Below are 72,089 nucleotides of genomic sequence, written 5' to 3' on the forward strand. Positions count from 1 at the left end.
CTGTTGATTTCCTTTTCGCGGAATATCGAACCCAACCCGAGAACCGAGAAAGCTCCACTTTTGATTCCAACATGAGAACAGGAAAGAAAGCAGCACATGCAAAAAGATTAATTGAATCAAGTGCACGACTCAACAACAAAATAAAATCTTTCAATTTACAAAAAAAAAACTGGTAAACTTAGCATATTTGATTTTAACATAGAAACAGTTTTTTTATAAGAAATCCTTCAAAAAATCAATTTTTAAAAAGTCTAAGAAATAGATTTAAGTTTGATGCATGAATCTTACAAACTCATTCCAAGTATTAGATTCAAGTTTGAAAATTGCTTTTTGAAAAAACTGCAACGGCAAATTTTAGACAATACACAAAGCAATATGGCATTCCCTGCCATTTTTTCACAGGAAAAATACAGAAAATATTTTTCATCGAAAATCAATACCATAATTAAAATCCTGTGGATAATTTGAAAAAACAAAACAAAAAATCTCATTTCAATTTAAAAAAAAACAAAATTTTCTTTATATTTGTAATTTTTAGCTGATATATGATTGTGTTGATTGTAATTCTGCGCCTGCAGAATTGAAATTTTTGAATTGTTTTCGAATTTCAATGCGATTTCTGAAATTTAAAAAAAAAAACATTCCTGAATCTAGAACCCACATCAGCATTTCCATTAAAAGCCAAAATTCAAATTTGTTTCAGATTCTTAACCATGAACCTTTAATTTTTATTTTGATGTTTGGCTTTCAATCTGATTTTTTTATAATTACTTTTTAATTCGATTTGCGAATTTGGAATAAAATGTGAATAAGTAAGGTTGCCAAATTCCCGGTTTTATCCAGGTTTGCCCGGATATTTAACACAAAATTTGACAAAAATCCGGCCCGGCCTGGTTGCCCGGATTTCAGTTAAAAATTCTTGGAATTTGCCCGGATTTATTCACTTTATTTGCCAAAATAAACAAAAAAAAACAAATTTTGTTGTATTTTTTTTTATTTATGCGTCTAAAACGAAATTTTTTGAACACGTTTAATCAAATTAACCATGAGAAGTTTTTTTGAAAGCATAGAATACGATTTAAAAACTGCTGATGAAGAAAAAAAAATTTTTATTTTGTTTTCCTCGATCTGTGTTGAGTAATTCCTGGATATGAACCAAACTGCCTGGATATTGCTCGGCTTTTTGGGTGAAATTTCGGAATCAAATGCCCGGATTTTGCAGGTTTTAAGATGAAAATAGCCCGGATATTCCGGCCCGGGTACGTGCTGAAAAAATTCTGGCAACCTTAGAAAAAGAAAAAAAATGATGAATCTGATTTTAAGTGTTCAATTCTGGATCACCGTTTTGAAGCTTCAAAATGTTTAGATTTTGCAAAAGAAATAATTTTTATTTTTTTCTGGGATGGGATTTTAAAGAATTAGGTCTAAGAGCACCTGAGGCTTGGTGGTTTCTAATTTTGTTTTGTTTTAGTATTTGAATTTTTTTATTAAAATATTGGGAATGTATACAAGTTTCGAAAATCATTGATCCAAATTTGATTGAAATGCAAATCAAAATTTGAGATTTATTTATTTAGTCTTTGCAGACATGTGGAGATGTTTACACATTACGAAAGGATACTATCTTATTCTACTTTTAAACACAGCCTTAGAAATATTAAAATCAAAGTTACTAACTATTTCATTGAAACGAGCACAACATGTATCCAAAGGGTTGTTTTGTCCGTATCGGGTTCGTCTAGTAGTCAGTCTGAGGAACTCCTGCGTTCGAGTAGATCTTACAGGAGCGTTAAACGGAAGTAACGACAACAATTCTGGGCAGTCCACATTATTCTGTAGAATATCAAAGACAAAGAGCCGTTGTAGGAGAATTCGCCTTGATGCCAGCGTCGGTAAGAGATATTTCAATGTTTAATGGTGATTTAAACCGAAAATCAAGAATCCTAAACTGGATACGGAATCTAAAAAATGAAAACAGAAATGCAATTAAAATTTTATCAATATGGAACCAGAACCTATGGAATGAGTATAATCTCATTTGAAAGTTTTTGATCAGAAACTAATTTCTATCAAAAAGCAAGAAAATTGTGAGAAACTGAAGCAGAATATTGCACCAGGAATTTGTTTTCAAGGTTTTGAAATAATCTCCAAGTAAAGATTTTAACTCATGAAAAATATTACTCAATGAACAAAATCTGATTAAGAATTTTAAATTTTGTGTGTAGAGTAGATCACCTCGCTTGCATTTCTGGACCCTCATTGGGGAGGTTTAACCTACCAACCCCCCTCCCCCCCCCCCCCCTACGGCGGTAATGTAGGCTATAATGTTTTTAAGCTTTTTTCGTCGATGGTTAAAGAAAGGAAATTGGTTAGAAAAAGTATCACTTGTTCAATGGAAGTTTATTACAAAAAAAAACATGTTAATCAAAGTCCAACTGTACTCGACGATATGATAGAATCGGGGGATAAGTCACCCATTACCCGTTCACTGAGTTCACGAGGGTACAATTTCCCATCAATCTCGGGAGGGGGGAGCGACGACACCATCATTCTGCACCGTATCAGAGAAACAGTATCACTCGTAAAACGCGTCAAACCCACTCCATTAACGTCGTGAAGCTTCGATGTGTGCTTTGCTGCTCCCATTGCGTATGAACGATTCGCGATGGAACCATCGCGAAGCCTTCGAAAGCTGTCCTTTTCATGTTTGCGAGCTAATCCTATTTATTCAAATAAACCTAACAATGCTAACAACATTTGAGTCTCGATTCCTCTCCCTCGTCCTGTCGTTCTCTCGGGGACGATCCTTCCCGAGGGTTAAATTTGACGGTGTATGGTAACATCGGGTTCCGGAAGAGGCAATCAAATGTTTGAATCCGGAATTTTTGGAATCCGTACCAGCCGGTGTAGGAAGTAGAAGGAGGTACAGGAAAACGGAAGTCCCAAAACAGTGTGGCCTCACACCTCTCGGAAGGGGGGTATAAATGTGTGCTACTGAAGGGTAGAAAAGAATGCAGCCACAACTCCCGGGGGGCTTTTTACGCGCGTTTTTCAGATTTTTTCCCCGGTACTGATTTCTGTTTTAACGGTTCCATGTGAATGGAGCAAACAAACCCTTCAGAAAGGATGATGAAGGAGTGTTCCACATGTGCTTTTGGACCTTTAAAGGATCCGGAAACTCGAAACAGGCGGAGAGGAAATCAAATATTTCGTTAAACAAAAGTTGGGTGACCCCCGTTTGAAAGTTGGCCGACCTCTCCTCTTGGGGATGACTACTGACTGGTTGAACTCCCGACTGGGATCGTCACATGCATTGGTGATTGGTTTTTTAATTTAATTTATTGTTTTATAACACACCCATCTGCCCGAGAAACAGAGATATTTGATTATGGGATTCGATTTTGGCGATGGATGAAGTTTAAATTAAATTTATTTTTGTTGATTGATTGTAATGAAGTTCGCCAAATGGAAATAAATGAAACGAAAAGCATTTTCAATGAGAAAAATTCGAAAATATTCAATTTAATATGATAAACAACATTTTTCAAAACTATAGACCGCTCAAAAGTGATTTTTATCCGTTCGCGTATCAAAAAATCTCAAAATTGTCTATAATTTTGATAATTCAAATCGCACAAAACCAACGGAAAAAAGAGAAAAAAGTTTTTTTCACACATGTTTTAGATGATTTTGAAAATCAGTTTTTTTGTTGAAAAAAGTGGTGATTTTGAGAACTTTTACTAAATCATTAACTTTAATATATGAATGATTTTTTTTTTGGAAATATTTTTGTATGTTCAGAAGCCAAAAATCACGGCTTCATTTTGAAGAAAAAAGAATTTGTTTATATACAATGTAGTTGGTTTGAAAAGCGAACAAAAACAGTCGCAAATGAGTGAATTCACGTCACGAAAAAAGGGAAGTTTTTAATTTTACGAGAAAACTCTGACTTTTTTTAAACAAAAAAATTAGATTTTTTTTGAAAATGATAAGACGATTCTAAAACTCTAAAATTTATAGAAATTGGTTGGAATCTAGCTGAGTTACAACAGCGCGGATGAGTGAATTCACGTCACAAAATTTTATTTTTTGATAAATTTTATATGAAAAATGTGCTCTGAAAGCCGTTTTGACCCTCCAGATGGTCGGATTTTTACAAATAAAGCATAATTTAGTTGATTATTTTAATAAGTTCATTATTTTCAAATAAAAATACAAAAATATTTAAAAAAAATTTTGGTGAATCTTTAAATGAAGACATTAGTAATTTTAACATATGATCCCTCAATATGTTGCTATTCAAGTGCCAATCAAAATAAGGAAAAAGTTAGGTGCAGATACTGAAAATTTATGATTGTAAAAGTCGGAACAACAAAATATCGTTTTGAAAGTGTAGGTACATCAAATTTGAAGACTCCAAAGAATGGTTCAGTATAACCACAGTATAACTTTATATTTCGAGACGTGAATACAGTCATCTACCCTGTTCTGTTTGAACTGAGTGTATTCACGTCACAACTTCAAATAAGCATAACTTCGTTCGTTGTTGTTCAATCGAGAAGCTCTGTACATCAAATTGTGGGTAATTGTTTTCTTTACAACTCATTTGAAGACACCCGTATTCTATTTCCCCAGAGAGAACAGGAAATCGTAGATGTATGTACTAAAGTCCGAAATGGTTAATTCTAGCGTGAATTCACGTCACAAATGAAATTAATCACAACAAAAACAACTTAAACTTTAAAATGACCAAATTATATTCATTTCAAGTAAATTGGTTGACTTCTAGAATGATAACAGTGCAGAAAAGTCCGGAAAAGCGATTTCACGTCACGGTGGAATGTGGTTATAGACTGTGTGTTACTAGTCAGACTAAAGAAAGGTTGTCAGAATTTTTCCCAGAAGTATTCGGTTTTCAATATCGTGTCCCGGTAATATCCGGAAACATTTCGATATTATATTTCGACTAGATAATACTTGGGGATTGAAACGGTTTCGTTAGACAATTGTGGGAATAAGAATGAGTGATTTTTATTATTATCCAAACGTTTCGGCCATTCAATGTGGCCTTCTTCAGAGGAAATAATTGTCGGGTTGGTTTTTAGTCTTATTTTTGTTGTGATTAAATATTGTAGTGCGAATTTTATCGGTAAATATGCGTCGAAAATTGAACTTCATCGCTTCACCATTAAATTAACTGATATCTCCATGTTTTTGGGTTCGTATTAAAATTAAAATTTGAAATGAAAAGCTATGTTTGAAATCGTCGTTTCAGTTTGGATTTATATTTCGTTCAAAATTTGATTCATGATTTTGGAAACCCATACGCATTTTTAATAAATTTAGTTAGTATATTTCCGAAAATGAAAAAACAACTTAAAATCATATGCAAAATTTAAACATAACTTAGCCTCAAAATTGCGATATAGATTAATCAAGTCGGTTAAGAGAAACATAATTGGAACAAAGAATCATCAATGAAACCCAATATATCCGAATTATAACTTAAGATTCATGATTGAGGAATCTGAAACTTATTTTTGTTCTTGGCTCGAATTTCTTAATTCAGGAACCGTTTTAATGCATACTTCCGATAAATTCATATTCAAATTGAGCTTGTAATGAGGTACACAATCAAAATAAAATTATCAAGATGGCTGTTTTGAAAAAGTATGTAAATTGCTAGAGATATAATTAAAGGCATATGATTCTAATTGTTGGATAGTTTGATTTTAAAATTCAACCAAAGTCAGCTTGTACAATTCAGCTGAAAATGACAAAAATTAGGAAAATTTGAGATAAAAACTATTTAAAAAAACAATTCACAGGAATTTATATTAAATCAAAACTAATGGCTAATAAAGAAACGTGAACTTTCTATTAAAAAAATTCAGGGAAGTCAATATACTTTAACAAATTGTTCAACGTAATTAATATAGCAGTTTTTTTTATGAAACAAATTTCAAACTATAATATTTTACTAGAATTGAGTTTGCATTAATGCAATTCGAACAGCTAAATTTAAATTTTTTACTGTGAAATTTGAAAATTGGATTTATTTTTAGAGTATTGTGAAACTGAAGGCTTTTTTTTAAAAGATTACCAGACTACTCGGTTTTATCGGTACTTTCAGGGATTTATTTATTTTTAACAAAATAAATAGGGAATGGTTCGGTCCGATCCAACACGGTTACCAATGTTTTGTTAAAAAGTATCTTGATTGTGTCCGGATTCATTCACATTTTTTTTTTATCAAACAAAAAATTCGAATTGCAACATTATAATTTTTATATTTGTCGTCAAAAAATGAAATTTTTTAAGCTAAATTTTTTAAAATATACATATTTTTGAAAAATCTTTGAATAGATTTTCAAAAATTTCTTTCAACACCATAAACTATTTATGCAAAAGAATTTAAAAATGAATAATCTAATAGTATTAAAAATTATATTTTTATTTTTTTTTTAAATACATTGTTTGAACATCTGTCATAGGAAAAAAGATCACCGAAACAACCCCATTGTTGTTGTATATTCAAAATCAATAAAATATTTCAATCAATTTTCACGAAAAAAAATTAATATATTTTTAAGAGCCAGAGTCTTTGGTTACTGTGAAACACAGGCATCATTTTTTATTTCATAATATGTACCTAACTTATTATCTGATTATTCTGACAAAAATCAATGTCATAATACACACATTGGTTTCTTTTCGTGCTGAGGTTACAGAAGTCATCAAGTTCAAGTTAAAATTTTTTCACATTAACATGTCACATCGCAAATTGAAGAAAGAAGAATACAAATCTGATTTAAACAAAAAAAAAGTAAAGTAAAATTCAAAGTAAGTGTTTGATTTTTTTCCCATTTATTTTAATAAAAATGTTTTTAATGAAAAGCATAAACTAAATTCGCATTCAAATGAATGAACAAATTCTTCATCAAAATAATTCAAATAAACTTGCTATTAATTTCGATATTTGTTTTTTAATCAAGTTACCTTAAAGTTCCTCAAAACGATATCAATCTCTAAAGTTTTAAAATTCATATCTCTGAATTTTGAATAAGGAAATTGAAAGATTTTATTTATTAAATCGCTGTTTCATCATTCCGAACTATTTTTCGACCTCAGGCAAATAAACTCGTTTCACTTTGATTCAGTCAACCAGTCAACTTAAAAAAATAAGAACGAGTATGATAATTTATTAAATATAACGAAATTCACTATGTGAAAACTTATCAAAAATACCATAGTGACTCTGACTAAAACCGCTATATCTTTTTTGTTTCTCAACCAATTTGTGAAAATTTCACTTTAAATCTTTAAAACCTGAAATTAGAAGCCATACGTTGCACATATGTAAATACAGTGAAAACCCGATTTTGTCACACACCGATTTTGTCTGCCCCCGATTTTGTCTACCCCCGATTTTGTCCCATTTTTTCACCCGATTTTGTCATCATTTTTTATTCAACGCAAAAATACTAAATATCGCCTTTTTTCATTTCCGTTGAACATTTTGAGGTTGAAATCATTCTGAAGGGACAAAACTGATGAATGATTACATTGATATTGAAAGTGAAGATGATTGATCAGGGACGTATCAAGATTTTTATACAAAAAATTCAAGTTTTAAACAGGTTTTTTGTTAATCAAAGTTGTTGAATACAATTATAACTAAATATAATGGTATAAAAGAACGTATTCAAGTAATCTTAAAGCTGTGTTTTATTTGTTTGAGCTTTCTTCAAAGCAATCTTTCTGATACGTTGCAAGAAGATGACATCATCTATAGAGAGATCTGAAGCATCAGCCCAATCAACTATGTTGTCCAACATACGTACAGCTTCAACATCAATTATGTTTCTTGACATTTCACATGAATCATTTGGGGTAGATGCCGCTGATTCAGAGTTTGGTGCTACATCCGAAATTTTTAATGGCTCCAATGTTTCGGGGGGCTCGTTTAATGCTGACTGATCATCCAGCGTCATGTTCAGAATTTCATCGCGGTTGTTTACATCAATCAAATGGATCAAGGGAACACCATCTTATATCGTATTTGTTTTCACCACCCGAAAGTGTTGCACCTTCCAAGCTGAAAACGAGCATGAATCGAGTTTTGCACTCATCTTTGTTGGTGTGCGTGAAATCGGCAGTGTCAACAGAAAACATCAAGCTGTCAAAAATCCATTACAGCTGGTATTTGTTTTCGTTTGACTTCGAAAATTGAAATGAAATTTACTCTTACTCTTACTCTTTTAAATAATATGAAAATTTTAGCATGAATTTATATATTATGTTGAATTGTGAAGATTTCAGATTTATTTTGCTTGGTAGATTCGCCTCTGGCTCTGATGATAACTGAAATACCGGCTGATTCTGGGCGGTCTATGTTTGCTGCTGCTAGACTGCAGTTACCCCAGCTTGAAGGTTCCGGTATTTTGAACGGTTATTCCTCGCAAATCTCACCTTCGTTCGAGTACCTATTTCCGTTTTCAGATTACAAAAGAAAAATTCTTGGAAGTCAAATTGGCGAACTCGGATCGCGGAAGTCGGGGGAGAAAATTTTGCTAACAGACCGAAACGAACGAAATTCAAGCTCCCAATGCGGGTGTAGTCTCGAACTACCGTTTTTGAAGGGCAACGGGTGGGAATCCGGGACTTGGCGCAACCGAGCATCGTCACCCTAAGGCACAGCTCAAAGCTAGCTTGTAGCAGAGTAGCTTCGATGCAGCTGAACGCTTCTTGCTGTGGAGACCAACTTATAGGACCCTCCCGATCAAGAAAACTTTTCGGTTTGGGCGATTCCATCAGATCTTTGGGTTGGCCTTTTTGCACTCGGATTTGCTGCTCTTTTTCGGCATCGCCTGGAACCGATTGCAGCAAGCCTTCTGGGCACATTTCTTCTTGGGAGCGTTTTTTGCTTTGGAACGTGCCGTCCAGGTGAAATTCTCCGCCTCTGTTGGAAACGGCACTGGTATCGAATCCGGAACAAGTTTCCGTTCTTCGGGATAATGAAGAGAAACAAACAGCTCGAACCCAATTTTTGCGGTATAGAAATAAACCAACCAGCTGATATTTGTTTACATCGGGAAGCACGTGCTGTCAAAATTCATGATAGTATTGGTGAGAGCGCAAGCAACACCGAATATTTTCAGAGTGTTCCACCGTCCACTTTATGGTGCACTACCAGTGGACTACTCATCGTGAAAACGAGCATGAAAACAGCAAAAAGTGCACTACCAGTAGTGCCCCGGTGCACCACCACGTCAAAACGAATTCTCTATTAATGAACGAGTTTGTTATTTAAAATAATTCCAATTTTCTTCCATGACTACTGCATTACAGTTACGCTTTATTTCACTCCAAGCATCGTGCATCCAGAAACATGAATCCCTCAACGTTATGCTCTTCAAGCTTTGAGCCATGACATGTAACTAGCAAAAGTTTTTGACGGTATTTTAGTTTAAAGTTCTGCATTTCATTCTAGTCCATTGGCTGAATCACTGCAGTCACATTTGGAGGCATAAAAACAGTTATCAAACCATCATCGCTTTTTAACTCATCATTCATATGATGTGCTGAGCAATTATCCAGTAACAACACAGCTTTAGGAGGAATAGACATTTCGGCTGAAAATTTGCGTACTGCTGGTACGAAGTCCTAGAGGAACCAGTTTTGGAAAATCATTCCTTGAAGCTTTGAATCTTATCTACAGTAAATTTTAACCAAAAGAAATAATTAGATCATTAGGATTTGAACCATTAAAGATTATTTAATTTGTCTGATAATATCGGTCTTAACAAGGTGTTTAAAGATGCGTAAAACCAATATTGTATGATGTTTTGATGTGAAAAAGACCTATAACTAGTAATATGTCAAAAAAGGGAATATCTACTACAAAACCTGTACACTGTTTTATTGGGATAATATACGTTTTTTGTAGTAATTTATTAGATTATGACGGATTAAAATCTTTTTTTCAAAATCTCCCGATTTTATCACTCTCCCCGGTTTATCACTCTAAAATTGATCATGGGGGTGATAAAATCGGGTTTTCACTGTATATATATTTTTTTGAATTTTTTAAGATCATGACCACAATAAATGTAAAAAATGGGGAAACCGTTCTTAATAATAAATAAACCGTCATTGTTGATTTTGTCACACTAGTAAAACTCCAAAAAGAGGATTGGAAAGATGATGTTATTTGGCTTTATTTCACGATTTCAGATTTTCAAAATACGAAAAACAGAATTTTTGACGAATTATCAAAGGAAACGTTAACTGGGGCATCATGCAACAATTTTCAACTTCAATGGTTTCTTAAAAACTTATGTTCACAGTTCATCCTACCCCTTATTCATCATAAATTTTAAGGATGATGGGACATCAAATTGGCATAGTTAGATAAATTATTGGTTTCTTCATTCGATTTTCACCCTCCTTAAAAAATGGGGTAACATGCAAAAAACTTTGTTTTTAATGAAAAATTTTATGAACACATATGAAAATTTATAGTTTTTAATATATTTACGATGTTTTAAAGACCGTTACGCATAAAAACACCAATTGAAGTAATTATTTCGTCTGTAGAAACGAATTTTCCATTTTTTCTTTAAATTTGGAAGCTGCATACATTTAGGGGTTATATAGTACTAGTGTTGATTTTAAATCAATTAGAGCCATTAAAAAAAGTATCATTTGAATTAAATAAATGAAATCACTTTTGAAATAGGTTCAAATCAACTCACTAATGTTCATTATGTTGAACAACAAAAATCTGATCTAACAATCACAGACAACTTTCATCCGAATTGAGAAAAAAAATTGATAATATCATTCGTATGTATAAGCACATAAAAACGCCGATCCCGCGCGGTAATAATCATGTACTTAACATTCAAATCCGCATTCATTTCTCTTTCCAAAGATTTCTTTTAAGATTTTTTTTTTGCTGTTGTGCCATACACTTTACAGCTCGTTTTCCGTTTGAAAGTTTTCTCAGAAATCTTTCCTCTTTTTTTGGCTGTTTTTTCTTTTCTCTCTATCGCCAAACCTTCACCGATTGTCGTCGTTTCATGTACATTTCCCACAAATAAGCCATTTATGCTGCCGTATCGTACCGAGTATCTACTCCGGGTTTGCTGCAGTGAGCTTTCAACCATCAGCATAAGGTGGGATATGTACGAGACACGTACATATTTCCGGTGGGAGAATGGGGGGATGATTGGTTGGGGTGGGGAGCGAGAGACACAGATAGAGCAATATCCGGCAGTGTGCCAGCGCAGTGGTTTTGTTGTGCCAAACAACAAACATGAAGACAACCTACCGTGCGACAATGTGATCCACCATCATCCCTTTTTGGTTTACCTTCTGCTATAGCCACCTTGACTATATGCAAAAAGATATAGAGATAGTTATCGGCCTTATTATACCAAGCTGAAAGTTGGATGCTGTTCAATAGGAGGTTTTTGTTATGTTAAGTTGATGTTTTTGCTTCATGTTAAGAGGTAATATTTTGTGAAAGTTATTGATGTCAAGAGTACTAAACTATGTTGCACAACAAACTTACACATGTTGTCTCTGGAATATTCTTAATCAAGTCTCAAATCAAAATCAATCAACTGTTTTCTGCAGCAAATTTGCAGCAGCAGCAGCATCAGCAGAAAGTCCGAAAAGCTGTCAAGCCCAAATCTCCAACGACATACTCCAGAGTCGAGTAAATGGCAATGAAACGTCTTCGTACGTTCCGGAACAGGAAATAAAAAGGAAGAGGTAAGATGGCGCTATCAACACGGCACCATCAGCATCAGCATCAGTACCTTCCAAATGGCAATTCGAAAGCATTTTGTCGCATGCGGAATTCTCATCTCACTTTCTTCACTCCGCCAGCTCGAACTGTTTGAACACCTGTCTGTCGTTTTTTATGGACCAGTTTTGGCAAATAAGATGGAAGATGGGGGGCCATCAAAAGTACTTACGCGAATATGTTCTACCGTATACCTTTTTGGACCACAAAAATCAGCACCGGCAATGTGTTCTCTGTGACAAGTGGCGGCAGTGCCTACCATAATATAAAAAAAACGAAAATTTAATTTTTGTTATCAATATTTAAAAAAAACACCAAGGATAGAACAATAATTCTAAGAATGAAAATAAAACGAGATGTCACGTCAATCACATTTTTTTTCTTGAATTTTTTAATTTCTTATTTCGATTTGTACCGAAAAAAAAATTAAAAGCATGTGTTTTGAACTCTAAAATTGGTTCAATAGTCTAAAAGAAAACTTTTAAGTGAACGTCATGTCAGCCATTTGAATTACTGTAAATATTTGTGATTTGCGAAGTGTTACTCAGATAAAGAATAAATAGTTTATTTGTTGCATTTTCAGGTGAAAAACTTTTATTTCTCATGAATCTCTGAAAAAAATCATTTGATTTCCACAACCAGCTCACAGCTTAAAACAATTAAAACTTAATTAGGCAGCTAGAAACTGTTGAAGCTATACCAAATCAGTTGAAATAGCTTGAAATTGCTATTAATTAACTTTCATAAGATTGATAAAAAAAACTTCGAATTTTAATGAATCTACATTTATTAAGATTCATGGCCTAAACCACCATGAAACATATTATTCAGTGTTATTGCAGTTAAAATTAAAAAAAAAAAAATAATACAAAAATTAAAAAATGTTTAAAAAAATGACAGAAAATATAAGAAATGACTAAATGTTATTTGAAATGACAAGATGTTATAAGAAATGACAAAAAAAAACATTAAAAAACAAAATTGAGGACCAATTTTGAAGATTTCAAAAATTGACATCAAAATCATAAAACCAAACGAAAAGTAACGAAAAAATGAAAAGCAATTTAAAAAAATGATAAGTGACAAATAATGAAAAATAAATTCACAAAAAAGAGATTAGAAATAACATTAATTTGAAAAAAAATAATTTTAATTAAATCAATAATTAAAGATAAAAAGGTAAGAAAAAAAAACATCTTAAAAATGTTTTAATTTAAAAAAAACGTCAACAAATTACAAATAAAAAATGATAAAATATGATAGAAAAAAGGCAAAATAGTAAAAAAATATAAAAAAAAACAAATTAAAAAAGCTTCAAAAAATCAACGTTGAATGACAAAAAAATAACAAAAAACTTAAAAAAAGACAATAAATAACAAAACCTAAAAATTATAAAAAAAATGTGAAATATGACAAAAAATAGCATGCAGATTACAAAATTACAATAAATAACGACCAAGACCAATTTCTACATATAACTACGGAAAACTACAAAAACTACAAAAAATTACAAAAAAAACACAAAAATTTGCAAAATATTACAAAACATTAAAAATAAAGATTATATTAAAAATGAAACAAAAACTTATGATTTCAAAGAATAACAAAATATAACAAAAAGTTTAACAAAATCTCTAAAAATATCAAATAGTTAAAAAAATAATAAAAATATTTCAAAAACTTCAAAAATCAATAATCAGAAGGAAGAAAGTTTGAAGAAATTACAAAAACTCAAAAAAAAAAAAACAAAAAATCACAAAAAAATTCAAAACAGTACAGAAAATAAGTAAAAAAATAAAAATAACAAAAATTATACAAAAACTACACTGAATTACAAAAAAAAACATGATAATAACAAAAAAACAAAATAAAGTGATTGTCAATAAAAAATTTGCAACAACAGAAAATTTCTTAAATTACAAAAATATTTCAAAAAAATTACAAAAATAGACGGAAATGTATCAAAACTTACAAAAAATAGAAACAAAAATCCTAAAAATGACATTAGATCAAAAAACTGCAAAAAATTACAAAAAAATGTCGAAAAAAACAAAAAATCTCAACAAAATAACAATTATTACAATAAAATAAAAAAACTAACAAAAAATTACGAAAAAAATACAAATAATTAACAAACAAAAAATCAAAAAATAACAAAATAATAAAGAGTATCAAAAAATTACAAAATATTACTTAAAATTAAGAAAAATTGCAAAAAAGGCACAAAAGATATCAAAAAATTACAAAAAAAGCATTAAATAAGAAAAAATAAACGATAAATTGCAAAACAATAAACAAAAATAACATAAAACTTTTTAAAAAATCACAGAAAATTGAAAAATTTCAAGAAATATCATAAGTTTACAGAAAAAACACAAAATATTTGTGATTTTTTTTTAAATTACAAAAATCTTAAACATCACCAAATAATAAACAACTACTAAAAATAGCAAAAAATACCAAAATGTAAAAACCCTTAACTTACAAAAAAATACAAACATGAACAAAACATTGCAAAGTATAACAAAAAACTGCTGAAAATTTACGATTTTTTTTCATAATGGTTGCAAAATATTACAGAAATAATAAAAATATTTTCTAAAAAAATGACAAACACATTAAAGGAAAAACTACTTAAAATAACAAAAAATCACAAAAAAAAACAAAAACAAATTACAAAATGTTGCAATACAAGTTAAATCTAAAAAAAAATACAAAAGTAACATAAACGACGAAAATAACAAAAAAAATCAAAAACACATGAAACTATATATACGAATATAAAAACTTACAAAAGAACTTTAAAAAAATACAAAAATTAACGATAAGTAAAATAAAATTAAAAAAAAAACTTATAAAAAGCTACTAAAAATGTTCAAAAAATAAGCAAAAATTGCAATAACGAACAAAAAATTTAAAAAAAAAACCAAAATAAAATATACAAAAATTATAAAAAAAACTTGAGGCTCAAAAAAAAATGAAAATAAATTTACAAAAAATTATGAAAAAAATTGCAAAAAAATCCAAAAAATTCATCAATTTGTTTATTATTAACAAAAAATTACAAAAAATAACAAAAAAAAACATCATTAAAATAACAAAGAACAGAAAAAAAACAAAAAAAAAAATTATTAACAAATAAATCAAAAATTGCAGAAAAATACAAAAAACTGCAAAAAAAATTAAGGAAATGCACTTTTTTTTTCAATAATCAAAGAATTGCAAAAATCACAAAAATAACAAAATATCATAAAAAATTACAGAAAGTTACAAATAAAAAAAAATTGAAAATAACAAGCGAAAACTTTAAAAAATTTCAAATTTTTTAATTACGAATAAAAATGACAAAATAATTGAAAACGTTAGAAAAATTTAATAAGTAAAAAACAAAACAATACCAAAATATACAAAAAACTATACACATTCCGAAACAAATTACAAACAATGATTGAAAAATTTCAAAAATATACAAAAAATTATATTTAAATAAAAAAATATATAAAAATAAAAAAAATACAGCAACAAATATTACAAATACTACAAGAATTGCAAAAATAACAAAAAAAAATCAAAATAACAAAAAAAAAAACCAGAAAATACACAAAAAATTGTTTAAAATCATAAAAAAGGTGCAAACAAAGAAAATCTTTAACATGACCAAATCATAAAAAACTATAATAACAATTTACAAAAAAAAAAACAAAAAAAAAAATGCAAAAAATTAAAAAACTTTAAAAAAAGTTACAAAAAGATGCTAAGTTACGAAAAAAAGTAAAAAAAAAAATGCAAAAAAAAGCAAAAATATTACAAAAATTAACAAAAAAAAAACAACAAAATTTTAAAAAAATATAAGAAATTGTAATTAATAAAGAAAATTAATATAAATTAAAAAATCACAAAAAAATAGCTTAAAAATACAAATATATCAAACAATTATAAAAATTTACAGGAAATAACGAGAATTTTAGCGAACAATTACAATATATTAAAAAAATCACAAAAAATTACGAAAGTGATAACGAAAGTGAAAACTAATGAAAACTAGCAAAAAAATAAATTTCAAATAATATAGAAAAATAAAAACAAATATAGAAAATTTAAAAAGAAACGAATAATTATAACACATAAACCAAAAACAATACAAAAATTAACGAAAATTCAATAGCAACTTAAAAACTTTTATCAAAAAATATCTATGAATAACAAAAAACAAATACAAAAAATAGCAATCAATTACAAAACAATTATAAAAATTGCAGGATTTTCAAACATAACTTGAAATTACAAAAAAAAAATACAAGAAATTACAAAAAATTACGAAAAAAATACTAAACGTTTAGAAAAAAAAATTAAGAAGTATTGCAAAAAATAACGATAAATAAAAAAATCACATAAACCTTATAAAATGTGAAAATAATAAAATCAGAAAATAAGACAAAAATTGAAAAATTTAAAAAAAGTAACAAAACATTACCAAAAAAAAAGTATAAAAAGAGTAACCAAAAATTGAATGAATGAAACATTAAGTAAAGTTTAAAAAAATTTACAAAAAATTACAAAAAGTATCAAAAAATAACGAAAAGAAATTACAATTAATAACAAAAAAATACAAAAAAATGAAATAACATTTACAAAAACAAATGAACATAACTCAAAAAAAATAAACTCAAAATTTTAAAAATAAAAAATTATCTAAAAAAGCATAGAAAGTAATAAAAAAAATAACATAAAAGACAAAAGATAACAAATCAAGACAAAACTAACTTAAATTACAAATAACTTCAAGAAATGACAAAAATTATTACACAAAATTGCCAAGAAAGAAAAAATGATTCCATATAAAGACACAAAATGAAAAAAAAATGGTTCAAAAACGATTTTAAAAAATTACAGAAAACTGCCACAGCAACAAAAAATGGCAAACAATGCTAATAATGACAAAAAAATGAAAACAAAACACATAAACTTTCAAAAATTATCCTGAAATGACAAAGTTCAAAGAAAATTACTATAATGACAAACAAAGATTAACAATGACAAAATGACATGAAAATATAAAAGTGTGTTACTTTAATAATCGGCCTTATCGGTAAAAAGTGATGACGTTTTTCAAAAAGGACATCTTAAAATTATGAAATTTTATGGATGGATAGAAAGTTAAAATATCTGAAAAAATGGTGCGAATAAATTTAATATTATAAATTATAAACTCTACCGCTTATTTTTACCATCTTTCATTTCTTCTTACTTTTTATCCATCTAAAACATATTATTTAATTAAGATATTCTTATAAAAATACATTACTTTTCATAGATAAGGCCGATAAATTAAGTAACAAACATTCATAAAAGTTTTTAAAAAAGTGTCACAAATTTACTTCAAATGACATGGCAGAAATTGTCTCAAAAAGACAGGAAAAGACATAAAATAACCAAAACTAATAAAAGATAAAATCTTTTAATAAAATTAGGAAAACACGTGAAGTAGATTTTTAAACGCTGTACTCGTGACCTGAAGGATGACGAGATAATACACCTCAAATTTCAAAATCAACCGAAACATTTCTTTGCGTTCACTGAGCAAAACATCAACTCAAGTAACAGATTCAATTATGCAAAAAAGATTTACAAAGATTGCTTAAAATTTTAATTGCTAAGATCTTATCAACTTAAAACAGATTAAAGCTGCTTGAATAATCTTAAAATATGTGTAACCTTTATTTTCTATCAAGTCTTAATTGCAAGAATAAACTCGACGCATTTGCATGAATAGCTTTCGAAAGCTTAAAAACTAAAATCCATATTTAAATAAGAAATGCTCCAATAAGTTAAACGATTAAAAAAAAACTTGAAACAGTTTCAATAGCTTCAAATATTTAGTTTGAAATTGACAGAGCAGCGTAGTTAAGTAGGATTTTTTTTCTCATTCCAATAATGCTAAAAATTAATAAAGTCATAAAAAAGCCTGTGAATTTGACAATATTAAAACTGTTTAAATGGCAAAAGAGTAGAAACATGAAAATAAATACAGAAACATGAAAATAAATACAGTTTAAGGTATCTTAAATCAATTTTCAAGACAGTTTACCTCCTAAATAATAAATTTCACACAATTTTTGAGGAGGTAAATCGCTAAAACTACTTGAATGTTCAAAATTGTGTTAAGAAATGTGTTATGTCTTAATTTATGTAAAATTGGTGAAACTCATCAGAGAAAGAATTCAATTCGTTGTTACAGTTATGAATTCAAACATCAAAATTATTTGAAAATTACAGTTTTTTTCAAGTGAAATTTCGCTCATGAAATACAAAATGGTGTTCTGGTGGGCAGCTCAAAAACCTATTTTGGTCGAGTACCCGAATTTTCTACTAATTTTAAATGTAAGTTAGAGCTCCTAACCTTGTTTGAATCCGAAAATACCAAAGGTTTATTTTGATAATTTGATCACATTTCACTTGATTATTAGTTTTTCTCAACCACATCGCTTAAGGATGAGGTTACTGGTCGCATATCATAAAAATTGAAAAATATATGAAATAGAAGCTTAAAAATGTTTCTATCAGAATTACTGCAATTTTTTGTTTCTATATGGCTGTTAAAAACCATTAAGCAGCAATAGATTTTAAATTTTGTATACCATTAATGAAAAAAAAAGTTGTAAACTGCAGAAATATTTATTTTTTTTTTAATTTATTAATTTTTTTTTGGATCGTTGAAACACTTTTAAGAGATAATAAAAAATCATGATTTTTTTAAGAACAAACAGAGCGAAACAGTTTTTGAGATGGTTTGTATCTGCCATTTAAGGTGTTTCTGAATTAGCTTTGTGGACCAAATATTTCCGACTCTTTTCCGACACCGCGATTTCCTGAAACCCTTAGAAATTAGCTTTTTTCGGAATTTTGTTTTCTACCTTTTTACAAAATGTAAATTACATAATTTATGCATTTTGAAAAAGCTATGCTCTTGAACACAGAAATCTTTCATTCCCCAGCAACGCCTCTGAGCTTTCACCGCCGAAAATACCTTTCTTAAATCAACTTAGACGGGAGTAAGTATTCCGCATTTCTTAAAAGGAAAAGCAAAGAGACAACTTCTACCACACCCAGATTTCTCTCTATTGCACCATTTCATTTTCTCCCCTTTTCCACAAACTTACCATCCAAAAAAGGCCGTTGCAATCGAAACGAATCACTCACCGGATGAATCAAGAGCAAGATGAATGTTTGATATGCCACGTGTGCATCTCCGTGGCGCACCCCAAAATGACGTCATCGCAAATATCGCCGCTCCTTTTTATTGGATTTTATTGAGCCAACCATAAAATCAAACTCCCAACCCAGCCGCAGCAAAGGAAAGAGGACAGAATCGTGACTCAGTCAGTCTATCACTCAGCTTCATCTTTTCCAGGAATCGTCTTGCCATGGTTTATTTTCGGAGAAAATCGCTTGCGATGGCAGTAGGAAAAAATCAGATATGACGAACGGAAGAAAAGTGACACGATAAATGCTTCCTTTCGCGTGCCGGCTCATCCTTGCCTGGCCGGATTTTTGCCTTTTTTATTTTCGTTACACCCGAATTTGATCGGGAGACAAGCTGCTCGAGTGGAGGGAAAAGAAAAGCGGAAGCAGACACATCAAATGGTGATGACAGGTAAGTGTCGAAAGGTGATATCAATTTCCGTTTGATTGGCTCAAGTGTCGATAAAATTTTACTGCCGAAAAGTTGTTTTCTTTTTCCGGTGATACAGTTTGGTCGCTTTCTCGTTCTTTTTTATTGTCACGGTCGCCATTTGAAGGGAGGAAGTTTGATGAAAAGGTGACGACAGATAAATTGGCATTTAATTCTTGCTACTACTTTTTTATTACTTTGAGAAGGAAGGCGGGGAAAAAGACACTTTCGGTAAAGATTCTTGCACCATTCTCAATTGAACTCAATGTAATAATTCCATCCGATACATATTTTATTAGTTTTTCTTCTACGGAAAATTGTCAAACCACTTTACAGCCGCTTTAGTGCCAAGAAAGCTGTTCGATTACCCGCAACCCTTAAGAGGCACACGTGTGAGCTTTCCACACATATCGTTTCCTTTCTCCATTTCGGTAACATTCTTGAAAATTGGACCTTCGAAAAGTCAAACGTCGTCGTCGCCGTTCCTTGGGGAAGAAATTCGAAACTGCTGCAAAGCTGTTTAAATTTTTAGTACCACCACAATTGGTTATGGTGGTTTGTTCGCTCGCATTCACATTCTCGTTCGAAACGGTCGTTGGTTGTACTACGTGAAAAGTTTGTAACGATTTTGCCATTATTGCATTCAATCGATTGTGATGCGACAATTGGAATCGATTAGTTCGAGCATGTGTACTTATATCTAACATTCTAGAATTGGATAAAGATGACAATTTGAGTTTGTTATAAGCGTAAGATCTGTAAAGTATAGAAACGTACTGAAAAGTGGGATTTGGCTAACAGCCGAGTACCAAATACAACCTTTTGAACTGTTGGGTAAAAAGAATATTCGGCTGAATATCCTGTCCAGTTTTTTAGAATAAAAACAAAATCTTTTTTTTAAATTTTATACAAAATGTGTAATGCATAAAATCTTTTTCAAGTTGCTGTTTCCAAGATTCCAAGTGTTCAATTTCATTTCAGCGCGCTCCAATGACAGATCTGATGATTTTCAAAATATTTCCGCTGACTGAAAGTTCATAAGATGACTTGTCGCTTCTAAGGCGTTTTAAAAAAGAAAGAGTTCCAGTGAAATCTGAAACAGAACATGTCCAAACAAGTTCCAATCGATTTGAAATTGCTTATTTGATATCCATTAAGATAAAGGTAGAATTTGAGCAAGATATTTTCAAAAAAGTTGTAAAAATATCGATGATCCTTTTCTACCACCCGAGTATACATGGTCAAGCAACACTAGGAGATTTTTGGAAAAATTTGGAAATCTCGGCATAATTTCCATACAAGGGGAAAGTGGAAGAAAATTAATTTAAATACAATTTTTTCATCTAATCACTTCAGTAGCATTCAAAATAGTATGTAAGTATTTAAAAAAAAAACTACGTTCATTTTTAAATTAACTCTGAACATCGTAATTCAGCACAAAACTTATTATTCTCAAACAGGAATTTTAGTTTTTAACTCGATTAAGCAAATAATGTAAAAAACCTAAGCATAATCCGGAAAGTTTTTAACAATATCTGGGCATTTTGTCCACATTTAGTTAATGTCTAATTCGTTATTGGAATCATGGGCAATCCCGGAAATATCCAAGAGTATCTGGAACTACTGAAAATCAAAGTAATATTGTCAGCATACTCCAGCACGATCAAAAGTGAAAGATACACGGATACACCTAAAATTTTACGATGATTGTGTAGCATTCCTGAAATTTCTTCAGGAATTTTTATGAATAATCAACATCATAAGAAAAATATGACAAGTCTGTTATTGTATGTATTTAAAAAAAAACTTAACTCAACTATTTTGTGAGCCTAAGGCCGTGCGAAGGTGGGGGTGCTTAACGGTAAAAAATTTTTAGTTCAAGAAATAAATTTTTCGTCGAAACGAGAAATAACTTGATAGGTATAAGTATGTATGATAAGTGTTGACAAACTCGTCAAAAATTTGGCCTGACTCCGGTGGAATTTATTTTTATATTTATCTAGATATTAAGCATTTCTTTTTACGCCATTTTATGACGTTCACAATTCCGAAAATATTTTGTATTGATAAACAAATCTTAAACCATGTGATTGGTGTTTATTACTCACGATTATCTACAGAATGATCTAAATAAATCTTATTCATACCATTATATTCATTTCTTTATTTCTACTAATTATGATAATAAAAAATGTCAATGTGTCATTACATATTTTATGCTGATAAAAATTCTTTTAAAAATAAAAATATTTCAGCCTAAATTTTATTTGGTGTGTCTAGTTCTTATAAATGCTCAAATTGACATTAAAACAAGTTTTAAAAAAAATTACAAGGCAACACATTTTACATTTTGCCGATGTACAATGAACTTTAGAGCTAATTTGATTAATTTGGGTGCCCCGATTTAAATTTTACAAATAGATTTTTTTATAATCTTTGTTTTTCAAATAGTTGTTGGAAAATTGATTAAAATCATTAAAGAAATTCTGCATTTTTTTTTAAATTTGAAACATAGATAAGGTTTTTTTTACTTTACTCTTTTTTGTGAAACACGGAAAATTCAAACCAAATTAAATTTTTGATTTAATTTGAAGCAAAATTCAAATGATTTTGCAGTCAACAAATTTGTTAAAAATGAAATAAAAACTGTATTAACTTTCTTAAGTGATGTCAAATTCTTCAGATCATTTTATTTTCGGAATAAGAATGAAGGTTTAGGCAAAATATTATCACTTGATTAAATGGAGGATATTAAACAGAATCAGTTTTAATTTTTTCATGTAGAATTGATGGTTCATCATTTGGCAATGATTAATTTCACTTATATCTTATTTATTTTTAACATCTATATCAATATCATCAAAACAAGAATTGATAGACAAGCTCTAGCTTAAGAATCGTGTCGGGACGCTAAAATATTCCAAATCTATCATTTAAACATTGGCACAAAAAACTGTTCTGTTAAGTTATCAATTCAATTTTATTAAAAATTGTCTTAAATTGTAAGACGTTTCTATTTAAAAAAAAAAAACAAATCTTTTTGCAATGTTTAAAAAAATATTTTCTTAACTTTCATATTTTTTCTTTTATTCTTGAATAAATTTGTCGAATTCATAGCCCTGTCATCTTTTAAAAGTAATTTTGTCTTGGTAATTCTGATTTTTGTGTTCTTAATAAAGTTTATAAATCAAAACAGCCTATGAATCCATTTTGACAATTTATAAACGATTTGCTCATTTTTATAATTTTATTTTTTTATGAATCGGTAGTGAATTTCGAATTTATCAAAAATCAAAATTTCAAAATATGATTCGAAGTACCAACTTTATAGCTCAATTTTAATGCGCAATGCCAACAAAAATACTATTTGCTATGTGATTTTAATAACAACATTTTTAATTTTACAACCAAACTTGATCTTCCTTGTTTTTATTTCAATAAATTTCACACTTTGTCTACTTTGTCAGTATAAGTTTTCAATGTTGAATTGAACTTAGTTGTATCGTGAATATATAGAGATATTACTGTGAACTTGAGAAATGAACTTTTTAACATTTGAATTTGATAAATGAAAAAAATAGAATTTAAAAATCATGATTTTGTCTCTGACTTTGATCACAGGCACTCTTGAAATGAGTGGAGCAATCTGGATGAAAACGAAGACGAAAAAATGGACTGAATGGTTGCGAAATTGTAACAGTGGCTTTGGTATAGTGGTAAGAGTTCAAGTCATCTACGCTAAGGCTCATGAGATCGAATCCCGGTCATAGAATACAAAGTATTCTTTCATAAGTCTGATTGTTTTAGCATTTGTAGGATGCTAGCCATCATATCCAAGTAACATTTGAAGTCTTATAGCAGGCTACTAGATTAAGTTTCGGTTTTATAAGGGGCTTGAGGAGTCTAATAAAACTATCGGTGTTACTTGGAATAACTTCTAAAGATGTACGCTTAGAGTTAGAGAAAGACCTATTCAAAGAAACATCAAGTTTCACTGATGTCCTTTGTGAGTGCTTGGTTTAAAAAGAAAGTGGCGTTTTGACCAAGAGCTATGTTTTTCATATGCATTTATAATCAAAAACCGATCCTTTTGGAAAAAATAATAATGCAATTATTTCCAACAACAGAAGTATGGTTTTCCAGGCATTCGAACAGTACAAAATTATCACTTCATAACTGTTAATTCTTCGAAGTAAAATCATGATTCTCGAAATTTAAGCAAAATTCTGGAAACTTTGGGAACACTCTTTGGAGCCATTCTAAGAAGACATTCTATGGAGTCATTTTATGGAGCCTTTCCATGGAGCCATTAAATCGAAACACTCTATGGAGCCACTAACTGGAGCCACGTCGATTTTATTATAAGTTTGGGCCGAATATTTTCAAGATTTTATAGGATCTTCGGATATTCATTGAAAATTCTATGAACCCAATACAAGTCTGTTTTTCTCAATTAAAACTCTGTAGATCACCGAATCCAAAATTTAAGTGGTTCGATATAAAAAAAACCCTTAAAAATTGAACTTTCTTATCGATGCTTTATATTTATAACACAATGTGACTCACTGTAGGGATCCATATAGTGGATCCATGAAGTTGCTCCATAAAGTTGGTATCCAGAATGTTTACTAAATAAAGTATGAATATACGATCGCTGAAAGCATTGCATGCAAATTTTGGTTCACGAAATCTTAGCAAACATTATGGAAACCTATTCTTTGGGGTAACTCTATGCAGCCATTCCACTCTATGGATCATAGAATAAAACTTTGGGTGGCTTCATAGAAGAACATTTGAAATTTAATTTTTCCAATGAAAGTTACATTTTTTTTAAGCTTCCTTTCCTTTTTCTGACTTTTGCTAAAATTAGAAGCACTAAAATTTCTCATTTTAAGATTTTTTTTGAATAGGGTTACCAGCAAGGTTGCCGAAAAAATTCTGAGTTTCTGTGATTTTACCTAAAAATTCTGTGATGGTTTCTGTGACGTTATTTCCTTATCTTCCATTGAATGTCCATGAAAAAATGGGTATTTTTTACATTTTACTTGAACAAAATCAATAAACCTTACTTATTTTATCATATTCTTCCGTTCTAAACCTATAAATCAAAAATTTATTGTGACATCAAAAAATAAAATATTGAAAAAACGTACAAAAATTTAAAAATCTGTGAAATCTGTGAATATTCTCAAAATTCTGTGTTCTGTGACACAGATTCTGTGCTGAAAATCTGCCCAAAATTCTGTGAAATTAAAGATTTTTCTGTGATTTCGTCAACCTTGATTAACAGAGTCACCCAGCAAAAAAGGGGCAATTAGTCGGTTAGGGTCATATAGAACCGGATTATTGCTTTCGTTTTAAAATCAAAACTACTGAACCAATTTTCATACACTATATCATTTTGAAATTTGCCATATGTCTGCTGTAAGAAGTATCTTCAAATTTTGAGATTTGTTTTTTTTTGCTCTTCAGAAAACGACTTTAAAGCCAAAAAGTACATAAAAAATGGGTGTTTTTCATCAAAGATAATTCATTTTCTTGAAGCCGTTTTGGAAAATCTTCGATTTATATGATTTCAGATAGATTAAGAACTCATATTTTAATAATAAAAGAGCTTGGTTTCGCAGATCACAGCTGATTATTTGAAAAGTTCATAAGTATTTTTTCAATGATTAAATAACTATAGATATATCATTCGAAGATCAAAGAATTTCGATGAAAATAATGCCGTTATGATCAATTACGTCATTCCAACCTAAAGTGATGAATTAATAATGAAGAGACTGATAGGGTGACCAATTCTAGTATAAAATCATAGAATTTCAACGTATAGGGGACCAAATCTGAGTATAATTTATGCCTGTTGTTAGCCTGAGCATTTGTTTTAAATATTGCTATAAGATGAAAAATAAGACACTTCAATTAACTCAAAAATTTGATACCTGCACATTTAATCCATTTTCTAAATACGACTCGGCGAATTTCTGAAATCTCTCAATATCACTGTTAGGATTCGATGTAATAATTTTTTATATAATGGTCCGAACCCACCACAGAGAATGGATAAATTGCTCTCATGAGTTACTCCAACTTTTGTTTGATCAGCTTCTTCGTAGCAATTATTCAAATAGGCAGTTAGTGTTCTCTTGATAGCAATAAAGAGCAGAAGTTAAACCCTATTTTTAAACCTCCCTAAAAACGTTGATTTTTTCTTTATAAAAAGTGGGTTTAAAGGTCTTGTAATAGGGAAAAGTTATTTACCAGAATGTATTATTACCCAAAAAAGTGTCCGGAAAGTGAAAAGGTGTTTTTCCTAAAATTTCCATTTCCGTTTGGGTGCAGCAGCTTTTAGATCCGAAAAACTGTAGATAATAATCTGTGGCCGATTCCGTTGTGAACTGTGGACAAACGGTGAGACTTGAACTGCCCTAACATCACAAAAAAATTAAATTTAGTCAGTTTCCAAAGGTTTTGATGATTTTATGGATTAAATAATTTATCGGCCTAGTTTAATAAGTAAAAGTTTATTTTTCAATAAAAAATATAATGGTTTTCAAGATGATAATCAATGATTTTAAATTTTTCCTTATATTTTCATTCAAGACATATAAAATAAGAAACTGAAAACTTCTAATTATTTCAAATCAATCTTTAAATCAGTCTCAATTTATCTGACATTAAAAAATTTCACTATTCGAAACGGGATAGTCACGATCTTTGTTCAAAAATGCTATCTTTTTATGGTGATGTGGCTCCCCACAGTAATTCTATATAGTGGCTCCATAGAGTGGCTCCATAGAGTTTGTGTCCAGATAGTTTACTAAATATAGCATGAATTTGAGACCACTGCAAGCTTTGTATGAAATTTTTTAATTTGTACACGTTCCATAACTTTTTTGGTTGTTTTACTGTCAGAAATAGCAAATTTAACGCATTTAAATTTTTCATAGAACTTTTTATGGGAAAATATAATTATTCATTGTAAAATAACCAGAAATGTATTGAAAGTTTAAAAAGAACTTTTAATGAAAAGTTTTTATCAAAACGGTTGACGGTCCCTGGACGGTGTTGCATTCCCAGAGTTGTGTGCGTACTTATTTGATTTGAACTTAATTTTAAAAACATTCTGTTGCTGCCGTCGATGATGAAGTGAGGATAGGTAGGAAGGGATGGGTTTTAACCTTCCAAAGCTGTTCGTGTCATTTTGAAAGTTCACTTTATAAATTTTCGTTGGATCGGTAGGGCCACCAAAGAAATTGTGTTCTGAAAGTTCATTTCATGAATTTTTGTTAGATTGGGAAGACCAAAAAGAAAAATCTTGTGAAGGTTCACTTTATCAATTTTCATAGGATCGGAAGGACCAACAAGAAGAATTTTCCGGAAAGTTCTCTTTATGAGCATTTGTTGAATCGAGAGGACCAACAAGAAGACGTGTTCTGAAGGTATACTTCTTAAATTTTCGTTTTAGCGGGAGGACCAACAAAAAAGTGTTCTGAAGTTTCTCATTATTTAGTTTCATTGTCTCGGGAAACCAACAAGGAAAAATATTCTGAAAGTTGACGTATGAATATTCTTAGGATCGGAAGGACCAACAAGAAAAGTATTTTGACAGTTAGCTTTATAAATTTTCTTTGGATCGAAAGGATTAATAAAAAAAAGTGTTTTGAAGGTTAGCTTCATGAAATTTCGTTGGATCGGGAGGATTTTAGCAAGAAAAGTGTTCTGTAGGTTCTCTTTAATAATTTTTTTGCATTGGGAGGACCAACAAGAAAAAGTGTTCTGAAGGTTCACTTCATGAATTTTCATTGGATCGGTAGGACCCACATAAAAAGAGAAAACACTTTTAAGGATATAAGTCTATGATCATTAAGAATCCTGGCACTTCATTTCAGTGATAGCTACATTCCTAAAGTTCGGATATGCAAAGTTTTGGCAGCGTTGTGTTGTTATAAAAAGCACTATCTTGCCTATCTTATTCAAATTTTCAAGTTTACGCGTATTTGAGAAATTTACGGTGCAAAAAGACATGGAAAAAATAATTTTGAACAATCACTTCTTAAATTATTCATTGTCGACTTCAAAACTCATGAACTGTTGATTTTTTTGAAATTTTTAGGCCTAAATGGTTAAGAAGTATAAGGAGCCACTTTAAAATTCTCACTAAGTTCAAATCGAGCATCGAAGTGGGACCCTTGATCTCAAATACTGATAAACTGACTATGGTTATTATGAATAACCGAATGCAGACCCCTTAACTATGTAGTAAATCCGTCTAAGGCAGGCAAAAAGTGTTTCCTGATTAGAAGACACCCAGCAAATAACTATATTGAGCAGATTCATGGATCGCAATCTTTGAAACCGGTTTTTACGACAAAGAAATTTATCTGAAAACCGAATTTAAGAGATCAAATTCTCCGAGATGTCTACTCAAGAAAAGGTTCCAACCATATTCCAACTGGGTTTTAAAGTGAATTTATGTAAAATATCATGATTTTGCAAAGGTTCTGCTTCTGTAGTAAAAATATTAGATCAATACATGACTGGAAAAAGTGTGCAAAGATAAAAATAGAGATTATATGATAAAGCAAGACAATTTTTTGTATCCAACAATACATTATTTTATAAATATTTTTATATTCAATATCAGATTAGTTCCTCCATTTTCTTCCTTGATCATTTTGATAATTTGAAAAGTTTAGAACACACAAGTAACTACCCGGATTCTAAATGATCATAGCCTTTGCTTATGATCTTTTCTTTAGCGATTTTTTTTTTAATTTAATAAGTTTTTTTACATACCTTTTTTTTATTTTCTCCACATCCCTATTATTTTTACATTCCAACTTTCCAAGAACAACCAAGGGAACTTTTTCCCGAGGCATCTGCGTTCAGCACAATTCGATCCATCCTGCCAGCATCGAATTATCAATTTTGCCGTTCCAATCATAACATTTGCGCCAAACTTCTTCGGACGTTTGCAACTTTTAATCGAACCTCAAACACATTCCTGGCTGCTCGGCAAAGAAGGATCGAGACTTCGTGCACATCCGAATTGCACCCTGTCAAAAGTTTGAATCCCGTCCGTCCGTTTGGTTCGATTCCGAACATTTTGATTAAATTTCATTCCAGAAAGCAGCAGCATGTTTCTACAACCGTGTCTAATGCAGGAATCAGTAAACTTGTAAATTCCATTTGCCTCGACCGAAGTTCAATCTCGATGATTGGTTCAATTTTTTTTTGCCTTCGCTAACATCCTACGGAAAGAGGAGAAGAAAAGAGGAAACGGATTTGGGAAAAAGTCGGGCAGATGGACGTGTAAAAAAGTGCATCCGGAGTTTTAGAAATCATTTCCAAATGACCTCAAACATCGATTGGGGCTTTCTGGGAGAGATTTCTGCAAAGCGGTTGAACACAACTGAACACGGCAGTCTGTCAGAGAATCGTTAGGACTTTTTTTGCCTTTCTTTCAGAAAGGTATAGTTATCGGTCGATTTGTGAGATCCTTAATTATGGCTCTTAGATATACCTTTATAGGTACCTATCGAATCAGCTCGACGAGTTCTGATGATGTCTGTGTATTTGTGTGTATTTGTGTGAATTTTTGTAAACTTTGTTCTCGACGTTTTTGTGGAACTGAGCAGTACAATAAAAATGATTTTTATCTTAAAAAATTTGATTTTTTTTTCTTCTACAACCTATAAAAGAAAGAAAAAAATACAAAATAGTTTGAAAAATTTTTTTTTCATAGTAAATATCAAAAATCATCACTCCAAAAACGTGTCAATTTGGCTTGCTAGCCACAACTAGCAATCACTAAAATAAAGATTGTCATATATACAACGTCATGTACACGATGGGCGCGCTCGCTACACGCTACTCGCTACTCGCTACACGATGGCCGTGCTCCACTCCCACTCATGAAGTCTTCATGACGACAAAACGAACGCTAGGAAGGAGTAAGAAATCAAACAACTTAAATTTTAAATTTTGTACCAGCTCAGTGATAACCGAACCGGTCTCAAAAATTCAAAGCCGAAGCTTCAAAATCATATTAAATTAATATGGCGATTCATAAAGGGGTACAACCCCGGACTCGCCACATCAAACCGATGGGTCTGGGGTTCAATACCGCATTTTTCTGCAGCGATGGCTGGCTTCGATACGTCGAAGCAAGCGTGAATCTGTTCGATAATTTTGTAGTAAGTTTTAAAAAGGGCGAACGCACCAAATGTAAACAAACCTAGCGTAACATTTCATAAGGGCGAAACTATCAGTTAGCTCGAAATAAAACGCTTTTGAAACTTCGGAAAATCTTATCAAATCCTATTTAAAAAATCGACGCTATCTATTGGCCCTACCCGGATAAAAAAAAATCCCATTTTAAATAGGCGTAATTTCGCGTTCAAACGAAAATGCATCAACAAAACGTTTCAACTAATTTAATTTTATCAACTGTTTTAAAGTTTAAAGTGATTTTTTGTACAGGCGCGTTAATTTCAATATGTTGAATTCCCTGGACTTTTAAGTATTTCTGATTTTAAACTTAATTTAAAACATCGGGTCCAATAGTGAGTTTCAGAATTCAGATTAAAATCCAAAAATTCAGATGCCATCCAGCGCTAGACGATTTTCAAAACAAATTTACAAAACCGACATAATGGACAAAAATGTCAAAATAGTCAATTACTACAAAAATGACAATTGTTTAAGTTTTCTTAATTTACAAAGTGAATCAAATTCACATAATTGACAAAATTGATAAAAATTACAAAATAGACAACATTCTCAAATTTTTATCAAGTTTTAACAATCCTGACAAATTTAGCAAATATAGGAAAAGTTGACAAAAATTGACCAAAATGGACCAAATTTTGAATGGATTGACATGAATGATAACATTTACAAAATTGACAAAACTGGATAGATAAAATGAATATAAATCATAAAACTAAATATGCAAAATTGACAGAATCAATATAGGATCAATATCGAGAAAAATTAAACAAATTTACAAAACTGACATAATTTACAGAAATTCCAAAATAGTCTATAATTACAAAAATGACATAATTGTTAAAATCGTCAAAAATTACAAATTGGACCAAATTTGCATAGTTGACAAAATTGGTAAGAAATACAAAAAAAAAACAAAAATGACAACATTCACCAACTTGATAAATTTTACAAACCTGACTAACTTTACAAATATGGCAAAAATGTGCCCTTTTCAAAAATCTTCACTGTACAACTTGGGTGCGAAGTGCACGCAAGTTTTTGCACTTACTTGCACGCAAGTTTTTGCACTTACTTGCGCACAACTTTTGAGGCGCAAGTTCAACACGCACCCATTTTAACTCACCGCACTCAAAGTGTAGGGTGCAAGTTCGAGCACGTGCTCGAACCCGGGTGATGCTGTCTTGGGGTAAAATATTTACCTTGATTTAGTTTTTGAGAAAATTACTCAATCGGCTAGTGGAGAAAAAAGTTATTAATGAAACATCGGTTTATTGTGCATCTCCCGAGCAAAATATTTCTTAATCTCATTCACGCTTGAGGCTCAATCTCAACGCCATCTGATGGTCGGATTTAACTTGACTAGGATAGTGACCTTCTGGTAAGCCAACGATTAATTTTAGCTTTGAACGGGTTAGATTTACCATGTTTTATTCTTCCTGTACTAAGATTAGTAAATCCATTTTGCACTGTGGTTTGCTAAACCATTTGAAAATTCTTATATAACTATTATCGTGAAGTAATCATAACTACGGTTGCCGGAAAAAATTCTATGTTTTAAAACAAAGTTCTGTAGTTCTGATATTTGACTCCAAAATTCTGTGACAAGATTCTTTAACGTTTAAATACGATTTTCACTGAAGAACATGTCCTGTATGCTTATTTTTACAATAAATATCATAGAAATCAATAAACAGTGTTAACTTTATAACATTTTCATGAATTTGAGTCAGAAATCCTTAGTAAATATGGATATAAATATTTAATTGTTTGGAAAAGCATACAAAATTTCAAAAATCTGTAAAATGTTGTATAATATGACACAGGATCTGTGACGAAAATATGCTCGAAATTTTCTAAAATTATAGATTATTCTGTGATTTCGGAAACCTTGGCCATAACTTATTTTTTAACCGATTATGATAAATAATCACTTGAAATCATTGTTTCGTAACAACATTCAAGTTTTTTACAAAACAAAAATAAAGAATGTTGCTATCAAATCTAAAGTCATCAATAAAATTTCCGTCGATGAAATAAAATCCGATTTATATAGTTTTTTTTCGTTCATAAATTCATCATTATCAACAACACCATCTGTTAATCAAAAGCTAAAATGATGTTTAGATGATCAGAAACAAGTTTATTCACCTTCAACATGCAAAAAGAGGTTTAAAAATAATGTTTTGTAGTCCGAAAACTTTTAAATTTGATTACAAGTAGATACTATTATTTTTAAAATTTTCAAAATTTCCCAAACAATAAATCAGTTCGCTCTTTGTTGTATTGTATCTCAAAATTTAACAAAATGAAAATAATTTAAACCGTTCATTTTAAAAATGAATATAAACTTTTTATGGTTTCAATGTTTTCTTCAATAATTTTATAACAACTTTCATATAATTGATCAACACATTGAACTGATTTATTTCACTTTTATGTGAATCATTTAAAAATAAAAAGAATCATGAATAATTATAAATTAAACGATTCAATACATTAACGAAGTTTGAAAGACGATAAAAACATTTTTTCATGTACGACTAACCCAGTCTATAAATACTCGAATTACCTACTAAGGCCTGTTATCAACTTTTGAGTATGATGAACATATTTTTCTATAAAGACATTGGGCAAAAAATCAAAAAAATAAATAAACGAAACACAATAATAAAAACAATTTATTGTACTTGTTTTAAAAGGGGCTTGTAAAATGAAAATAAATGTTGACATTTTGAATTTTTAGTTGTTTTTCCATTTGTATCATTTTGATCATTTTTTTTTCATTTTTTATCATTCCAATTATGAAAAAAATTTCATGTTTTCTACTCGCCATGCGATGATTCATCAATTTTATTTTTCATTTTTAATGCCTCATAAATATAAACATTGTTTTATGAAATTTGCGAGCGAGAGTTGAAACGGCTATTCCCAAATATTTCATCAAACCACCGGTTTCTGAAAAACAAAAATTTTCGACCAATAAATTTTTCGTTTTTTTTGCCAACGAACAAAAAAAATTTCATCAAGAATTTTAAAAACCAACCACATATATCTGAATCGGTTTTACCACCCCATCTCCAAAAATGTTAAAAAACGCAAAAAACAGCAGAGAAATTGAATAACATACGCACAAACGATAGAAAAACTAACTGAAGAATATAATTCATACCGCATTTAATACCCAGGCAGACACATTCAATCTCAGTTCTGCCAGCCACCTACTATGTGCTCGAGTTCAGGCTCGAGCAAAACCCAAGTACAACCTTGTGTGCAAGTTCAGAGAAAGCGCCTGGATTTCCGCACTCAAGTTGAACTCAGTACATGTTTTCGTGAAGACTGGTGCCAGATTTTTTTGTCATAAATCAGGACATAACAGATTTGTTCGTAGTTTTCATAGTTCAATTACAAATTCGATTGTGATTTGAGATTTTTTTGATATCAAGGACAATTCAGTACATTTTGAAAACAAATTTTCCAAAATCAGGACAATTCAAAAGTTTTAGAAAAATCAGGACAACTTCTTGAAAGTCAGGACAAGTCCTGAAAAATCAGGACACCTGGCACTTCTGACGTGCATTACAATTGTTCAGTTGTAGTTGTTGTTTCTCTTGTGCTTAGAGGTGCCATGTACTCAATGTACTAAATTTACAAAATTTACAAAATTCATAAAATTGACACAATTGACAAAATGGACAAAATTGTCAGAACTGACAAAATTGACGAAAATGATAAAATAGACATAATTGACAAAATGACAGAATTGAAAACATTTACATTTCAAAATTGTCAAAATGTTAAATATCTATAGTTAATTCGATCGATTATTGTAAACTACGTCGATTCATCATATTTTAGTCTAGCAGTTGTAAATCTACTTTTTTTTTATAATTTATTCGCTTCCTTTACTTGAGAGGTTGAATTATTTGGAACACATGATTAGGCATCTTTTTTTAAAAAATTATACCCTTCATTTTTGGATTTTATTTAAAAATACGTTTGTCCTATACAAAAATTTTGAATCTTAATTTCTTAAATTCATTTAGGATTAACTTCGTTAGAAATACGTTAGAAATCATTACTCAGAATTTATAAATCTATCATTAATTTATTACTTTGTGTCCTGTGTATCCAAATATAATTTATAGACTGTAAGAAAGGCTACAATCCACTGTTAAGTGTATTAAATCGGGTTTTTTATAGAAAAACTGGAACCTGGAGAGAGAAATGAAAATTGTAGGAAACGATCCATCGATGGTTAAAAAATTAATGGTTTCGGATGATTTGTTCAAACCCGAGGACTTCACAAGTGGGTGTGGAATGAAAAAAATCGGTTTAAAATAGGATTTTAACCTGACATCTTCGATGCTAGATTCCATCCCCAATGTAATGGGCCAGGTGTGACTTGGACGAAATTTCTTCAATACCAGAGGAAGTCTTCCTATTTCTGCCATGAATCTGGAAGGTTTCTCGCATTGGTTAGTAAAGTGAAATTTGGCAGCTGAAATTGTGGCTACTGAGTTGAAGTGAGGCACTGCTGCAAATTCCATCTTAAAAAATTTTAAGAACTAATCTATAAGACCAACCACATGAAGCTATTAAAAATGTTGAACCTTCTAAACTTTGTTACAGAATTGGTTTATCGAATCACTTGAAAATTTAAAAAAAAATCAGATGTTGTTGCTGCACATTTTATTGTTACAGCGGAAAAGTGTCAAATTTTCCGAAATCCTCCCTCACTTATTTTCTTTTCCTTCATACCAAATTCGATAATCATCATCGACGCCTGTTGGATGCCGCCGTCTTATTTTCAGGGCTCGTATTTCATTTTCGAGCGTCGCCATCATTTCACTGAGTTGGTCTGGGCAATCCATAGTCCTTTTTCCCTTCTTAGTCAAACAACATATATCCATACACGGAAAATTTATATGTATGAATTGCATTATGCTTTGACCCGTTAATAATTTCAAATAAATTGCATTTTTTACTCTCTCGGTGTGCTCTGGCCATCCTATAAAGGAAGGATTGGATCCGGAGCGGGGATTATCGAGCGAAGGGTTTTCACACTTAAGCAGCAAAGAAGGGTGTTAAACATGGCTGATAATAGCATCGTTTGAGTTTTTTCCCTGATGAATTCTTAGGAACGATGAATGACAACTTGTTCTTCTTGGGTTAACATTTGTTTATGATGTTCGGATAGATATAAGCAAACAGGGCTGTTAACAGCAAAACTTCTCTGAAATTCTAATTCTTACTGGTAAGATTAACTCAATCCCCCTTTTCGAATATTTTTTCCTCTTTAGAATTCATCGTTTTTGTTTGGTCATCTATATTGAACTTGCTGGGTTTTCCTGAACCTACCCGATTATTTGATTCCAACATTTTAAAAAATCCGGTCCGACCCGGTTGCTTGGAGTAAGTTAAAAAAGCCCGAATTTTGTCCGGATTAATTAATTATATTTGCAAAATCAAACGCAATCTCCAAGGATTTTTGAATGAAAAATTTTATTTTCTCATATTAATTTCCATACAAATTAAAACGCGTTGTGATAATTGAAAAATTACTTCCCAAATTTGTATAGCTATTTCTGACAGCAAAAACAACCAAAATCAATTATTGGACGTGTTAAAATTTATATATTTGAAATTTCCATACAAAGCTTGCAGGGGTCTTAAATTCTTTCTATAATTAGTAAACTTTCTGTAAACAATCTCCATGGAGCCAATCTATGGAGCCCCTCTCTGGATCAACTGTTGAAAGCGACATTGTTAAAGAAAAATGTAATTTGAATTGAAAATAGAAATTCAAAAGATTTGCTCTATGGAGCCACTAAAATTTTTGATCCTACAGAGTTTTGGTTGAGAAACATAAATTTTTAGTGGCTCCATAGAATTTTCTATAATTATCTGAAGCTCCATTAAAATCTTTAAAATTTCCTGCCCAGATTTATTAACAACAATGATGTGACTCCGTTTGATTGCTCCATGGAGTGGCTCCATAGAGTGGCCTAAAAAGTTAGTTTCCAGAATTTTTGCTTGGATTAGTATCGAGCTCAAATTCGACATTTATCCTAATCGATATCAAATAAGCAATTTCAAATTGCTTGGCACTTGTTTCGACAGTATTTGTCGCGGATTTCACTGGAATTCCTTCTCTTCTTAATAAACGCCGTAGAAGCAACAAATCATCTGATGAACTTTCAGTAAGTAGAAATATTTGTTTTTTAAATCATCCGATCTTTCAATCGAGCGTGCTGAAAAGATACAAACCTCTTGAAATCTTGGATAGTGTTTTGGTTTTCACTAATATCTTAACTTTTGGGCGACACCAGAACCGAGTTTAAAAAAATTTATATGAAATGCTCAAAGACTTGAATGATTTTATAAATGGTTCTATTTTCATCTATTTATATATTTGAAATTGAATATTAATATTTTTTTTAAGTATTGTATTTCTGAAATGAGAATATCTAGTTAAAATATGAATCATTGATTCAACGAAGGGTAGTAATTTTATTTAACTTTTAGTTTTCATGAAGGTTGATTATTTAACTAGACACTTTAATAAATTTTATTCAAAACTAAACAATTTTCAAAATTCCAATCATCATAATTTACATTTCATTTCTACATTTACAAAATAAGAGTTAATTAAAAAATTTCGCTGTAACCATGATTTGAAATTTGAACTCTCGAATGCAAAAAGAAAACATTTTGAACATTACGGAATTTTTCCAAAACACATTATTTATAGTTAAATTTATAACCTATTAAAAAAAAATTATATAAAATAAAATTATCAAGCACACATTTCACAGTTTAAAATTTTTAGCTCTATATTTTTTTTTTGCAGTCAGTTGAAATATTAGGTCCTTGAATGGAAAAACCAATTGAAACTATGGTGTTTATATAAACAAATATTTATACGCTGGAAGATGATAACGTTTTCAGAACACCAACATTCAGAATTGAAATACAAAGAAACATTTATCAAAACTATTACTAAAATTCAAAAAAATTGAACTTTATTTATATCATCAAACTATTTGAAAAAATATTCACAGAATTCAATTGGTAACTCAAAGGAACAGTATTGTAGTGCAATTTTAATTGATTGTTGTGGAAGATTTTGGTGTATCGAACTCCAATCATTTGTCAGATTTTGTCTATCATTTCATCTATTGATATTGAGTATGTGGTTTTATTTTATTTAACAAATTTGATTTTTGCTTTTAAAAATTATCTTAAACTCAATCTGGTCTAAATTATTTTTAAAATTCTTAAAAATATGAAGAGATTGATCACCGTTGTTTAGAAATGGTAGTTCGATTCCGTCATTTGTAGAAGCCCCAAGTGAGACGTGCTAACGTTCATTGATTTGCTCAATTTCTCACGTCTCACTGTTACACCGTTCTTATGTTTGAGAAAGATCCAGAGAACCGAACTGGAAGGAAAAACAAACGGCAATAAATCATAATTTTGCAACCACCAAAGAGTAAACATCGCGTTCTATAATTCGTCCGAAACACCACCGCCGGGTAAAGTAAAAGTGTTCCCCCAGAGTGGGAAAGGTGAACTGCAGTTGTGCAGTAATTGGAATCCCCTCAGTGATTAATTGAACTGGTCTCTACAGTCCGCCAGTTAGAGGTGATTAGTGCATAAGTGCATTATTAAACAACCGTAATTCATGTTTTTACATAATTTATCGACCTTATCGATGAAAAGTGATGTCTTTCCTTATGAAAACATTTTAAGATTATGAAATTTTATAGACTGATAAAAAGTTAGAAGAAATGAAAGATGGAGAAAATGAGCGGGTAGAATTAATTACAAGAATTATCATAACATACCAAAAGTCGTTTGGCGAAATCAAAGAAAAACAAAACTTCTATCAGTTATTTTTTGCAAATACATTGCGGTCTAGCAAAAAGTTTATAACTGATTTACCTTTATTAAAAAAAATTTGATAATGCTTTAAAGTTTTATCAAAAAATGTCAGAATCTTATTAAATTATGGAAACTTATTTTTAGAAGTTATTTCAAAAACAGAAGGTTATAAAAAAAATCACTTCCACCTCGGAAATTCTGACCTTTTTCTTTAGGCGGCCCACCACACTCACCCACACCAAAAGACCCCTTGTGATGGACGCTACTGTTCTCAGCATGTCTGGCAGCAAAATGATAATAAAAGTAAACGCGAATAAATTTTAATCATGCTTATTTTGTGTAATTTATCAAAACCCCTTGAAACGTTGGATTGAGTACCTATTTGAATAGAAACACAAAAAAAAAAATTGAGGTTGAAATTGGTTTCTTGAAGCATTTTTTATATCAGCATAAAATTTGTAATGACATAAACGATTTTTTATAATCCAAGTTATAAGTGATAGAGTAATGAATCCTAGGATTTATTTATTTATATATTTTTTGTCAATTTTTGTAACAATCACCTGTCACATGACTGTTAACTTGTTGATGTGTTCAATTAGCATTCGATGAATGAATTTTAGAGTTTAAATGGATTGTTTCAAATTCTGAACTTGTTTAGTAACATTTCTTAACATGGCCGTACGAAAGGGGGGGGTGTTTTGGGGGTTAAACCCCGCTCCCATGAAGGTCCAAAAATGTCAAGTGATTTTTTTTGCTAAACATTAAATTTTAAATTTGCAGTCAAATTTTTAAGAACAACTAAAATGATTCAAGAGTAAAAATAGAGTAACAATCTCGTCTCCAAAACCTCGAAATCTCATTTCAACGCCACAATTGTACAGTTTTTCAAATAATTACTCACTTGTTGATGGTAATTGAGTCCCAAATATTGAATCCCAATAAAGTTAGGCTTAGCTTACCAGATTGTCCGGATTTTCACCAGATTTTCTCACTCTATTCACAAAATCAAACGAAAATTTCTATTGAGTCATTAGAATTATGTATCTTGCGACCAAACCTTTTTTTTCAACAAATTTTGTCAAAATAAACATAAACGATTTTTTCGAACCTTAAATATGATTCTGAATCGGCTTTTGTGTTTAAGTTGAATTTCCACGAATTTGTTTTTATTTTTTGGAATAATTCCAAAATTGGCCTGCATATTGGTTGAATCTTTGGGAAAATTTTGAAACTATCTTTCCTAATTTCACAAGGTTTAAGAATAAATTTGCATGGCCCGGATACTTGCGGAAAAATATCCAGCATGTGTCCTGTCTGTTGTTCTTTAGTTTCCATTTTTAAAAAAACTTTCGTATAGAACTCTACTTCAAACCTTGGTGTTGCATTTCAATCTAAAATATGATAAATTTTCCATACTCGAAGCTCATAATTTCGGAATTAAGAATGAAAATAAATATGAATTTCAAATCATTTTTAAGATTTGGATCTGAAATTGGTATTATAGATTATGTGCAAAGTTGAAACATAGAAAAGTCCAGAATTGAAAAATGTGAAACAGTTTCATCATTCACAATTTTATTTAAATTTACTAGTTAAATAGATTATTGAAAAAAAATCATATTGAGAACCAAAAATTCAGAATCAAATAAAAGATTTCTGGGTTCTGATACAAATGTCGCTTTAAGGTTTCAAATTCAGGGGATTTCTTTTCTGATATACAGATTAAGGTTTTGATTTTTGGGTTCAAAATGTAGAATTCAGACTTGGAATTAAAATCCAAGGGTTGTATTTAGATCAAGCTAAAATTCAAGTTTATAATCAATATTAATAAATCAATGTTTAAACTTCATGGAGGATTCAAATTGAAGAAGATCGAAGTTTCATGACTTTTATTCTTGATTAAAAAAAATTAAAATTCAATCAAAATCAGTTTGAAAATACAAACCTGATAAATATCACATAAAAAAATTACATCTGGATTCATTTTTAAAACTTAATTTTTTGAAAAATCCAGATTTTAATCTTGAAAACTTTTATCACTGGATCAAAATCAAGAAACATAAAATAATAAAAGATGATTTATGAAATTATTTTTTATTCTCAGGTCAAAATGCAGATGGAAATTTGATTTTAAATTATTTACATAATTGCAGATTCTTCAAAATCAAAGGCTCTAACTATAATCTATAATTTTAATCGAGTTTACAAGAGTAGAAAATAAACCTTATTTGATCAGTAAACCTAATTTTTAACTTTTATTTCTGAATATTTGATACATTTTCACTCATGCTTAAAATGGTTAGGCTTGTGGTTTAAAAGAATTAGCTTGCTTATTTAAATGTTTAAAAAGGAGGTTTTTTTAATGAAGCGTTCAAAATCTTTTTTTTTTAGATTTAATTCATTTCTTCCTACCTCATTGTGTCACTCGCGACTTTTATCAAAGATGCAGTTGGCGCAACAGTCATTGAAAAACTTATCTGGAACAACTGTGAGCGATGTTTACTCTCAAACTCACGGACATCAGCTCAGAAGGCAATTGATTGTTGTTCATGTTGTTCATGAAAAAATGTTATAGAAAAAAAATGTCACCAAAACCCCCCCATGAGTCGGTTCTTCCTACGGCCCTGCTCTTAAATAAAAACACATTCAGAAGACAAGGTAGTGTTTTTGAGTTTCAATACAGAATGTTTGTTGAATTATAAATCAAAATTTTCAATTAAAAATTAGTTTGACCAAAAGTAATTATAGACGAAATTCCGCGGGAGGCGAGCTTATTTTCTGACTCGTTTTGGATTAAAGTTATTTCCCGTTACTACCGCAAATTCATTACTTAATCTGAAAATTGTACTTTAAAAACATCTGCATGTGGAGGGGGGTGTCTGGAAAACCCTATATTTTGCTTAAAACAATGAATGAAAATAATCCAAATCATGTATGTAAATCAACGTGTTATACATCATATCTGTTTGTTTGTTTGTTTGACATTTATTTAGTAACGTAAGAATGATATCCTTATAAATTGTTACATATTGATTTGTAGAATTCAATGAAAATGTGATGTCTTCACGACGTGTGGTTTTAATACAATTTTGAACAAAATTTCAAAAATATACTTTAAGAACTAAGAGAAAAGTGCTCAATCAATTTTTTCTTGAAGGTTGTTTTGGATTTTTCTAAAGTAAGTGTATTTGGTAGAGAGTTTCAGTAGGTTACACCCCTTACAAAAAAAACTATGATCATAGAGTACGGTGCGGTGACGTGGTAGTAAAAATTTCAAAAACCGACTACTTCTTAGTTTTACGAGTCTATTATATAGATATTGAGGTTCTTTGGTTTGAATCAACTTGAACAAAAATAAACAGCATCTAATTTTTGGGAAATTCTCAAATGAACAACCGATAAGGCGGGATTGAAGGTGTGAAACGTGATCGAAACTATTAAGATCAAATACAAATCTAACGCAGGCATTGAGTGCTACACGAAGCCTGTTTAAAACGTTTTGTGAAATTTGGAAAAGCAAAAAATCACAAGATATAAAATGAGGAAATATGAGACTTTTAAAAAGTTTTAATTTCAAATCTGTATTAAGAACGTTTTTATTGTATTTTAGATATTTTAGCGAGGAATATATTTTACCATATTTTTGCATAACATGGGAATCCCAGTTAAAATTTGACTGAATTTTAAAACCGAGACTGACAGCTTGTTGAACATATTGGATTGCAAAGCGAAATATTTGAAACATTACTACGGTTTAATATAAGGGCTTGTGTTTTTCTCGCGTTCAAACGTAGGGCATTTCTTATCGACCAAGCATGGATATGCTGCAAGTCAAGATTCAACTGTACATGAATTGTTTCTTCGCTAAGATTAGAACATTCAAAATATAATTGAACATCATCGGCAAAAATGTGAATTTTGCAATGTTTCAAAATATTTGGTAAGTCATTAATGTACATTGTAAAGAATATTGGACCCAGAATAGAGCCTTGGGGCACACATGATGTGATTGGCGAGAGTGATGAGTACTGTTTGTTATTGAACACTGTCTGGAATCGATCAGATAGATATGATCTTATCAAATTAATCGCAGAAAATGAAAACCCAAAATTATTTGAAAGCTTTTTAAGTAAAGTACTATGGCTTATACAATCAAATGCTTTGGAAAAATCTAATAAAATAAGAATGATCGATTGAGACTTATCAAGTTCATTGCTGATGTCATCAAAAACGCTTATCATTGCAGTTTTTGTGCTGTGATTTTGACGGTATCCAGATTGAAAATCACTAATAAGCTTATTTTCGATCAAGTAGCTGCTGATTTGTTTCTTTAATATTTTTCAAATACTTTTGATAATCCGCTTAGGATACTAATTGGTCGCAAGTTTTCAAGCGTATTCAATGTTGATTTTTTTCTAATGGGAATGATTTTCGAATTTTTCCAACTACTTGGATACTTATTCGTTGTTATAATTTTATTGAAAAGATAGGTCAAAGGTTGTATGATGCTAGGAACAATTTTTTATATAAATTTCAAAGGAATATCATCTAACCCAACAGCATTCGAATCAATTTCAGACAAATTAATAATGACGTCATTTTCGTTAATCGGATCAAATGTAAAAGAATTCCAATTTGATTGTAAGCTCATCAAATTAATGTTGCCATTAGGAGTAAAAGATTTTAAAAAAGTTTCATTAATCTCTTCGGCTGAAAAATTGTTAGAAGGTTGTTCAGTAGACTTGCTTATTTTAGATTTCCTCAATCTCTGCCACAGAGTTTTTGAGGATAGCTTTGAATCAAGGAATCTGTCATAGTATCTTTTCTTTGCAGTTTTGACAAGAGTATTAACTCTATTACGAATTGTTTTATAAAGGTTGAAATGCTCATTGCTACGAGATGTTTTCCGTTGATTGAATGCTAAATTCCTGTTTACAATAGCTTGGGCAATTGAAACGTTAAACCATGGGTTATGACCTCGAGAGGAGGAATATTGTCTAAGGGGAACGCATATTTCAAAAAGGTTTTTCAAAGTCAGATTCAGGTAATCTGTTAAAATATTTGTGTCGTCGACATTGTAAAATAAATCCCAATCAATAGAATTAAGTTCCCTGTTCAAAAGATGAGTATTAATTCTGTTGTAGTCTCTGAATAAATGGACTCCATTAGTTTCTTCTTTATTTATATTTAAATAAGCGAATATGAGATCATGACAAGATAATGCTGCAACATTAATTTGATTAAATCTAAGAATGCTTGAATAGTCCGTAGTAATTATGAGGTCCAGTTGGGAGCATCCATTATTATGAAAGAATGTGGGTTCGTTTCCCAAACTGGTGGCATTATGTAAGGTTAGAATGTCTCAAAAATTTCTAGTCTTTATAGATTGATTGTCCAAAAAATTAGTATTGAAATCGCCGAGTAAATAGATTTTTTCATACTGCGATGAATAATCGGAAAATATGCTGTGTAATAAGTTTGAACAATCATTATTAGGAGGCTTATAGAATTCACCAATCAAAAACTTTTCAGAACCAGAATAAATTTCAAGTAGTATGTACTCCGTAAGTGTTTGATTAACAGCATCTATAGATTTAAGCACAACTGAAGTTCGCAGATTTTTGTTAACGTATATAATCACACCTCCGCCTTGTCTGCCAATTCGATCATTTCTGTAAATATTGTATCCATCAATTGAAACCAAATCATCCTCAATACCATCTTTAAGCCAGGTTTCACTCACACCAAAAATATCGTTTTTGAGATCTCTAATAAATTACGCAATTCATCAAGTTTTGCTAGTTTACGAGCATAAATGCTTTGGCTGTTAACACAAGCTAGAGAAATTTTACTTGGAAAGATAGCAGATTTAACAACAATTCCAGGCAAGCACAAATTTGAAGGGGTGTTAATGGTATTATCAGCCATTGGTAATGTAAAAAACCTTCAAAAAAATTATTGATATGAGCACATTAATTACATTACTTTTATGTTTCTTCATCTTTTTCTTTATAATTCAGTCAAAAAGGCAACGCAAAAAAGTTGTTTACGAACCACAACATTTGATAAACTAAACCGTCATCGACACGCTCTAAGATCCTCACGTTCACGATTCCCACAGCAACGATCCTTACGTCCACGATCCTCAGGTCATCGATCCTCACATCCACGATCCTCATACGTACATGATCCTCAGGTTCGGCGTAGTGAAATATTCATTGCAATGAAGTTTTATAACTTTTAGGAGGGGAGTCAAAGGATATGCAGGAACGGATTGAAAGGAAGAAGAATAGCTAAGCGGAAAGGGTGGTTGGTTGTTTTTATAACTTTTAGGAGGTGAATCACAGGAATAAAGGATGGGATTGGAAGGAGTAAACAAAAGCATATCAGGAAAGGTTATTTGCGTTTCATAACTTTCAGGAGGGGAGTCATGGGATCATAGGATAGGATAGGATTGGAAGGAGTGAGATTAACTATTTGGAAAGGGTATTTGTTTTGATCAGCTCTTCTATGTTGTTTCCAGGTGGTACAGCAATACTCATCTCACGATCTTCAACTTTGAATTTCACGTACACAATTCCATCGCGAGTGTACACAGCATGTAAGGCCCCACTTCTTTTCAGGAGCAGAGCTTTAGATCGAGTTTCTCTGGCTGCTGGAGAGAGATTCTCGTTGATATAGATTCTCTTGTTAACAGAAAATCCAAGATCATTCAGAGATAACGAACGTGACTTTAGATGACGAGAGTAGAACTCATTTCTCTGAACATGAATAGCAAATTGGATGAGAATCAACAACGGAGAACCACTTTTTGAGTGACCTTTGGAGAGACGGCGAATATCGACTATCGGGCAAACGTCTTCAGCATAGTCCAGAGAGCGACAGATTGTGGCAAAGTAGAGGAGCAAGTTTTCACCCTGGACAAATGGGATTCCACTGACGATGAGATCGTTGTTCCTTTGCACACGATCGATTGTTTGTATGTTCTCCAACTTCAAACCTGCGATGGATGCCTCTAATCTATTGGTGGTCACGATGCCTTCCTCACGTATTTTTTGTATATCACTCGTCAGCTCCTGGCGAATTTGATGAATTTGGGAAGTGAATTTTTCTCCAAGCCTCATGATTTCGTCCCGTGTGCTCCTTTGGTATGTTTCAAACTGTGTTTTCATAAGGTTGGATAGCTCGGCAGACTTGTAAACCATCGACATTTTCTCTGACAGTCGCACAGCCTGCTTTTATCAGTTTCATTGTTCGTGCCATCAAACGAATGCGACCAAGCACTTGCCGAACAGTCGACTACCATCAAACGAAACGATATTCATTCTTCTTTGTGTGATTGTCGAACGGAATTTCGTGTCTTGGTACACGAGAGCGATAATTTGATGGTCAAACGACCATCATTCCCGACAGTTTACGACATCGCCTATCTCTTTCACGCAGCAGAACTTACAGACTCAATAAGCAAATGCAATCTTTTCTATTCACTCCCTCCTGTTGAAAAAAAAAATCGCCACTCTGCAGCGCCGGGTGGTGTTTGGATGTGTTGGTCGAACAATTTGGAATGATTATTTGCGCAAGAGGGATGATGAAAGTCAAACGACTAACCACAACAAAGATCAAAATTTCATTTGACATTTTTTTGCTCTCCGATCAAACGATTGCGCTCTCCATGATTGTCACGAACGATGTGTTGTGGATGTCTCCGGAAAAAATCAAACGATGGTGACCACTTAGGGGAACATGCCCTATTATGCGCCACCTAAGCGAATCGCTGATTTTCTATGTATTCCACGTACAAATTGTGTTAAAAATGGGTGTAATCGTTGAAGAAAAGTGTTTTCTACAAATGCCTATGATTTTTTATTACTCAAATTACGCGCCTAGCAGCCGAACACACCCGAAAGCAGCCGAAGACCGAAAACACACCAATACTTAAATACACTTTGACTGAAAAGAAAATCAAAATGGACTAATCAAAATTAAAAAAAAAATGAAAAGTAAATTTTTTGGGCTGAATTAACGCTCTAAATATGGTTTTAGACTTTTTGTTCTTTTTCAATAAAAATTGGCCTTTTTGAAAAATTTATGCTAATTTCAGCCTACTACGATTGGCGCGTTATAAGGAGCTCATGGGCCGTAATAGAACATACCCATAAAAAGCATACCTTAGCGAGTTCAGTATGATTTTTTAGCATTAAATCATAGTTTAGATTCTCCTCTATCGATGTGTCAGAAAATATTGTCTTATTCGTTTTTCTCTGCTTGATGACACCTTATAGAAAGTGTTTTAAAATTTAGATCGAAATGAAGAAAAACATAAATTGTGAAATTATGACGACACAGGGGCATTTTAAGGAAAAATTCATAATTGCCATGACCAATCACAGCATTTAAAACAAATTGGTAATATTTTGCAGGCTTAAAATTAGCCACATGGGGCGTTATATGAACTTTCCCCCTACAAGCTTGTAGCTCGGTGACAGTCGTATCAGAGCTCTTAGGCTTAGCTCTGGTGATACTGTTGCTTCTCAGCGATATCATCTTGTCCTCCTCACTCATGACTCCAACTGCTCGAATAATAGCTATTGTTTTCAGCACTTCACCGTTTATCCGGCACAAAACCAGTTTTTTATTTTGATAAATTTAGATTTTAACAATCGACCCGGCACAAAAACTTCGGTACGTGCAACAAGCGCGGATGATCTTCTAGCGATTAGAATAAATAGAAGTGGTTAAGTTTAGATTTTACTTGGGAAAAAATCACTTTTGCGTTGGCGCTAAAACTTATAGACACTTCATTCTACCACAGTGTTGCCAAGATTGGAGATCTGGAGATATGCACTTGACTAGAATCTAAACCTTTAAAAAGAAACTGTCCATAAACTTTCCACGATGTAGAAAAAAGATTTCAAGGAAAAAAATCTTTTTGACGTCAGGGAGCAAGTAACTATTTACTAAGATCAATAAGCTTATAAGTATCATTTATGAAAGTTGTTCAACTACATAACTGAAGAACTACATAAGCTTACCAAGAAATTAGCAAAAAGACAAGATTATTATTTTTGTCCATAACATCACAGCGATCTCCTGCCGGTATGCACTTAATATAAAGGTTATTTTTTAAATACTTTTTTACAAAACGTTGAATTGCTGACGGTTTGACCGGTAAAAAAAAATACGGAGAAAAGGGCAATGAATCTCTGATCATTGCATCACTGAACACTCGAGTAAACCAAATTTCTGACGGACGCCATTGAAAGCATTAGTTTGGCTTATAATCAATTTTTTAACGGTCGCCATGAACAAAAATGTACATTTCTGATCGACAAATTTTGCCTTTGCGTCAAAATTACCCACAATATTATCCATACCTCAAAGCAAGAAATTGATGTGATAATTCTTGTTTAACTGATTTAAAATGTGGCAAGTTTCTGAAAGATTTAAAATTTTCAAACCGGCAATGTGAACTGTCATGAAAATTTAAAATTTTATTTACCTTGCCTTATTTTTGCAGTTTGTTTAGCAAAGCTGGGTTTTCAAACAATATAAAATACCCTTAAATCTATATATATAAAAATGAATTTCTGTCTGTCTGTCTGTCTGTCTGTCTGTTCCCTATAGACTCGAAAACTACTGAACCGATTTACGTGAAACTTGGCAGGTGGGGGTATTGGATACCGGGGAAGGTTCCTATTATGGTTTGAGACCCCTTCCTCTCTCAATAAGGGAGGGAGGGGCCTTCCAAACAAAAGACAATTTTTTGCATAACTCGAGCACCCATCAAGCAAATGGTATCAAAACTGGCATGGGGTGGTATTTGAGTACGAAGAATATTCCTATAAATATAAGGTACCCCTCCCTCTTCTCAGTGGAGTGATAGGAAGGGAGGAGGGGGGCTACCTTACAATTTTTCATATAACTCGAAAACTAATCAAGATATTGGAACCAAATTTGGCACGGGAAGGTATTGGGATACGAAAAATATTTCTATGATTATTTGAGACCCCTCCCTCTTTCCAGTAGAAAAGGAGAGGGGGCCTCTTTCATATTTTTACTCATAACTCAAAAACTAATAAAGCAAATGGAACCAAATTTGGCATGGGAGGGTATTTGGATATGAAAAATATTTCTATGATTATTTAAGACCCATCTTTCTTTCCAGTAGGTAGAAATAAACAAGGGAGGGGCCTCTTTTATAATTTTTCACACAACTCAAAAAGTAATTAAGCAAATGGAACCAAATTTGGCATGGGCGGGTATTTGGGAACGTGACATGTTCTAATGATTGTTTAAGAACCCTTCTTTCTTCCAGTGGGGAGAAAGGAAAGAGGGAGGGGAGTTTCATACAATTTTTACATCATAACTAAAAAACTACAACAGCAAATGGAACCAAATTTGGCATGGAACCATATTTGGGTACGAGATGTGCTTCTATGAATATTTGGTATCTCTCACTCCTTCAAAGAGGTTGATGAAAGGGGGGAGGAAAGGTCTCCCTTACAATTTTCAGTATAACTGGAGAGTTGATCGAGCAAATTGAACCATATTTGGCATATGAGGGTATTTGGATTCGAGAAATGTTTCTGTCATAAATCGAAGCCCCACCTTTTTTCAGCGGAAAGATATTAAAAGAGAAGGGGGAGCTTCCATGTAATTTTTTTTTGCATAACTCGAGAATTTATCGAGCAAATGAAACCAAATTTGGCATCAAAAACTTTTTGAGTACGAAAAATACTTTTTCTATGTGAAACAATTCCTTTCTTGCAGTAAGATGATAGAATTGGGAATATAGGAAGGAAAGAGGAGGCTTACATTTAACTCTTTTTTTACAAAATCCGAGAAATGGACAAAACTTAACATGAAAAATCATTTTGGTATGACTTAATGATTGTCTGACACACCATCCTCCTTTCAGTGAGTAGGTACATAGGAGTAGGGAGGTGAGCCCAATACAATTGTGTTAGCATATGTTCTCAATTTATGCTAACGAAGCCAACAAATGGAAACAAATATGGCATGGAAAGGTACATGGTTACGAGATATGTTTCTACGATTGTTATATGTAGATCCTTACGCCTTACAGTGTAGAGAGGGGAAGAAAGGAGGAGGGTCCATATATTTTTTTGTTGTAAAGCTTAAAAACTTATCAACCAATGGAACTATATTTGATATAAGAGGATTTTTGGGAACGAAAAAATTAGGTATGATAATTAAAAATCACGACCTGCATTCAGCAGGGGGTGAAGGTAAGGACAAGGGAGGGGCTCTCTTATCAGTTTTTCAGTATAAATCCAGAACATATCAAGAAAAAACAACCATATTTTATAAGTCAGATGGTTTGCGATTAATTTGAGACCGTCTAGACAGCTTCAAAGTATCAGATCTTTAACACAAATTTATTGAGCGAGATTTTGAATATTCGTTTAAGTTTGTGTTGAAATTCGAAACTCCAGCTGCAGCTCTCATTTTATAGCGATTGCTTATAAATTATGTTATAATTTGATTTAAAGTAATGCCAATAAAACAATAAAAATTTGAATAATTTCTGAAAATATCATTTGATTTTGAAAGGTGTAGCAAAGCACACAGGGTCAGCTAGTACAATATAAAATACCCTTAAATACCCTTAAATACCCTTCAAATACCCAATAAAACCTAACTTTACTTTACTCAATGCACAATCATCAAACCATATTTTCCGTTCATCCAATCTAGGAATAGATTCAGGTTTACTGAGCGCAATCACCATCCTCGACGATTTACTTTCGATCATAAACTAACAAATCAAACGGTTAATTTGAATCCCTTCGACTACCAGACTGAGCGAGGCCAGACGCACAAATAACTGCAAATCATCAAAAACCAATTTATCACTTTGACTCTCTAATTGAATTTTGCCTTCGAGGCTTGGTGATGGGAAAACTGGTGGGTAAATCATTTGAAGTGAATTGATTTCGAAAGCTTACCGATGAACGAATGATGAAGAAAATGCATCGATAAAATTAGGACGCAAACATTAGTCCATAATTTGGATAATAAATTAGTTAAATAAAGCAATTTTTTTAAAGTTTATAACAGAATTCATCTAAAACTCGAATTTACGCTCTCAAGTTTCACCAGATTTTAAACTCTAGTTCATAATTTCTGGTTAGTGAACCATTCGCAAAATTACTCAAACTTTCTGGAGGGTGAAATTCGATGAAGCTTTCCAAGAATTATTTCGCATAATTCGATCCGGATGGAAACCCATTTCGAATATTATCTCTGGACCACATGGATCATCAACGATGAGCTCAGCACAAATAATCACGCAACTCGCTGCTTCAATGAGAGGATTTTAGTACGTACGTACATTCATTGCAAATATTTATATCGTTCGCTAAATTTTCCCGTGCCGCGCCTAATTAATTGCATCTGTTTAGATTGGATCGGGTCTGAGTCTGGTTCGTTGCCAGATAGTTTCCGATGAGATTTTATCGGGATTTTTGGCACCCAAATTGAAGTTTAATTTACTTCCAAAATTTAAAAATTGGTTATTAACTATATTAAAACAGTTTTTAATTGGTTTATTTCAAATATTTGAATAATAAAATTAATTAAAAATAAAGAACGTTAATTCTTTGAGTGTACAATCTATTAGGTCTCTAATTATGTTTGCTTTAGTTTTGAAAACCCGATAATGACAGGGAGGATTATTATTTCAGACCGCAGGGTTGGAATAAAATATTACTCCATGTAAATTGGATACTGGTTTCTTTCAACGTTGCTGAGGGTTGAAGTTAATTTCAATTTTTAATTTAAAAAAAATGCACCAGAGATCGTCTCTGGAAACTTATAAGAATGAACTTAAAGTATTTGTTAGGACAGAAATTTAAATTTTATGATGACACACTTTCTTCATGTCTCATAAATATGCATTTTCATTATTTATCCACAAGGGATTTGTGCTTTGAGAAAACTGTATAGCAGCAGAAAAAAATCAATAACATTGATGAGTTTCGACATCCTTGGGGGCGCTCAGAGGGATGAACAGAAAAAAGATTCTAGTTCTAGACCGTATAGTTTTTCATCTGCTTCCAAGAAATCGGTGCAAGGAAAACAACCTTCTTGTGGCACTTTTCCGGGCTCGGAGTTTGTGATGCAGCATAAGAAAAAAAAAGCTTAACGGCTGTCTCGACGCCTCATTCCCGTTTCCCGATTGAGGTGAGCCATCGAGTGAAAAATGCTTTTAACATCAATTGCACTTCCACATTCATGGCAGCATAGTCTGAAGGTAGAAACCGAATAGAACAGAAAGATAGGAAACAAAATCTCAGAAAAAATCTACACCTCAGGAAAAACTCATCGTCAGCATCTACGTCCTTTCTCGGTGTTTCATTGAATTTCCCGACATTTGCAATGATGAGCTGCCGCAGCAAACGCCTCCGATTTCTGTATCGGCTAGAATTAAATATTCCGTTTTTTATTTCTTTTCTAGGCAAAGAAAAAACTCAAACGCTCGTTGAAATGGCTTTCCTCAGAGATTTTCAAAACATCAAATTTCAAGAAGAAATCCGCTTCTTGCAGACAATTAATGATTGATTTAACCATAATATCATATTATTAAAGCTTTTACTTCATGAAAGCATGGGAAATCTACATCTAAAATTTCTTGATTTTTTTTTTCATTTCGTGTTTTCTTGGAATTTAGATTGTCGATATCCTACTGTAGTGACAAGCTTCTGAATATTATTCTATTGCAAGGTGCGTTTAAGAATTAAATTATAACGTTGTTATGATAGCTTTTACTCCAGAACTTTGGATAAATTGAAGTTATCCAAAGGTTTCCGAATTCTATAGAAATAAAACAACCAGCAAAACCTAAGATTAATGGGATTTGCAGAAGGAGATAAACTTGATGATGAAAAGTTTGTTGAATTATTTAAAAAACAGAACAGCTTAAATGACTCTGTAATAAAGGTGGTTCATATTGAAAAAAATAAGAAATGGAAGCATAATCCGATGATTGCTACGGTGGAAGTTGATTCGGAAACATTTAGTGCTTTGATAAATCGCGGTAAAGTAAATATTGGCTGGGAACGTTGCAAAATTTTTGAAGACATTAATGAGTTAATAAAGTTGATTGAAGGGGATTTCTTTTTCTTCTATTTATCACAACACTAGTTTTACATTTACACTTCACTTTATTTGAACACCTAGTGTGTTCTTTATTTATGTTTTACATCGATTAGAACTGCGGAACTGAACTATGTCATCTGTACTGCACTATGGAACCGGACTGGTCTGAGTTATAGAACTGAGCTGACTACATTGGACTGGACTATGGAACTGAACTATCAGGAGGACCTGAACCGGACTGAACTGTTTACATTAGACTGAACAATCCTTAATCTCTTGGACGAGTATTTATACAGGAAATCAAGATGACGAAGTCATCTGATTCCTGATTAAGATTTGATGGCACGCGCCAAGGTGGACATCGCCACGCGACAAAGTCGTAAACGCGCCAGGGTGACATCGTCACGCGAGAAAGTCGTAAACTCATCGGGGCATGTTATTGCCATCCTACCGTGAAAGTAAATTGTTTATAAGATTCGATGCTATCGAAGGAGCATCTCTCCGATGGATGAAGGATTGTTTTTCCTAACTGATAAGACACGACGGCACTGGATGAGACCGTGTGTACTTGGCAATGAATCATTCCTACTTTCCTTATCTAATATAGTGCGACGGATCGGCACTGTTTAACTAGGAGGAATGATGGAATAGTTTATGTTCGTTTAATTAATGACCTAGTGACTAACTTTTATAGTGTTTTAGTTTCTTAGCTTTTGGTTTCCTAACTCCTCTCCTCTTAAATTCATCTTGTCCCAAGATGACACTGATGGGCTCATGGAAAATGGATATCGTCTTCAGCTTCTCTCGTTGATGTTAGTTGATGACCTTCTTAGACTTTGTTTCTCGGTCGGTACTGCGTTGGCAAGTTGAGGTAGGCGTCTATACTACGTTTCCTCTCGAGTGATAATTCGCTTGAAGATTTGTTGATTGTTGATTTTATTTCGACGGTTGGTTCGCTTGTAGATTTCTTCGCTGTGTAGAGAACTTCGACTGTATTTCTTCTATGGAGACATACGAATGGTTTTAGAATATATAATATTAATGCGATGGATATTATGATGGATAGAGATCCAAATGCGCCAAACAGATGTAACTTGAATGTTAGTGAATCCGTTTGTAGATTCAAGTATTTCAAGTGTTCGCGATGTTGGAGTGTCAGATTATTTAGGTATTCCATGGGCGGTTGGTCGATTAACTCTGTCGGGTTGACAGTGAGTCCTATGGCTGGGAATTCTGGTCTTCCTGGAATTGAAATCTGGGAATTGGTATAGACTTCTCCATCTATTTTTAAGTCGCAATCTTCAAATTGTATCAGATAAGATCCATTTAATACTCTATTGGTATCGGAGCAGTTGGATGAAATATCTACGATGGCATCGTTAATCAAGACTGAAACGTCGTTTATTCTCTTGACGGTTCCTTGGAGATAAACTTTTTCATACGTGCAATTTGTATGTTTTCCTTGAACCAGATGCTGTATGCAAATATTGGGTGTAGATAACTGTCGGTCGTCACAAATGAAGAAGGGTTTGTCTTCTATACAAGGTTGGTTGATTTCAAATATGTTACTTCCATTTCTTAAAATGAAGTTACGGTTCATCAAAATTCTTTTACGATTTTTTATAAGTGAATCTATAAAATCGTATTCGTAAATTGTGTCGGATAATTTAGGTACTTTTATCATGTACGCTATATGGGTTTTATTCAACAATACTTGTGCTGTTGAATGAGATAATAATTCCTCGAATGAATTTACGATGATATTTTGATCTTCCAAAAATTTTGCAATTTTCTTGAAATCATGTAGAGACAATATTTTACTACTAGGTATTCCGTGTTTAGCCATGAGTATCGCTTCCTCTAAATTCTCAACTTGTTGTTGTATTGCGTCGATATTAGACATCAATATCAAAAGACTCCATTCTATCGATCGGTTGTATCTCTGTTGGTTCTCTGATGATAATATTTGGTTAGCAAGGTCGGTTACTTCACGAAGGCGTTTGTTGACTGCGTTGTTAATCATAACCTGCTGATTGTTGTTGTCAATAAGCGAATTTATGCTGCTGTTGATGGTCCGTAGATCGTCTGCGTCGGGGCTTCCTGCAATCCATTTCCATGCGTGTCCTAGGGTATCCCATCTTTTTACTCTATTTTCCTTTCTAGGCTTTAGTTTCAAAAATGTTTCATTTAACTTTTTAGCTTTAATTTCAATTAACTCGTACAAAGGTCCGTTTATTTTTATTTGTTGTATCTCATTATGCATATATTTTATCATTTTTCCCATAATATGTAAATCTATTGGATGAAGAATCCTTACATGTCCAGTTTTTATTTTCGCTTTGCCTAGAGGCACAATCGCTAATGGGGTGTTTGTTAAATCATGTATGTGTAGTTCAGAGCATCTTGCTATTGTAGCGATGCATCTGTAAAATGCAAAAAGTAGAATGTTTTTATTCTCGAATATTAGTTTTATGTATCTTTCTCCCTTTTTTATCAATGACATAGGTATTATGATTTTCTTTAACATTTATTTCTTTGTATCTATTTGCCCGCTTTGAAATTACATTATTCTTTTCATAAGCTTTTGTATTTGGAGCATATTCTTTATATTGTTTACATGATATTTTATTATTTTTATTTGTAAATAAATTTTTAATTTTGTCCAATAGTTGTTGTCTTTGTCTTTCCGAATTTTCGGTTGTGTTACTACCAATTAAAATTTCATGAGGGGTATGTTTTGTGAACGAATGAATACAATTGTTATACCGTTGGGCAGACATTTGTATTAATTCTTGTATGGTGATATTTGGATGTAATGTTTTGAGGCAACGAGCTATTTCTCGTATTGTGGAATGAGCTCGTTCAATCTGTCCGTTTGTCTCTGATCTGTGGACAGGTGTTTTGAAAACTTTTATATTTAATTCTTTTAATTTTTGTTCGATTGTGTGTGAGACAAAAGCACATTCGTTATCGATAACTATTTGTTCCGGTAAATTCCATTCATATAATAATTCAATTAAAGCGGGTTTAACATGGGTAACCGCTCTTGATTTGATATATTTAAATTTGAGATATTTTGAAAATTTATCTATTGATGAGATAAAAAGAAAATGTGCATTGTAGACAAAAATATCGATGTGCACTATTTGTTTTGGTTTTTCTGGAATTGGAGTTGGAAAAGGTATATATTTTGGTGGTCTACGCTGATATTTTTGTTCTTTGCATAGATCGCATGTTTTAACATAATTTTGTGTAATAGAATTCATTTTTGGAAAGTAAAATTGTCTTATTAATTGTTGAACATTTTCTTGGGCACAACGATGTGCAAATTCGTGAACCTTTTTAATTTCTTTTAACTGATCTTCTTCATTTTCAAGATCTAGTACTCTTTTTTGTGAGAATCTAACTCTCGTTTGCTTTGGGTTAAAAATAGTTTTATAAATTTCTTGTATCTGTCCCATAATTGGTTCGGTAGTTAAGATTCCATTTATAACTTCGTTAGACAAATATTTTTTCAGAGTGTTTGATAAAAATTGTTTTGAGAATTGTGGTTCAGAGAAAATGTGTCTCTTAAATTTTTCGAAAGGTATATTAAGTTCATAGCTTGATTTTCCTTCAATGAAAATGAGCTGATTTCTGAAGACGTTGATTGGTACTTCCGTACTAAGAATGTATGAAGAGTCGTCTTCGTCAGATGAATGTATTGTAGGTGTCATAGACATAAGTAATTCCTGTGAAATCGAGGGATTTGCTTTAACTGATAATTGAGATATATTCGTTAATTCTTCATTGTCTTCATTGGGTATTCGAGACAATGCGTCTGCGACAATATTTGCTTTTCCAGTTTTATATTTTATTTCGCAATCGTGCTCATTGATGTAGTTTTTCCATCTTTTGAGTTTAGCATTAGTGTTCCTAGGGGATAAGGTATATGTCAAAGGTTGGTGGTCAGTGTATATAATAATCTTAGCACCATATATAAAATTTCTAAAAGTGTTTAGAGCCCAAATAATGGCTAGCATTTCTTTTTCATTAGTCGCATAGTTTTCTTCAGTGCTTGAAAGAGATTTTGAAATGAATGAAATAGGTTGTTCACCTTTGTCTGTATTTTGTGACAGTACAGCTCCTAACGCTTTGTTTGATGCGTCAGTGGTTATAATAAAAGGTTTAGAAAAATCAGGGAATATTAGAACATCTTCTGATGTCAAAATACTTTTTAACATTTCAAATGATTCATTTGCTTCTGAGTTAAGTTCGATTTTGTGATTTTTTGAATTAAATTTTGTGATTCGGCTATGGCCATCCTCTCCTCTTAAAAGATTCGTGAGGGGTTTTGCGAGTTTGGCATAATCACGAACGAATCGTCTATAATAACCAGAGAGTCCTAAAAATGCTCTAAGATCTTTAATGTTACATGGTTTCGGATAGTTTGCAATAGCTTCAATTTTTTTAGGATTTGGTTTAAGTCCGTTTTTCGAGACAATAAATCCAAGGAATTCAACTTCTGTCTTAAAGAATTCTGATTTGTCAGGTTGAATTTTGAAATTTGCTTCATTTAATGTATGGAATATTTCTTGAATGTGTTGTATATGATCTTCAAAAGTTTTACTAAATATGATAATATCGTCGATATAAACATGACAAATTTTTCCAATATGTTCGCGCAGAACATCATCCATAACTCTTTGGAAAATGGCTGGAGCGTTTTTTAAACCAAAGGGTAATCTTAGAAATTCATATTTTCCATTGTTAACTGAAAATGCAGTTTTTTCAATATCTTTATGAGACATTGGTATTTGGTGAAATCCTGAAGCAAGATCAAGAGTTGTGAAGAATGAACTCTTTCCTAAATTTGCTAGTACAGCTGAGGTGTCAGGAATAGGGTATTTGTCATCAATTGTTTTTAAATTTAATTTTCGATAATCAATCACCATTCTATGTTTTTTCTCGCCAGATGCGTCTTCTTTTTTTGGAACTATCCATACTGGAGAGTTATAAGGTGATCTGGATGGTCTTATGATACCATCGTCTAGAAGTTTATTTATTTGTTTATCAATTTCGTCTTTTAAGGCTTGGGGATACGGATAAGTTTTACTGTATACTGGATCATTATCAGTTGTACGAATATTGGCTTGTACTCTTGTAGTAAAGGGTAATTTTTCATTTGGAGGTTGGAATAGATGTTGGAATTTATCTAAACAATTTCTCAGATAATTTTTCTGTTCTGAATCTAGATGTTCATCTCGCACATTAAAATAATTTAAAGTTTCAAATGTAAGAAATCGTATTGGAATTTCGTTATTTTCGGGTAGTAATATTTTTTCATGAGGTAGATGTATAATAGCTTTAAGTTCTCTTAAAGTGTCACTACCTATTATAGCATCGAATGTTGAAAGTTCTTCCAAATGATAAAGTCTTACTAGAATTGTTGAAAAAGGCATAAACATTCTATCTTCTGAAAATCTGTTTATGCTTATATCACCACCTACAGATGATATTGTAAATGGTTTAGTTTCATGCCATTTGTTACAGTATTTAGGATGAATATAATTTTTTGTTGATCCTGTGTCAATAAGAATTTTTAAAATTTTTCCAGCGCTTCCATAATATTCGAAGTAAGGTAACGCTGGGTCTATGCTAAAAAATTAATTTCGCCAATTTCTCCTGTTGGTTGCCATTCGTTAGAATCTCTAGTTTGAGGTTTACTCATTATATTGAAGAATCTTTGTTTGTTTTGAGGATTGTTATTTTGAGGTCTGTTTGCATAGTTTACTTGTTTTGACCTAATAGATTTATCAACGTCCATTGGTTCAAAACGTCTTGAAAAGTTTTGCGGTCGTTGATTGAAAACGTTATAATTATTTCTAGGAGGAATAGGTGGTCTTATTTGTTGTTGATTTTTATTTTGGAATTGATTAGGAATGTAGTTAGGATTTTGTTGTTGAAATTGTGGTCTGAAATTGTTTGGTTGAAATTGTGGTCGATAATTGAAATTCGGGTTGGGTCTGGGTGGGTATTTCGGTGGTAATGGAGGAGGATTTCTAGAAAATGTAGGTATGTTATTCCTTGGTTGAGTATTGATACTGTTTGGAATTCTTCCTCTAGTTAGTCTATCTCTGAATTCCATATTTTGGGTTTTGATGCAATAAGCATAAGCATCAGCCAAAGAATTTGCTTTATAATTTCTCAAAAATTTACCTAGATCTCCATCTAAACCTCTGGTAAAAGCATCTAAAGCTTTTTCATTATAAATATCAATCATAGCTTTTTGTGCTTCGTAATGAGAATATTTTACGTCGGTTTTTATGAAATTTGCAATATGTGATAGTAGTCTATTTATATTATCGTAAAATGATTCTAATGATCTGCCTTTCTGAAGACAATTCATAAGCTGATAATCAAGAGTGGATAAATCTCTTTTTTCACCATAATATGTTAGTAAAGTTGTTTTTATCAATGTCCAATTTAGGTTTACATTAGATGCTACCAATGCATCGTTAGCTTCGCCTTGAATTTTTCTTCTAATAAGCCGGCAAATTACATAAAATTTATTTTGAACTTCAATTGAATTGTTCCCTTGTCTGGGTTTGTTCATAAGTACTATTTTATCTGCATCATCGATCCAGTTGCAAAGTTGTTGCGGGTCTCCATTAAATGTTGGTAAGCCTTTAACAAGGTCAGATACACTTTCTGCATCAGAAAAATCTACTGGGTGTCCATTTTGATCTGTTGTTATTAATTGTGGATCAGTATGATCTTCTATTTCTGTAATATTTTGAGTTTCAATACGGCGAAGCCGATTGAATAACTCTTGAATTTGGTTTTGATACTGAGCAAGTTGTTCAGCCATTTCGTGACTTAAATTTAGGTTACGAAAATTTGATATTAAGTCCTCAATGATTAAAGAGTAGTAAAGGTCGACTTTTGTTCACAATATACTCTTTATTTTTTTATATTTAATTATATTACTGGGGTATCTTAATTGTTTGCCTCAGTAATAAATTACGTTTGAGTTGTCTCACTTTTTATGTTTGTTAATAATTGATTTATTTTTTTCTCACTTGTGTTTTATTTTTGTTTTGGATATTTTAAACTCACTTTAATTTTTCTGTATTTATTCACTTGTTATATTTTATTATTTTTCTATATAGATTTCCTGAGATTTTTTATCATACTCACAACAATAATGCTGGTAGAGTGGCTTTCATTTTTGGGGAAGAGGCCTTCTCTATTTCGAAGATTGCTGATCGTTCCGAACTGGTCGTCCCAGTGCTAGCGTCTTTTTCCGTTTTGCCCTGGGCCCTTGGCTACTAAGGGATCTCTAGCACGGCTGCGTTGAAGTGGCGGTCAGATTTTCAGTTGGATGTGGTTGGATTTTACTCCTTACTCAGGTCTGCTGAAAAATAAAATGTTATTCATCGTATGTGTTTCATTTGCGGAATTTTCATCGCATTTATATTTTCATTTGTATTTCGCGGAATTTTTCTTCGCTTTGTATATATTTTGTCATCGTGCACGGAATTATTTATTTGTCGCGGAATTTGTCATCGCTTTTTAATATGGTCGCGGAATTTATCATCGCTTTTTATATGGTCGCGGAATTTATCATCGCTTTTTATATAGTAGCGGAATTTTTCTTCGCTTCGAACTTGCGTAATGAAATAATAAATATTCTTTATGCGGAATATGTTCGCGGTTAAATAATAAGATAATGTATAATAAAATTATAAAGTTTGTTGAAAATAATAAAATAAATTGCAAAGTTCGTATTAATTAATTAATTAATTAATTAATTAATTAATTAATTTTTTTATTTATTTATTCATCAAAAAATTTTTATTTTTGATGAACTATTATAAACATGGGTGAGCTTCCATTGTTTATATAACAAGTGTTTTAATCTTTTTTTTCAAAACGTTAAGATTCATTTTTCTTAACGAATTTTGAGTTATTAATCTTTCATTGAGGATTTTAATATGTTATTTGATGATGGCTTATTGGGTTATTAAACCATTCCCAATAGCAACACAATTAATTTTTTCTTCATTTTTCGATTTAATTTATATGGTGGTTTGAGTGTATTATAATAAATATAATTTTTGGGTTGTTCGAAGTAGAAGTAATCGAACTCATCGTTAAATTTTTGCATTTTAAAATTAATTTTATAATAACTTCGGATGAGATTAAATATATTTTTTTATAATTTCACTATTATAATAATTTCGGATAAGGTTATTGTGATATTTTTATATTTAATTTAAATATATTCTTTATAATTTCACTATTAAATTAAAAGAACGGTTTTTTGTACTCACGGTTTATTGTTGTATTAATGGTTGTGGGTTGCAGATTATTCGGGACTTCCTTCTTCCAATGGTTGTGGGTTGCAAATTATTCAGGACTTCCTTCTTCCAATGGTTTTTGGGTTGCAGATTATTCGGGCGCCAGTTAATAAAGTTGATTGAAGGGGATTTCTTTTTCTTCTATTTATCACAACACTAGTTTTACATTTACACTTCACTTTATTTGAACACCTAGTGTGTTCTTTATTTATGTTTTACATCGATTAGAACTGCGGAACTGAACTATGTCATCTGTACTGCACTATGGAACCGGACTGGTCTGAGTTATAGAACTGAGCTGACTACATTGGACTGGACTATGGAACTGAACTATCAGGAGGACCTGAACCGGACTGAACTGTTTACATTAGACTGAACAATCCTTAATCTCTTGGACGAGTATTTATACAGGAAATCAAGATGACGAAGTCATCTGATTCCTGATTAAGATTTGATGGCACGCGCCAAGGTGGACATCGCCACGCGACAAAGTCGTAAACGCGCCAGGGTGACATCGTCACGCGAGAAAGTCGTAAACTCATCGGGGCATGTTATTGCCATCCTACCGTGAAAGTAAATTGTTTATAAGATTCGATGCTATCGAAGGAGCATCTCTCCGATGGATGAAGGATTGTTTTTCCTAACTGATAAGACACGACGGCACTGGATGAGACCGTGTGTACTTGGCAATGAATCATTCCTACTTTCCTTATCTAATATAGTGCGACGGATCGGCACTGTTTAACTAGGAGGAATGATGGAATAGTTTATGTTCGTTTAATTAATGACCTAGTGACTAACTTTTATAGTGTTTTAGTTTCTTAGCTTTTGGTTTCCTAACTAATGTTTTGCGTTGTTATAAGTGTTGGAATTATGGTCATAAAGCTGAATTTTGCAGAGAGTCAACTCGTTGTGCTAAGTGCGGCGATGGTCACGATACAAAAGAATGCAGTGCACAATTTGAAATGTGTATAAATTGTATTAATTTTAATAGCACAGTGAAGTTAGATTTGCAGAAGCAAGTTGATATTTGCCACCCTGCATGGAGTTATGAGTGTGAAATATATAAAAGAAAAGCCTCTAAGGCAAAAATGTTCATCGATTACGGTAAATAGCAATCAATATCAGATATTTTATATTTAAATGTTTGCGGCTTGTTAAGTAGCTTCGAGGAAATTTGCGTAGTGGCTCAAGAATTAAAGCCTAAAATTTTAGTGCTAGTTGAAACCCACTTAACGGAGGATTTGAATTCTAATACTTTGGACATAATTGGTTACACCATGAATCACTGCTTTTCGCATTCAAGACATTCTGGAGGAGTATCAATGTACGTACGAAAGATGTTTAAAATCGACATTTTATTAAATGCAGGTATTGAAATGAACTGGATTCTGGCAGTCAAACTCTTTGATGGAAAAAGGCAAATCGTTGTTGGAGGAATTTATCATTCTCCGAGTGCAAGCGATGCTCGGTTTTTAGATATTCTGGAAAATAGTTGGCTGAGTCAAACTGTTGTAGACGAAATTGATAACATCTTCTGTGGTGATTATAACTTAAATTTCAACAATGAAGCAGAGTGTAGGGATCTAAAACGTGTCATGGAGGCATATGGTTTTCGACAAATTGTTATGGAAGACACTCGAATCACGGTATCCAGCAGTTCTATGATAGATTTGGTGTTCACAAATGTGGAGAGAGCCGAGGCGAAAATCGTTCCTGATTTTCGGGTGTCAGATCATGAGACTATAAATAATGAAGTTGGATTTGGTACTAATGATGGTCTACCTAAGATCCATCAGATTGTGAATGATTGGAGTCAGTATAACAACATTGTGTTTCAACAGCTTCTTGAGGCAGGATTGCCAACATTGGAATGCGCTGACTTTAATGAGTTGGTAAGACGTATCGATGTTTTATTGAAAGATAGTGTTAATGCACTTGTTCGTAAAAAAAATGGTACTCAATGGTACTGAAAGTGGTACAAAATGGTACTCCAGAAGCCTAATTGAAATCAAAACACGTAGAGACAAACTTTACAAACAATTCTTAAGAACAAAATGTTCAAGGAGTTGGCAAAAGTACAAAGTTGTGAGAAACGAATATTCGCGAAAATTAAAAGAAGCTAAAAACCAATCCATTCAAGATGAGCTGGAGAGAAACAAATCTAATGGGAAACAATTGTGGAAAACAATAAAAAGGTTGATGAAGTCAAATAGTACCAAGACAGATTCAGTCACATTTAACGGAGTTAAAGTCGAAGACGAAAAAGAATTAGCAGAGAAGTTCAATGACTTCTTTATTGATAGCGTCATGGAAATTCATAACAGCATCCCGGTAAGCTCAGAGTATGGATCAGAGTATGTACAATAGTGGAGAATTTCACACATTCGAGACAATAAGTAGTCAAGAACGTGGAAGTGTTCTACTGTAGTTCCCATTGAAAAACAGAAAAATGCACAAGAGGCAACGCTATATTGTCCTATAAACATGTTAGAAATTCAAGAAAAGGTGCTAGAATTAGCAGTAAAACAGCAATTCTTACGCTTTATTGAGGGTGGAGACATATTGATTGCTGAACAGTCTGGATTCAGGAAACAGCATTCAACTGAATCTGCAGTTAACTTGATTCTTCGAAATTGGAAGATTAATATTGAAAACGAAAACTACCGCACAATAGAAGACTTAACAGAGCAACCACATGCTAAATTTTTTGTCCGTTCGGCACATGTGCACACCCACATGGCGGTCGAACCATCCATAAATAACTGTATCGAAAAATGTAGTGCCTTCTCTATTGGGTACTACTTCTTCAATACAGTTAATTGATGCGGGACAAAGAATTTAGCATGTGGTCAAGCTTCTATTTCAAATGCTCTTCGATCTTTTCACCACCTTAGAATTTTCTTCTGATCTTCTATCCGTCTTTCATTTCAACTCTTTAACCCTCACCGATAAAGCCGCAAATTCATTTCAGAAAACTACATAGTGGCTGTGTTTCTAGACTTCAAGAGAGCATTCGAAACTATTGATCGGTTACTACTGATAGAAGTGTTGGTAAAAATTGGCATCAATGGTACGGTTCTGAGCTGGTTCAAAGATTATTTGGAGGATAGAATGCAACGAACAAAATATGGTTCATCTTACTCGCGATACAGAGAAAATAACCTAGGAGTTCCCCAAGGAAGTGTGTTGGGTCCCTTGATATTTATATTGTACATCAATGACATGAAAATGTGCTTAAATCACGGCCGTCTCAAGCTATTTGCAGATAATTCCGTCTCCTATTGGAGTGGAAATGACCTAGAACTCGTTGTACAAAAAGCAAATGCTGTTTTGAAAAATATTGCAGATTTTTTGAAACACAAAAAATTATGTCTAAATCTTGATAAAACCAACTGGATGATTATTGGAAATCGCAAAATAGGAGTAAGCCCTTAATTACACTAGTTTACAAAATTTTAAAAAAATCGTGAACTTGATTAACTGACCAACATTTCTAATGTAAAATCGGGCGATGAATCCGAAAATGAAATTCAAAAAAATCTCAGTAGAACCGTTTTTGAGTTATGCTCCAAATATGAAATTTCAGAAAAATTAAAAAAGTTCTTGTACTTAGATTAAAATATCTCGGACGGCATAACAGTAATTTGAAATCTCTCTTTTGCATATTGGAGGTGAATAAATTTTCTATCGATCCTCTGAACACTGTTTTTGTGTTTGACCAACAGTATTGTTGATATTAGTGGCTTTATGAGAAAAAAAATTAGAAAAAACGCTTTTTTTTAGAGAAAACTTTGTTTCATCGAAAGTTTTAGACTCGATGGTAGCATTCAAAAAATCTGATTTTCTTTTGCGCTTAAATTTCAATTTAAAACAAAGATTTCAAGTGGTTATTTATCAAAATCGGTTGAAAATTGAAGAAGTTATGGCTACTTCACCATAATTGTAATTTTTGCAGTTTTGAATAATTTATCGAATCGCAGTACACTTATCATAGTATAGGAAGAATGAAACAAGATAAATCTCACTCGCTCCAAGTCAAAATTATTTATTACCTTACCAGAAGGTCTCATGCCAAGTTTCAGGAAGATCTGACCATAGGGAGGGGTTGCTTGAGTCTCAAACGTGAATAAAATTTTGAGGTATTTTGCCCGGAAGGAACGAAAAATACTGGTTTTTCATCAATAACTTTTTTCATCATTAGCTGATTGTTTTTTATGGTAGATTTTCTTAAAGCCTAATTTGAGACAAATAATTCACTCGAAGACTGTAACTCGATTGGATTTGAAACAGAAAAGTTAATGCGGTTCAAAGGCCACAAGTTTTGTCCAACACGCAATGAGTACTTTTTACGCATTGCGTTTTATACGATAATTTTCGACCAAAATACAATCTTTGAACCGCAATAACTTTTCTGTTTCAAATCCAATCGAGTTACAGTCTTCGGGTGAAATATTTGTCTTGACTTAGGCTTTAAGAAAATCAACCATAAAAAACAATCAGCTAGTGATGAAAAAAGTTATTGATGAAAAACCAGTATTTTTCGTTCCTTCTAGGCAAAATACCTCAAAATTTTATTCACGTTTGAGACTCAAGCAACCCCTCCCTATGGTCAGATCTTCCTGAAACTTGGCATGAGACCTTCTGGTTAGCTAATAAATAATTTTGACTTGGAGCGAGTGAGATTTATCATATTTCATTCTTCCTATTCTATGATAAGTGTACTGCGGATCGTTAAATTATGAAAAACTACAACAAAATACTATTACGGTAAAGAAGCCATAACTTCTTCAATTTTCAACCGATTTTGATAAATAACCACTTGAAATCTTTGTTTTAAATTGACATTTAAGCGCAAAAGAAAATCAGATTTTTTGAATGCTACCATCGAGTCTAAAACTTTCGTTGAAACAAAATTTTCTCTAAAAAAATGCGTTTTTTATATTTTTTTTTCTCATTAAGTCACTAATATCAACAATACTGTTGGTCAAACACAAAAACAGTGTTAAGATGATCGAAAGGAAATTTATTCACCTTCCATATGCAAAAGAAAGATTTCAAATTACTGTTATGCCGTCCGAGATATTTTAATCTAAGTACAAGAACTTTTTTAATTTTTCCGAAATTTCATATTTGGAGCATAACTCAAAAACGGTTCTACTGAGATTTTTTTGAATTTCATTTTCGGATTCAGCGCCTGATTTCACATTGGAAATGACCTTCAGTTTACTGAGTTCAAAAATGCTGTAAACTAGTGTTATTAATCGATGGTTGTGAGATCGAAAGGGTTCGTCAAGTCAAATACCTAGGAGTACAAGTCGATGAAAAATTGAATTTTATAGCTCACATAGACTACACAATCAAAAAGATTGCCGTGAAATATGGTGTACTTTGTAGAGTAAGTAGATATATGACTTTCTGGTCGAAAATAATCTACGTTAAATCTGTTATTATGCCACACTTCGACTATTGCGCTACAATTTTACTGCATGCATCTGATACACAAACAAAGCGCCTACAAAAAATTCAAAATAAGATCATGCGAGTAGTGATACGATGTAATCGATACACACCAAGTTCATTGATGCTCGACATACTTCAATGGTTGTCAGTGAAACAGAGAATTGCGTATAACAGTTTGATTTTTATATATAAAATGAAGAACGGAATGTTACCGGCTTACTTAATGGACGGTCTGCAGTACGGCAACGATGTACATAGCTACAATACGAGAAGAACCCATGATTTCAGATTACCGAATACGAGAAAGGAAATGACAAAACGATCAGTTTTCTACAACGGTCTAAAAATGTTTAACAGCCTGCCGCAGAATATCAAAGAGAGTTCAAACATAAAAACTTTCAAGAAACTGGCAATACAACACGTTAAACAGACAATTTGGAATAATGACTAATCCTAAAAAGGATTATATGCTTGTGATGAAGATCTAGCGAAATACCAGATATAAATTTGTACGGTGATGGACATACGCGGGAGTTAGACAAACAAGTCGTACAGAATAAGATAAAATAATGCAAACAAAATTATCCATAGGATGAACTGTCCCTCTCACTTCTAAAGAAGCGTATGGGGTGGAGGAAGGACCCAATTGGGCCTGTGGGACCATCACAAAAAAAAAAAAGTTGTCGGTTTAAAAAAAACATTTGAACCCTTTCGAACTACCAAGAAATGTTTATTAAGGCTATGATCATTTAGTATCCGGGCACTTTATTTCGGTGATAGCTACGTTACTAGAGCTCGGATATGCAAAACTTGAGTAGCGTTGTGTTGGTTATGAAAAGGACTATCTTGCCTATTTTTGATAGATTTATAAGTTAACGTGTGTTTGAGATATTTACGATGCAAAAAGACATGGTAAAAATAATTTTGCACAAATTTGCTCCTTTTACGTATTTTGCGCCTCGAAAATTCTTCATTGTTGACTTGAAAACTCATGAACTGTTGGTTTTTTCTGATTTTTTTTTTAACCAAATGGTTAAGAAGCAAAAGGAGCCACTTTAGGATCCACACGAAGTTCAAACCAACCATCGGAGTACAAGTATGGTAAAAAGTCCATGGTTATTGGGGATAAATGAATAGACTCCTTAAATAATGCAAAAAATCCATTTCCGGCAGGCAAAAAGTGTTGCCTGACTAGTAGACACCAAGTAAATAACTAATAATGATCAGTACCAATGATCGCAATCTGTGCATCCGGTTTCTACGCAATTTGACAGATGTGTTCTGATGGACAACAAAATTTATGTTAAAACCGGATTAAAGAAATCAAATTTTTCGATATGCCTTCTCATGAAAAAGTTTCAACCAGATTCCAATTGCTTTTTCCAGGTGAGTTTGTGTAAAATATCATGATTTTGCAAAAGTTTAGTGGTAAAAAAAAATCAATTCATGACTAAAAAAAGTGTGCAAAGATAAAAAAGAGATTTTATGATAAAGTTAGAGTTTTTCTTGAAATTATTGATACATTTTTTTTTATATTTTTACATTAAATGTCATATTAACACCTTCATTTCCTCCATAGAAAGTTTTTCGATCAAACGAATAGTTTCTAAAATACACACGTTTGTAACTGCCCGGATACTAAATGATCATAGCCTTAGCTAGGGTACTTATTTGTTTTCATCATTCCTCTCATGGATCATTTCAAAGATCGAATGTGCTTATTTGTGAATTTTTTTTATTGAAAAAATGAACGGAATAAGGTGTAAAATCAGCCAGCTCGAAAATTTAAGTCCAAACATGCTTTTAAGGAATTTTTTGATAAACATAGGAGAATTGAGGGTAAAAAAGGTATCATAAGGTCGTGCTATGTTCAAAATCATGGTCTATTGCCTTAGTCGATTTGTGTTCGTATTCAGATTTTTCAAACCCTGAGATCTTAAAAGCTTAGTTTTGGTTTAAATTCATCAACGATTTTTGCAGAACTTTTAAGAAGCGTTCACCTACATGAGAAAACTTTAACTTTAAGGCTTGTAAGGTTGAATTATATATTTTGTTCTGAAAAACGATTTTTTTTAACTCTGTAACTAAGCCATTTTCCACTATTGTTTTAATACCAGTTAATAAATTATTTGACGAAAATTTCATATTGAACATCATTGTTAAAGGTCGAAAATAAGTTTCTCTTGAAATAATCGAATTAAAAATCTGTTGAATGTAGGCTAGTCTTTTGACATTGAAAGGAGTTTAGTTAAACCCGCAATACTTCGTTTTTCAGAACAAAATGTTAAAGGAGACTGGGTAAAAATATATGAAACTTGGATTTCTCGTGAACACGGATGTGCAATACTCGGTTCTAAATCTTGATTAGATGAGAAAAAAATCACTTTAGGCCAAAAAAATCTACAAGGGAGAAAAAAGTCATGAAATGAAGAAGTTTTTTTTCAGTAGAATAATGTTTATTTTTATGTTATTAACTCTAAAGATTTCGTTCTTGACCCAAAAATCAAAACTTACAAACAATTAATTGTTATAATAATTTATTTGAGATCATTGTTTATTTTAGCAAAAAAGTGTCAATAAATCTGGGCAACATCCAGGCAGTAGTATTCCTTGTCTTGAAATTTCCACTTTAAATCCGGGGGCAAGTCTGGATAGCAAACGGAAATGTTCAAGCATCAAATACTTCGAACGTGTTTAGGAAGTTTCAAAATATTATAACAATTTTTTTTATACTACGCGACAAAAAACAGTGAGCGAAACAAAAGTAATACAACTACGTGTTTTGTTTTGAGAATATGAATGATCAAAAATCTTCAAAATTTTAAGGACCAAAAAACTGAAAAAAAGGCAAAATGTTGAGGTTAAGTTTTTCAATTCACTTAACAAAAATTATTCATTTCCGAAATCCTAACAATCAAAGATCATAGACTATTTAAAAAGTAAAATGCAGAAATCCAGTTTCATACTGGGAATAAATTTAATGATCCTTTTTTTTTGTTATAAAATGTAAAAACTATACTCTTATACGCCTCAGAATATTCTCCAAATCAGACGATGCAAAATTATAAAAAGATTATTTATGAGGTGTTGCAAAACACACCGGTTCAGCTTATTGACAACAAATGAATAAAACAACGTTTTTGGAGTTCTGAAAATCACCAGTATATTTCCTTTTTGGCTCTTCCTTGCCTCTCTGCAGTTAATGATGTTGCTATATCTCCACAAATGTCGGTTTGTCACTCAAAACCATTTCACCCATTTCGACGATTTCGACACAGCTTTTCGCAATTTTTGGTCCATCGGTAGAACTTTTCAAAAACTTCAGACATGCTAGCCTTGCATTTTAACATTTCCTCCGAAAAATTTCAATGAAAGACGTTATTTCATAAATGACAATATTGCAGTTTGAATGCATTCCAATAATCCGGCTTTTGTAGAGTTACTGTATCTCAGGCTACACATACTTTAGAAAGCTCAAATTTTGTGAGATGAAAGTGTGATAATTGACCTATCTTGAGCAGAAAATTAAAAAAATATCATCAGAGTAAAGAGTTATGGAAGGTAAAAGTTGACAATGCGCGTGCTTCCTATTTCTATAGAATTATAAAAGGTAGGTACTGTTTATCATGTATTTCTAAGAGATGAAATTTGGATTTTGAGTTTGATCAATCTACATAAAAGTTTCTGCAAAATCATCCATTATGCAGAGTTGATCGAGAATTGTTTACTGCTTAAACATTTTGATTAAAGTTTTGAGAGAAAAAAAAATGCTTGTATAAGGATTGGATTCTGGGCAAGAGCGTTTTGACGCCCATGTCTCAAACACTGATTTTGAAAGATTTTGGCGTCCTGAATTCAAAGCGTTTGTCAAAGTTTCTCAACAACTTCTAGTTTTGGTGATATGGCGTCTGAAAATTTTTAAATTAACCAGTTTCAAGAAAAAAAAAGAATATTTGATTACTGATTAATCAATTATGAATCTTTTATATCGTTCATTTAATCTTCTTTTCAGAATGTTCCTAGTGGATCCAGTGTCAAAGCTACAGGGCTTGGAATTTTTTTTTCTAAATTCCTAAAAAAAAAAACAAATTACTTTCATCACATAGGTACATTTTTGTGATTTTTAATTTGAAGAATTTAACTTATTTTCAATTTTGTTGTAGACTGCAGACCGATTTCAGGCTTATATCACCTTGAAAATTCTTCAAAATTCTCTTTTTGATAACAGAACATGAAAAAATAAACAGAAAGAGATCTTCAGTAACTCATTTCTAAGAAGTTAAAACTACTCTTGGTTTTCAGGAATGTTTGTTAGTTTTACTACAAAAGTGCACAAATTACTATTGGCAAAAGTTATCTAGACAACAAGAGCAGACAGAAAAAATACGAATTGGGGATTTGGAATCAGTGCTCTCAAATTAGTAAAAAGTAGCTCTTAAATACTTTGAACCTCGAAAAATGTAAATTTTGATAAAAAATTGAAAATCTGTTTTTTACGTTTGAAAGCTGATGCATCAAGCGAAAAAAAATTATCAGATTGTTTGATACATCTAGAAAGTTAAAAAAACTAAAGTTTTGCTGTTTTTAGTAGTTAAAATTTCTTAGAAAAATTTCATATATTTTTACACCTACATGTATGCAGTATTTTTAACTCATATAGACTCTTATAAGCGTTAGTGCCTCAAAATATCAAACATTTTATTTGAACAAATCAAAAAATGTTTACACATGATATTTTTTCAGGCTTGGTAGTTGAATGGCATCAAAAATTTGTTTCAAATAAGACATCGGGCTACAATCAGTTAGGTGATCAAAATTTCCTCGAAATTTTTTTTGTTGATTTTGGTTAAACATGCAATTGTAGCTAGTTAAGACGTTCGATAATTAGGCAAATAATGATCAAGTTTGATACTCCTTACCACTGGAAAAGTTTTAAAACATTCAGGTGTTTCGAAAAGTAACCCTTTCGAGCATATTTAAATACGAAGGAAAAATTGATCAAAGCTACTCCAGTTTACGGCACTTGATATTGATAAATCCTTCGTCATATTTCTATTCCTATCCATCACAGTCGATTTTTCGGAAAAAACTTCAAAGAATTATTTTAAAGCATTAAAATCAGAAAAGATTTATTTTTTCCAAGTATTTAATCATATTTCAGTAACTTTGCAATTCCCTGTATTGCATTGAAAAATATTTCTTTCGAACTAAATCGAAAGCACGACTTTTAAGAAGCAAAAAATTATTCTTAAATTTTGTAAAAGATAATTGAATTGCTAAATCTCTTTTTTTTAGTATTTACTATGACCAATTGAAACATTCTATATTTTGAATAAGTACCGTAAACTGGGGGAACTTTGATCAGCGGGGTGACTTTGATCAACATGAAATTTTTGCGGATAATCATCATGAACTAAGTATAAAGTTGAAATATCTGAAAGCTGTTGACATCGTTTGATAAACATAAATTGAGTAACAAATAAGCTAAATTTGAAGGTTCACAAACAAACATCTCTCCTGATCAAATGTAAGCATTTGGGAGCAAATGGGTTGTTTAATGTGAAAGTTCAACTTATTTCTTGTTAAGGTTTAGTTTAGGGGAGATGAGGGCATAACGAGTACCCAGGGCATAATGAGCACTACGCTTTTCTACGAAAGTACGTATTATCTTAAACAAATTTTCATGAGGATTTGTTTCGTACTTCCCATAGTATTAATTTCTCACAAAAAAAGGAATCTCCTTATCATCTTTACAGAGATATTTAAAAAAAAAACTAGCTTGGTTCTCAAGTTACGAAAATATTATAATTTTTGAGCACCACGAAATAAGCTCTTATGATCTTAAAATAATCTTGATCTATGATGTACGCACTGCAACATGATGTACACATTGTTTCTCAATTTTTACCATCATAAAATTTTTGATTTTTCACTTTTATCAATTTTAAAACACGTTTTTACTTAAATTTGTTGACTAGGGGCATATAGAGCACCATATTATCGAGGCATAATGAGCATTTTCTGCCGTAGAATCTAGCAGCGAATTAAAATTGATTTATAGCGCCACACCTTGACTAGTTTTCATCCGACGATTTAGCCTATTGGTAAGGTGTCGGAGAGGTAATCAAAAGACTAGCGTTAGATTTCTGTTTGAGGTGATTATTTTCCATTTACTATTCATGATCGATTTTTTTATTGATACATTATACGGCTAGTAGCATCATCCTCCGAACAAAGCACATTATGTATGAGCGTGCGTGAATTGTTTGTATTCTACAAACAGACCTAGATTATTTTGTTATTGCTTTGTTTGATGAATCTACGACTCACCAGACTTCATCGAATTGAATTCGCTGCTAGATTCCCCGGCAAAAAACGCACATCTTGCCCTGATTAATGGTGCTCATACTGCCTCAGGGGGGGTTCTCATTATGCCTCCACAGTGGTTGGTTTTCAGCTTTTGGCAAAATTTTTTAAAATGCATTTTTTAACGTTTTCATCTAGTTTTTCACGTTTCAGCCCGTTAGGGAATAGGCTTTTCAAGTGTCTGAAC

The sequence above is a fragment of the Uranotaenia lowii genome, chromosome 1, assembly GCF_029784155.1.
Source record: "Uranotaenia lowii strain MFRU-FL chromosome 1, ASM2978415v1, whole genome shotgun sequence".
In the NCBI taxonomy this organism is placed as follows: Eukaryota; Metazoa; Arthropoda; class Insecta; order Diptera; family Culicidae; genus Uranotaenia; species Uranotaenia lowii.